This window comes from Cenococcum geophilum (genome assembly GCF_001692895.1).
Source record: "Cenococcum geophilum 1.58 unplaced genomic scaffold K441scaffold_1, whole genome shotgun sequence".
NCBI lineage: Eukaryota > Fungi > Ascomycota > Dothideomycetes > Gloniales > Gloniaceae > Cenococcum > Cenococcum geophilum.
In genome coordinates, this window is record NW_027137559.1 from 1,633,100 (window position 1) to 1,705,188 (window position 72,089).

Here is a 72,089-nt window from a genome sequence, read left to right on the forward strand (position 1 = left end):
GGCGGAACGCTGTAGAGTCTCCTTTAACCGCGAATTTCGTATAATAAGGGTAGGAAATAAGCCGCCAATAACTATTAGGTCTAAGAGTATAATAGAGATGATAATACTAAGGATCTTATCTTATTAGCTGCTAGTAGAGACTATAAACCATCGTTCTTAACTAGCTATAATTTAGCCGCCCATTAATTAGACGCTAATAATGGCGGTATATACGCATTTCCTCGTTAATTATTATTAAGATGCTAGAATCCCACTACTATCCAAACACGTTCAAAATTACGGATTTTTCTTACTGCCATACTTCTTAGTCTTTTAGTGATATTATTTAATTAAGCAAAGCCTTTCTATTATAGAAAAACCTTGGCGCTAAGTTATAAATAAACTTATACGGTCCTAAGGAATTAGACGGAACTAGAGGTCTATAAGCCTTTCTAAACTAGAAGTATATAATAGGATCGGTCTTTATGGTGCTAAGGTAGTTATAGGCGTGATATATTAAACAGAGTCTGTAATATAGTGCGGTATAGTTTAGACCTTTTATCGCTAAACCTATATATCCTCCTATTGCTTAAGTATATATCTAGCAGACCTTATATATCTCTAGATTAAAACTAGCTGCCCTATACTAGCTGCGTAGGAGCTTTATAACCTCTATTAGTTTAATTTTAGTAGTTTAATTTAGGGACACCTTAAAATGCGCTAGCATATTATTCTTATAGTTATATCCTTATTTTATACAGAGTACCGCTATAGTATCTACAGCCTCCTTAATATACTCTACATTATCTCCCGGCTTAATAATATTCTTATTAAATATTAATTTTACTCCTAGCCCTCCTACTTCCGGGTGAGTAATCATTAGCCCCCTTTTTAGATTCCTTCTTAATAAAGATACTAGCAGCTATGGGGGCGAGCTAATAGGCGTTCCAGCTGCGAGAATGCTCTTATTTATAGATAATAAAGGCAAGTTGACTAATATAGGCGATCCTTATTAGGACGGACTTGGTATAATGCTAACGCCTCCTCCTTAAACAGGTGTTGATAGCTAAAAGGCTAAGGGATTTATTACGTTAGAAGTATGCCGTAAATATATTTATAGTATAAGAGCTAAGCTCTCTCCTGCTTGTCTAATTCCTACATTAGTAACCTCTAGTCCCACGGTAGTTAGTCTCCTACTTCTTAGCGGCAGGTCCTTATTTGGAATAAGGAAGCTAGTTAAATATCTTCCTAAACTATACTTATTTACTACCTAGTCTAATATTGCCCTTTCTGATATCTTAAATACGAGCGCAAAATTGGTTAGCTGTAGTTAAGTAGTGTTTTAGATGCCATGTCCTAGATATTTAAGCCTATTAATTAGAGCTTTATTAACTCTTACTATGACTTTAAGAAGTGGGTATATTGCGAGCTTTTAGACGGCGGAGAGGAAGTTATAGGAGACTGCGTATTTTAGCGGTCCGTTAAGAATATCTTATCCCTAGGCCTTTTAGATAGTTTCTCTAGCTTTATTATATTAGTTTTTCTAATCTTTAGCCATTTTGCTAACGTTAGAGATGTTCTTAAAGATTAATATAAATATGTCCTTTCCTAGAGATATTTGCAGTCCGTTATCTTAGTTAATAAAATTAACTACTACACTAGCCGCATCTGCGTAGTTTTCTTATAAGAGCAAAATCTCGTTATAGATTTGGATGAGTACTACTTAACGCTAATTAACCGTAAAGCCTTTGACTTCCGTTAGAACGTTACTAATTTATTACTTAGCTCCTTTATAGAGGACCAGTGGTCTGCTAGATAAAGATATAATAAGTATACTATTATTTTTAATTCTGCTTAGTTTCTACTTTAGTTAATTATAACTGTCTTTAAGGTTTATTAAGGGTAAAAAGGTAAAGTTCTAAATAGGGTTTTCTAATTTAAATAGTCTACTAAATCTAGGTAGCAGTGTAGAGTTCTACTAGCTCTAATTGTTAAATAGACCAATTATAATTTTCTATGCCCAGTATAGAAAATCGCTATTAGCTCGGTGAAGGTGGTGAGTAAAATTGATATCTTTGTAGTAAATAATACTATATAGTTATTCGTAAACATTCTTCTACCCTTACCTTACTATTAATATATATTAGATTCCTAACTAAAAAAGTAAATAAGAATGCGTAATAGAAAGAGCTTTAGGAAATACGGTAAATAAAAGGATTGCACGGCTGTTATCTATACCCCCTCCCCTGCCGTAGAACTTAACTGTCCCCTAGTTAAATGTTTCGTATTTAGTTTTATTAAACGATCTTTCTAGAATACGCACTTCTTAAACTACGTGGTGTTGCGATACTGGTGGATTTTATATATCTTTCTTAGGCTCTGGCTCTGCTATTATTTCTTATAGTATAGTTCCGCCTAATTAGTTAAGCTAGTCTTCCTAGTGGACCTTAGATATCTGTCGTTAATAGAACCTCTTTAATCTATTTCCTAGAGTTTAATCACGAAATGGTATACTATTAAGATCCTTAATTAAGTATTATCCTTTATAAGGGTAACTTTTATATATACGGAATAGGCCTAGCCACTTTAGATCTAACTTGCGACTGCTAGAATAGTCTTGCTTAAATTACGCGTTATAAAGTATAACTATGTCCCTAACCTTAAATATGTCCTAGCGAACACGGCGGATATTATTAAAATATTCTTTATTTGCCTCCCTTAGTTGTCTTATACGCGCAATAGCCTCTTATATATTTATGTCTCTTTAGTTAAACTACTTTATATAAAGTATTAGTAGCTTTATAGTAGTCCGGACTATTTACTAGGGCAGTATTTACTAAGTAGGTATGTAGAGTTTAATAGGAAGGACATGCTTATATCCGCATATAACTCTCGCTAGTGTTATTCCTATAGGTTGCTTAACGGTTGTTCTATCTACCTATAAAACAGTATAGAGATTATTTAGCTATAAGCTATCTATCTTTGCTAAAGCGTTTACTATAGGCTTATATCCTCGCTCTATTAAGCCTTGTCCCTACGGGTGATATACGGAAGCTATAACCCTTTTAATATTATAGAGCTCCGTAAACGCAGCGGTTATATCAGCATTTTCTCTACTACTATTTATAGAAAGCTGTCCGAATACTCCCCATTTATAGATAATATCTTTATAGAGAAACTTCGCTACGCTTTTTATATCCTTTTTCTAAAGGGCTTAAGCTTCTACTTATCTAGATATGTATTCTCGAGTAGTAGCTAGGTATTAGAAACTGAGATAAGTTATTAGTATAAATATAATATCTACGGTCACTTAGTGCTATAAAATGGACTCCTATATAGGGTATATTGCTTCTTCTTTTTATCCTAGCTATTGTTTCTAGCATTATAGGTATAACTTAATATGCTATAATATCTAATCCCATAGTCCTGGCCACTAATATTAATTTAAGACTCTTTAATATATTCCTTCTTGTCTATAATATTTACTCTAATTATAAAGGTTCTTAATAATCTCTTACTGAGTATTTTCGTTATTAATTACCCTTCGCATTAGCATATTTTTTAACTATTGGCGGAAGAGCTATCAATTACGCACTAGGAATTTTAGTGTATGTCGTTTAAACTTTTTAAATTCTTTAGTATTTATTTCTTTTAGACGTCGTAAGGTTACTAGCCATTTTGCAATCTTCTAAGACTCCCCTAAATACGAGTCTTCCAGTAGTAGATCTATCTCTATTTTAACTAGGCTAGCTATATATTCTAAAGCACTTAGTTCGCAGTTAATGAACTCTTTAATATCCTTAGTCGGCTTATTAGGTCGTTTGCTATCTGGTGGTTATTATAATAGTCTATTAGCTAGGCTATTCTTTTTCCCTAGAATATGCCTAACATTAAAGTCCCATAACTAAATCTATGCTAGCCATTATGTTATTAAGGCTCCTAGTAAATCGGTAGCAGTATAATTTAGTTACGCGACTAAGGTATTCGCATTTGCCTTAACTATAAAGCGGACGCTATATAGGTATACTTGACACTTCTTTAATATATATAGTAATACTTAATATTTAAGCTTTCCTAAATTATACTTCTGCTCCGCTCGAGACTAGATGCCGCTTTTATATTAATATAGGTGGCGATGACCTTACACGTCTAGTTATATAAGACCGCATCTCTACCTATTCTTATATCCGTTAATAGCAAGAACAATTAGCCTAGCCCCCTTATTATAATCTAGTTAAACTAACGTAGGTGCTATAGCGATTGCATACTTTAGAGTCTTTATAGCGGCTATTTACTCTATACCCTATACGAACGGAATGTTTACTTATAGCAGTTAGAAGATTAACTCTGCCTTTATTACAAAGTCTTCTACCTATATTTAGTAATATATGATAACTCCTATAAATGCTTAGGCAGATATAATATCTTTATAGTCTCTCTAGTAAATAATCTTTGTAACTTTCGACTCTTTTAGATATCGCCCCTTTCTATTATAGCGGTAACTAACTACTATAATCTCGTCCTTATAGAAATAAGACTTTACGCCTAAGATTATACACCTAGCTTGTTCTAAATCTGTAAGTACTCTATCTAGCTATATAATGTGTTCTAGAATATATCTACGCATGCCTAAAAAGCTCTCTTCTCCATTATATACTATCTATGGCCCTTTTACTATAATATTATCTAGAAACGGCAAGGTATAGTATAGGATATGTCGCTCTAGAATTTTAGTAATTGTCTTTATAAACTAGGCTACCGAATTCGTTCCTTTTATAGGTACTATTATTTATTATAGAAGTCCTAGAGGTGTTATAAAGGCCGTTAGGTTCCTGCTTTCTATATCTAGCTCCAATTGGTTATATTTAGAGAAGAAGTCAACTAGAGATATAACCTTACACCCCGCAAACTTCTTAGAAAACTTATTAGCATATAGCGGCAGATTTACGTCCCTAATAGTTACTCGGTTGATATTTATTACTATATTAATTAGCCTGTACTTCTTATATTCCTTTTTACTTATAAGAAACTATAGATTCCTATATAGGCTTTTGCAATATTCTAGAGTCCCTTAAGCTAGTCGTTCTTATAATATATTTATTACTTCCCCTTATAGGGCCCTTAGTATAGGGAAGTTTGGCACTTACTATGCTTTATACGGTATAGTCTTAATCTTTAATAGTGGAGTTACGTCTCTACTAATATAACCTATCTTAGAGAACTCCTATGCTAGAGCTTCTTCTTAGTTAAATAATATGGCCTTAAAGATTTCTCGTTCTCTTGGCTAGAGGTCCCCTATAATTACGCGCTCTAGTTATTCTAGCTTTAGCCGTATACTATAGGCTAGCTTAGTATACCGCGGCTTAAGGAAATAATTATATGGATTAAAGGGCAACCCTTAAATAGACGCCTTTTGCTAACGCAAGGCCACTTCTTACCACTCCATTATTCCTTCTATAACCGTTCTGTCTAGTGCTAACGAATTAACTAGGCAGACTTTCTCTGCCTTTCGTTTATACGTAGTTGCTACACTTATAGCGTTCTATTAGGCCTTGCTTTTATAGCCTTCTATTTATATTATAAATAAATCCGTTATCTTTAACATTTAATATATAAGGAATCCAGCCTTTGCTTTAAATACTAGCTTCTACCTTCCTCCTAAGTGCTTCTTTAGGACTTCCTTTAACGTTTTGCTGTCGAGCTCTCTCTATTTAGCGTTATGCTCTTCTTCCCGTTAATTGCCCTGTTTAGCGGATATTTAAAATGGTAGACGCCCTTGTTAAAGTTATACCTTATTTCCCTCCTCTTTGTCCTTAGCGTCCTCCTTGTCCTAATACGCCGGGTTATAAGTAACCCCGGATATAATTTTAGCGGTTATACCGGTTATACGTTTCCTAAACTACTACTTATACTAATTCCTTTATCTAGTCTAAGGAATATTACGTCCTTATAGGATATTAAGAACCTTATTTTAACTCCGCCATCTTTTAATTAAATAATGTAAGATACCTAGCCTATTACGGTTTGCTGCGTTATTAGTCTAGCCCTTACTAACTACGGCTTACTAAGTATTACCTTATATGACATTTCTCCTACAGTAATAAAAGTCGTGGATATTAAGACGTTACCTATAACTATAGGGGCTATATACACTAATTTAATGAACTTAGACTAAGTCCTATTTATAGATGTTAAACGTACGCCCTATAACTATAGAGGCAGACTTAATATTAGTAAGCTATGTTATAGAGCCATACTTTCCTTAATAAGGTTAAGCTCCGCTCTAAAGTTAATTAAGTACTTAACCCTTTTATCTCCTATCTATGCTTCTACCTTTAGACATTATTATTAAAACTAGGTAAATCCTACTTCCCGTTTAATCTAGTCTACCTCCGTAGTTATTAGGCCAGCTTAATTAGCATAAAACGTTAGGTACGCCGATAATATAAATGCCTTAACACCCTCTTGCTTTTGTTAGTAGGGCTCTATAAGAGGTAGTAGGAGCGGCTTAAAGAATAACCTTATAAATTTAGGCATATATATAAGGCAGTTACTAATAATAACTTTAATAGTTTTTAACAAGATCTTGTCCGCTATTACGGTTAGGCTTAGGACGTTCCCTTTTAGTATATCTATTATCCTGACTGGCTTTAGTCGCGGTGCTTTAGCGGTCGCGGTCGCTTCCGTTCCTTATTCTACTTCTCTTCTTAGCTATTTAGTATAGTCCATTTTATTAGTCTTCTTATTACTTACTAGTGATTGGGGAGCCTGCCGCTATAGTCGTAGTGCGATTTAGATATGTCCTTCTGGTTATATATTTTAAACTATTGCTAGTTACGAACCAGTTGGTTTTGGAGGTGGTTTCGTTACCCTTACGTCTCCTCTTAGCTTCCTAAGATTGTATAACCGTGTTATAGGCTATAACTAGGTTGCTGCTCCTATTAGATTAATATATACCAACTCTACTTAATACACATCTTCCTAAGACTTGCCGAGCTCTTCTTTGCTTTTAGCGCCGTTACTTTCTATAAGCTCTACTAAGGACGCGTTTGGTTGGATGCCTGTCGCCGTTATATTGGGATTGATATTCGCATTCTGCCTTAGCCAATCTTTAATAAACTAAATTTAATAGTTGCTTGGTAAATATGGGAGTGGATTTCCTAGGCGCTAACGTGTTCTAGTATAGATTTGGTTGTTTTTGTTTATATATAGGAACCCCCGGCTAACTAGTTCTTAAAGCTCTAAGTATTAGTTAATAAAACGATAAGGGCCTCTATATCTATATACGTCTTATTTTATGCCTAGTATATACTAAAGTTTCCTAGTCCTCTATACCTTCCTAGGCCTGGCTTATATCGCTTTTATAGCGCCCCCTTATAGGACAGTAGTAGTCTGTTGTTATTTATTACCGGTTATAGACCTGCTTATTCTTAACGCACTAACGCCTTATTTAGAAGCTGTATATACTATATTAGGTCTTAGCGAATCCTATTAAGGAACGTTATTGAAGATATAACTCTTACTAATTTAACCGTCTTAAGATTAAGCTTCTGGAGTTGACTAGTAAGGTTCTCCAGCTTAGGGTCCGTCTCTTAGGTTATTTAACGGGCACTTACCGACTTATTTAGCTAAGAGACTATAGGCGGCTAAAGAGTAGCATCTCTCTGGTTTAATATGGCCGGCTGCTACTTATGGAATTGTTTAACCAGCTAACGGAGACCTTGCTCCTTAGGGTTTATTATTAATAAGCGGTCTACGCCCTTATGCGAATTAAGCCTGTCTTTTACAGCCCTCCTTAGTAGGTGGAAGTTAAAAGACTCTTGTTTATTCGGGTCAGCTCCTGTCTTAGTTATAGTATATTTTTAATATTTAAATAGGAGTCCTTTTACAAACTAGTATCCTTATTTACGGTTTTCTAAATTACTAGCTTTAGTAACCTTCTAGGAAATTAGTGTGAATTATTTACAGTACTTGCGTATACTACTAGGTAGGTTGTTCCTGTACTATAGTATATACGCTTCTAAAAATTCTATCGTCTTAACTTATTAAAAGTAGTTACTTCCTTAGTAGTCTGTCTAAAGCTTTTCTATAAGTTCTATTTATCTTTTAATAATAAACTTAGGCAGACTTCGGATCTAGGTCCCTATTTAATAGTCGCAATATTCCAGAAGTCCTTAATACTTTTTATTATTTATAACACAGTGCTAAATATATAGTTGCTCGTACTATTTAATAAATTGCGATATGTTTTGTTCCGTAAAGTAAGGAGTCCCTAGAGTCCCTAGAGCTAGTATAGGCTGGGCTATAATATATACCTTATCTTATTCTATTAGTGGTTTATTATAAGGCAACGGACTAGCAGTTTCTTCTAGGATAGGTAAGTTAACCTCCTAGTTCTTATTCTCTCTTTACTAAAGGTTATTAGTTCTGGATGTTATAGGAGTTAGGTCTAGTACCGCATCCTCTAGGTTAGGAAAACTTTATAGGTTAATAGGCTGCCTGCTTCCTTCTCCGCCGTTATTATAGAATGGGCCTAGCATCCCTAGTATTCCCTTTATTAGTCCTATTACTATTACTCTTATAAATTTAAGGGAGGCTTATATAAATGCCAGAAGAATTATATAGACCGTTGCAAATATAGTAAATAAAAAATTAAAGACTTCTTTCTACTGGTTCTGATGCATTATAACCCTCTTTTTTATCCTCCGTCCTGCCGTACCCTATACTCGCATTCCTACTCCTAGTCATCTATTCCGTTCACTATAAGTCTTAGATAATAATCTCCGAAAGTGTTATTAACTTATCCTAATAATGGTAATATCTGCGTGTACGTCGCTAGTAGTTCCGTGCTTAATTTCCGCACCTATTAGTGACTTAACGGCTTCCGGTAATGGTGACTTAATAGTTTTTAGTCCTTCTATGGCTGCAGCATGTTCCTATACGTCTCCTGTGTATATAGCGCTGGACTTCTAATTCAAAGAGCTTGCCGTCATCCCTATATAGAATGCCATATATAGTAATATACGCGGTCCCTCTTAGATAGTAAGTTACAGTGCTATCAGGTCTGTTAGTCGGTCGTGGTTAGTTAGTAGAAATTAGTAGGAAAGCAGTTAGTAAGAAGAGAAGAAAAGAGTGTATTTTGTGTCCCTTGTGCCTATCTGAGTTGTTAAAGACTCTAAAGGCTCTAGACCAATCTATATAACTTATAGAAGGCCTAGGCTCTCCCAAAGCTATGCCTAATCTAGATATTAAATTTAGGGGCTAAATTATACTACTATAGTAGAAGCCTTAGAACGTTAGTTGTTATATATATTATATAGGAAGCTAAAGAGTTATAGATAGGATAATAGATGTCCTAATAGGTATACTTAAGTAACTAGACTAGATATATAATAATAAGAGAGCTAATAATTCTATTCTTTGTGTTATAACTAGTTAGTAAAGTAGCTCTAAAGAGGTAGGGAAATAAGTTTAGGACAATCTAAGATATTAAAAAATGTCTAAGATTGTATAAAAAAGTGAAATATAATATAGCATTTTATTCTATAAGCGTAAGGTAAGGTGAAATATATAGCAGAGAGAGGTGGGGGGATAATTTAAGATATTATAAAAGGTCTAAGATTATATAAAAAAAAGTGAAATATAATATGGTATTTTATTCTATAAGTATAAGATAAGGTAAAGTATATAGTAGAGAGAGGTAGGGATAATCTAAGATATTATAAAAAGTTTAAGATTATATAAAATAAAGTAAAATATAATATAGTATTTTATCCTATAAGCGTAAAATAAGGCTTTAGAATACCCTTTCACCTAAAGTATAACCTATTTTTAAGCTATATCACTAATAAAGCAACTTTTTTTTAGATAAGCTGTTATATTTACTATACAGGCAACCCAAAACTAGTATCCTAGATCCTACTTATAGCTACTACGCTTTATATTAAAGATATTTACTGGACTTATTTATATATAAGTCCCGTAGTCTAAATTATATATTAAGCCATCTATAACACAGCTATTATTACTCTAGCCCTATAATACCGTACTCTCATTTACGCGCCTTTTTCTTCTATTTCCTGCCATTATTTGCTTAATCTTTTAAACTTCTATAGCCGCCTAAACCGATACTATAGCCTCTTTATCTTTAAAAATATAGCTACGTTAAGCTTACCTTAGCCTTAATTTCTCTAAACGCATACTACCTAAAAATGTATCCCGCCTTATATAAATACTATAAGCTCTACCTATAATATGGCGTCTAGTGCCCTAGCGTAAAGCGGGCTCTCTTAAAAGCCGTATTATAATGCCTTCTAGAGACTAGATACCTAAAGCCTCTTTAGCCGCTATAAATAAAGGAGATGCTAATACGTAGATTAACGGTGGTATATTAGGTAGAGATGGCCCTAATCTTTATAAGCTAGGGTAAAATATTAAGGTTAAGCTAGCCAATCTATAGGCTGACCTAAATAACCCGTTCTTTTCTGGTAAATTATTTAAAGAGCTTTAACTGTATTTTAGCTCTCCGTACCCTAGTAGTATATAGGCTTATACTAATATATCTATTTAACAGGAAACCGGAGATATTAAAAGGAATTCTAGAAATAAACTTTCAAAAGCCATTAAAGATAAGTAGTTAGCCTATAAGATACGGGCTTTCTATTTAGTTACTTCGCGGGCTTTAAATTATCTATATTATTACTAATACCCGTTATCCGGCCTAGCCCTTTAACGTTACCCTAATAATGAATATAAGACTTCCAGGCGGCAGCTTAAGTTAGATATTAGTTAGAACTTTATATACCTAAGACCGGATATTATAGTTCTAAGTACTAACTTATTTAGTTATCTTAACTTAACTAGTACTACCCTTAATCTTCCCTTTCTTTCTTACTATAGCTTATATAGAAATAATGGAATTTATAGGTCCGGATAGCTAATATTGTCGGGCTCTGTAACATTAGTGGTAAATAATATCTTCGCCGTAGCTGTAGTCCTGTAGCTATTGCCTAAAAATACTATATATTGTTATTTAGACGGATAAAGGTTTTTTAGGTACTATCGAGTCTTTAGTTTACAGTGTCCAGTTCTACTACTTTAGACTCTTTAAGTCCTTAAACTTAGTATTAAGCTTAGTGTTAAGCTAGTTATACTTACGCTTTAGCGTATAGTTCGGCTGCCTTAGACTCTTTTAAGTCCTTAAACTTAGTATTAAGCTAGTTATACTTACGCTTTAGCGTCTATTCCGGCTGCCTTAGACTCTTTTAAGTCCTTAAACTCAGTGTTAAGCTAGTTATACTTATACTTTAGCATCCAGTTTGGCTGCCTGTTACGGCACCGTAACAAATCTAGTCAGGGGGCTCTCGCTTAAGCCTTGGCATATGTATATAGACGTGTCCTTTTCCACCTTCTGCTCCTCATCTTGATATCCGGGTCAATAGACTACCAATTGTACAGGCTTGCATACGTTCTACGGCGCTCGTGCCTCGATTGACTGAGTCGCTGTGACACTGCCTTAGACTCTTTTAAGTCCTTAAACTTAGTATTAAGCTAGTTATACTTACGCTTTAGCGTCCATTTCGGCTGCCTTAGACTCTTTTAAGTCCTTAAACTTGGTATTAGGCTAGTTATACTTATACTTTAGCGTAACTAGTTCTAGCGAGAAAATAAAAGGTATACTTTTAGCAGCTATAAAGCCAAGCCACTTACATAGATTAAATACCGGTAATTAACCGTTAGTACTATAACACGTACTCTTTACGCCTAGAAATAATACTATATTATTTAATATATAATTAGCAACAATGCAGCGGAGCTATCTATAGTATTCTTATACCCCTAAAAGTTACGGCGGCCTTTACCGACACCTATAGTGCTATAAAAGGCGGCTGCCTAGCCACTAATACGTCTACAAAAAAGCACGTAAAGAGAGATACAATACTTGCATATTTATTACGGCCCAACTACTTACAATTTGCAATTAATTCCACTACTCTTACTAGTTAGATAACGCGTAATTATAACCGGACGGTATAAATACGAATACCGATAAGTATGCTCTAGTGGTGGTAGAATATAAGTAGAATGCCTATCTAGTGCCTCTATGCGGTATACCATATTAGAAAAGCGTTATATCGTTATTATTATTACTTAAAGTAGAGACATTTAAAGTAACTAAGAATATAAAGGCGGGTAAACCAATTTTATACGAGACCGATAATAATATATAGTAAGTTAGCTAGATAATTTTAGATATTACCATATTATAATATAATAATAGCCAAAGTATACTATATAATCCTTTTTATTTAGAGTTTAATTACGCCTTTTTAATATAGCTGTACCGTATTCGCTATATAAAGGGAGACGTTAACGCACTGCTTAAAGATACCCGCCTTAGCCCACTTTATAGCCTACTTAGCTTCTAATCTACAAATTAATAGGAAGAACTAATTACTACTATTTTATTTAGTATATAAGATAAACAATGGCTGTAATTAAAGTGTAAGGTGGAATTAAATGTTAAAGGCTCTAAGTAGAGGGAATACTATATTCTTTACTAGGATGTTATAAATATAATTGCCTTTCTAATTAGCTATTAACCCTTTAAAGATGCACTGGTATATACACTAAAGAGACTCTATAATACCGAAAACTACCGAGTTTATAATAAGCTATACAGCGGTAACTAGTAGTGGGAGATATAAGGTAAGCTTCCTAGCGGTACTATAGTAGTTCCTATACTTATAGCAGTCGATAAAACCCAGCTAATAATGCACTATAGCGACAAATTGACCTAGCCGGTATATCTTACTATCGGTAATCTTAACCAATAAGTTTAGCGCTAATAAACATCCCCCGCAAATATCCTTATCGGCTTTATACCAGTTATTAAAGAAAAAGATAACAATATAAAAAGTAAAGCATATTATAAGGTAATAAGAACTATACTTAAACGTAAGTCCTGCTTTAGTATTCTAACGCTATATTCCATTAACTAAAATATAATAGCAATTAAGTATCTTATAGAAAGCGGCGTAGACCTTTAATATACGGATAATTTTATGCGACGATGTTATCTAATTATATATAGAATAATGGCAGACTATAAAGAATAAGTACTACTTACAGGTATTAAAAGCCGACAGCACTATACTATGTGCTAGGTCCTCCCTCTAAAGCGTAAGAACTTAACCGAGAAATAATACCCGCTATATACCTATAAGGAGATAAGAAGACAGATTAAACGCCAAAAACTAGAGAATATTCTTCCATCCTTAGACAACTGGGTATACCCAGTAGAATATTTTATATAGCACTATCGCCTATTTAACATCTATAAGGGTATAATAGTAGATGTTCTATATTAGCTTCTAAAGGGTATCGTTATATAACTTATTAAATGGGTATAGAAACTAGTAGGCAATGTCATCTAGCTAAAAAAAAAAAAGAGAAAAGGGATAAAGACAACCATAACAAATATATCTGCGGAGGCTTAGCTTAATTAGCGTTTTAGATAAGTCCTGGCTTTTACAGAGCTAAAATAGTTTAATAACCTATTATTTAGTAAAGTTACTTAATGGACAGGTAATAAACAAAAAGCTATAGTTTGTCAACTTATTGCTATACTAGCCCTACTACTGTCGTTTAGGGAACTATATGCTATATTACGGACGCTTTAAGTACGATATTACAACTACTTAGAGAAGAGTTAAAAGAAGCTAGTTAGTTAATTTAGGCACGGTCCAGAATAGAGCCGGTAGAGCTATGTGACGAGAAATAGTAGCTAAGGTCATATAATATACTATATATTAAACAAGAGGAATGGGAGGAACTTACGTACCTTATATATAAGACGTACATCACGTATAAGAAGGATTTCATAGGAGTATAATTGTATATTTAAGGACCCTAGTCCCTACCTAGATAGTTCCTTCCTTATAGTAATTCTTAGAATATAATTAGAGTTAATCTATTAGGTAACTACTCTACTAGTTATTATTACGTTGTTAACTTTTATACTTATATTTCCTATATACCTAGCCCAATAATAAGCCTATTATAGTTCTTACTATAAGGTTCCGTTACACAATTACTACCTAGTTATAGTATTAATATAGAAAGTCAAATAATATGCTACTAAAGACAGCCACTATAACGCCATTAACGGCGGTAACTACTTTAAGGTTAGGTACTACCAGTATAGCAGATACTAACTCACAGCAACCTATAACGGTTAGATAACTATAAAAAATAATTAACTAGTTAATAGCTAATAATATAGCGTTAGAGGAAAGGGTTAATAGGATTAGAGCGGTAAAGGTTAAGTTACTATCTATTAAAAGATTCTTAGGAGAAAGGTTAAAGCTTAAAGGATTTCTTACGTAAATGTACTTTAAAGTTTTATAGGAAGGGGTAAAGCTACTAATACCTATAGATTAAATAGCTTACGCAGGACTATTCTTGTTAGGAAGAGCACTTAAGTAGTTTAAGCCTTACCTTATAGAAATATAGGCAAACGGAATAACAACCACTAATTAGGAGGTGCGATTTATATTCTTAAGCTAGGAAGGGTTTATAGAGCAACTTACACAAATATTTAGAGACCTAGAGGCAGTTACTACAGTAGAAAAAAAACTCCAAGACATTACGCAATAAACCTTAGCAATTAAGTATATAATATAGTTCTAGACGCTAGCAATATAAATAAAGTAGAATAATAGGGCGCTTATAGCATAGTATAAATAGGGACTTAAGGCTAAAGTTTAAGACGTAATTATTTTAATGGAAGATATAGATACCCTAAAAGAGTTAATAGATTAAGCGATTAAGATTAATAATTGGATCTACCAAAGGAAATAGACTAAAAGAGGTTAAGATAGAGTTCTATAGTTATATAAGGCGTAAAGCACGCAATAACTAAAGCTAAATTAGAAAATATAGTATAGCGTAGAGCTAATAGACCTAAGTAGTACCAAAGAAGCCTATAAAAGATAGAGTAAAAAACTATAGAAACCTAGAGGTTAAGGATCTAGTAATTATAGGACTAAGGAGTAAAGGCTAAACCAGGGATCTTAGCAGCAGAAAATATTTAGGCGGACTCTATAGCAAAGTTAATAGTTTAAAGACGGAGCTTATATAAATTACGGGAAATAAGGTTATTTTACAAGGGATTATAAAGATAGTTAGAGTTACTATACAATAAAGGGAACTAGACTAATAGTAGAAGATATATATATATAGAGGGACGATAGTATACTATAAGGAATAAAAGAGTGTTTAATTAAAAGTTTCGCGTTTTATTATAATAACGTATACTAAATTTATAAAGACGCTAAGTATGGCGCAAGCTATTAGCTATAAAAGCCAAAATCTATAGAGTATAGAGGAACCAATAAACCAGTTCGCAAATTGGACATTAAGGATAATAAATTTAATATAGGTAAAATATTCTATAATAATAAGGCAACGAAGGCGGCTTACTAGAAGCATGTAGACCTTAAAGATATTATATAAGAGGCAGAGGATAATTCCACTACAGAATAGGGAATATTAGTAGGGATTAAGACCCCACTAGATACAATATCTATCGCTTTATAAGACGCAAGAGAAGTAGAATAGCAAACTACTTCGGCACTTAATAAAGGCAAGAAGCTAAAGGCTTAAGATTCTTAAGATAAGATAAGGTAGACCTAAGGACCTATAATAAACAGTAATCAATAGAGCAGGGCAGTAGCTTAGTTTAAGGATATACAAATAAGCTTAGGATAGAATTTCCCACAGGCATAAGATTCTTAAGACGAGATAAGTAAGATTTAAGACTCTTAAAACAAGATAAGAATACTAAATAAGCCTAGTTAAACTAAGGCTAAAGCAAAGCTTAAGTTAGAAGTAAGCTCGGGATTAAAGAATCTAAGGGACTAAGAATTCGGAGAATAAATAAGAACACCTATAAGAAAGAAGCAAGGAGCCTTCTTATAGATTAGAGAATCTGCAATATAAACAGTAACTAGACTAAGAGACAAGTATATAGACCTAGAAGACTTACTAGGGGAACACAGTATTTAGCCTAAAGATTAAAAAGTTAATACTAAGATTAAGAAGCAAGATAACTTTAAGGATCCACTTATAAGACGCGAAAAGAAAGAAACTATAAAGGAGTTTAGAGTAAGAATTACCTTATAGTAAGAACAGAAACTAGATAAGAGATCTAGTATATTAGGACGTATAAGGGATAAAGCGCTAGTACGAAGAATTACTAATAGGCCTAGAGTAGGCATACTAAGGGCTAAGTAGCTTACTAAACTGGAACAAGAAGAGGATCTAAGGATTTTAACTAGGTTTAAAGAACGACATATAAAGGGCTATCACGATGCAGTAATAAGAAGATACTTCCTTATAAATAAACCGTATACACTCTAGCAGCTGTACTAAAAGTAGTATAGGTAAAGGCACAATGATAAATTGGAAGATTTCTATATATAGTTAGATGAAAAAGTTATTTAAGACCACCCAATTATAGAAAAGGCTATAAATTATATTAAAGGAGCCTTAATTATAATATTAAAGGATCTAGAGGAATAATTAGAGGACTAGAGAAGCGAGAGATATATCTTAGTACCCGCGAATAAAGTCGTAACGTTTAGATTAATATAATAAAGGTTTAAACTTAAGGACGAAGATAAGCTAAGAGTTAACCTAAGATACTAAGCGTATTATACGTTATTATAGATTATATATATAGACGATATATACAAGATATACAAAAACCCAAAGAAAAAGAATTAGAAATACCCCATAAGAATATATTAGTTAGTAAAAGAATAGAAGTATTAAAACGCTAAGTATATATATAGTTAGTATCTAATAGAAGTTTAGGAGTTAGGGGACTTAATACTTTAGCCAGGAAGATTCCTTACGGAAGAATGCCTAGATGGACGATAGTAGTAGGAATGCCTAAAGAATACGTATCTATGGCATATTAAAGATAAAAAGCGAACTAAGTATTGGCTAAAGTTAGACTAAGTATAAATAGGATTAAATAGCCAATAGTTGGGAAAAGTAGAGGCCTATAGAACCAAAGGGAGCCAGTAGTAGAGCCTTAGACCCTTAAAGGAATTTAAGGATAATACCTAAATTTATAAGTTAAGTGGTAAGATTAATAGTTTAAGGCACTAATAGATAGTGGAGTAATAAGGAACTATATCTTACTAATAGTAGTTAAAAGAATGGGATTACCTTATAGGTAAAAGAAGGGACCTTACCTATTAGTGATAATTTTAGGAAATCCGATAGCCTATAGAGGAGGCATTATTAATCTTAAAACAGGACCTATTTAGTTAACTATTAAAGGGAGATAAATTAAGATGTCTTTTAATATATTACTATTAGGAAATAATAAGATAGTATTAGGAATACCTTAGTTATAGGAATACAATCTAAGGATTAATTAGGTTATAGGTTAGGTCGATATTAAGGATACTTAACGCTATAAGATATAATAATAAGCTAAGTTAATATAGTACTAAGTGGGAGCAACCTATAAAGAAATAGAAAAAGGACTAAGTTATATACTAAAGAGATACTATAAGTATAGTAAGAAACTATAGTTACTAGAAAGCGAAAAGCTGTTAAAGTATATAGCATAGGACTATAAGATAGAATTAGAACTAGGAATAAGTCTAAGGTTCTTTCCAATCTATAAGCTTACTAAAGAGGAAGGTAGAGTATTAAAAGAGTTTATCTAAGAAAACTTATAAAAGGGATATATTAGACTATCGCAGTTATTAGCGGGATATCCAGTACTATTTATACTAAAGAAGAATGGTAAACTAAGGCTATATATCGACTATAGACAGTTAAACAGCATTACTAGGAAGGATAGGTATCCTTTACCCTTAATTAGCGAAATCTAAGACAGAATAGGTAACGTGTAAATCTTTATAAAGATAGATCTAAGATAGGCGTACTATTAGATTAGAATTAAGGAAGGCAACAAATAGAAGGCAGCCTTTAGGTTAAAGGAAGGACTATATAAACTATTAGTTATGCAATTTAGGCTTATAAATACACTAGTAATATTCTAGAAGCGTATTAACAATATATTAGGAGAATACTTAAATAAATTTATTATAGTATACCTTAACAATATTATTATCTACTTAATAACTAAGGGAGAATACAGAGAATATATTAAATAGGTCTTAAAGAGACTATAGAAAGAACAGATGCTAATAGCGATTAAGAAATACAAGTTCTTTACTAGGAAGACCGATTTTATTAAATTTATTATTAAACTAGGCCAACTTAGTATAGATCTAAAGAAGATTAAGGCTATAGTAAATTAGTAGGAACCAGAGAACGTTATATAGTTAAGATTATTTCTAGGGTTTTATAATTACTGCAGGAGGTTTATAGCGCAATAGTTAAAGAACATTAAGCTATTTACGCAACTAATTAAAAAAAACTATAGGCATAGGGAGAGGAATAAAGGGAGCTCTTTAGGAAAGTTAAAGAGTTATTTACCTAGAAGCTAGTTCTTAAGATCTATTAACTAGAACTAAAGATGGTTATAAAAATAAATGTATTAGATTATATACTAGGGGCATACTTTATATAAAGATATTAAGATAAATGGTACCTAGTGGCATATTATAGTCGGAAGATAATACTACTAGAGTTAAACTATAACATCTATAATAAGGAGTTATTAGGTATAGTTATAGCACTAAAGGAATAGAGAGCATTCTTGCAAGGTATAGAGAAACTATTTATAGTTAAAACAGATTATAAGAACCTAATAGAATTCCTAATAATAAAGGAACTTAACTAAAGATAGGTTAGATGGGCAGAGATACTTATAGAATACTATTTTAAGATTTAGTATACTAAGGGTATAGACAATACATAAGCAGACGCTCTAAGTTAAAAAGCTAAACTATAAAATAATAAGAAGCCATTAGGGGCTTTACTGCAAAAAGACACAGACGGATTGATTAGGTATAATCATCTAAAAATTATAGCAACTTAAGAAGAACTAGATAGAGTTTATAAGTCACTAAAGAGCTTTTAGGTATAAAGGATTCTAAAAGCACAACTAGAAGATCTATAGATGGATATATATAAGAATTGTGAAGCGACGTATATCCTAAAAAGCATAGCAGAGCAATTTATAAAAGAGTTCTATAGGGGAATAACTTAAGGACACAATAGAGCTATAGGCTTAGTATTAAGACTCTAGGAGGAGTATATTATTAATGAAATTTAGGGCTTAGTAAGAAAAGTTATAAAAGAATATCTAGATTGCTAAAGAAATAAACTAATAAGGTATAAGCCATATAGAGGGCTACAACCTATTAAGACGCTAGAAAGACTATAGGAGGTTATATTATAGGACTTTATTATTAAGTTACCAAAATTAAGAGATTCTATTACTGGACAAGATTATAACGCGATTTTAGTAATAGTAGATAAGCTTATGAAGTGGGGATACTTTATAGCATATATAGAAGAGATATCAGCAGAAGATATCACTAGAATCTATATTAAAAAAGTATTCGTAAGATATAGAGCACTAAGTAAGATTATATTAGATAGAGATTTAAGATTTATAGTAGCATTCTAGGAGGTATTCTTAGCGGAGTAAGGAGTTAGAGTAGTAACTTCCACCGTATATTATCCGCAGATAGACGGTTAAATAGAAAGATTAAATTAGATACTAGAATAGTATCTAAGACACTATATTAACTACGCATAGAATAATTAGATATTATTATTACTAGTTATATAGTTTATATATAATACAACACCGTAAAAAGGAATGGGTATATTACCATTTAAGGCGAATTACGGATACAAGCTAAGAATATCGTTATTACTATAGCAAGTAAAGAAAATAAGTAGCACAGCTAAAGAAAGAATAAAGATGTTAATAAATCTTTATATAGACCTTATAGAAATAGTAAAGACAGTATAATAGAGAATAAAAAAGTACTATAATACTAAGAGATCTAAGGGACCAGATCTTAAGGAGGGAGATAAAGTATAGTTACTATATAAAAATTTCAAAAGTCGACGACTAAGTAAGAGGTTAGACTATATTAGACTAGGACCTTTTAAAATTAAGTAAAGAATTTTACTAGTTACATTTAAGTTAAACTTACTAGCTAAAATAAAGATCTACCCTATATAGCATATTATAATGCTAGAGTTAGCACACGGGAATATTAAGCCACTAATTTATAAAGTAGATATATATAGAGGACAAGAAGAAGACAAATAGCAAGTTTTAAAGATTGTTAGCTATAAGAACATTAACAATAAAATATAGTATAAAGTAAAGTGGATAGGCTATATAAAGACTACCTAGAAACCACTAGAGAATTTAAAAAATGCTATAGAAAAGGTATAGGAGTATTAAAAGAGAGTAGGTTAGGTAGTATTAATAAAGAAGGATTACTAAAGAATAAGTTACCTAAGAGGGACTTAGAAAGAGTAGTTGCCAAGCTACTTAAATCTATTTCCTTCTCTATTAGAAGAGAATCTATTTTTTTATCACTAAGTTCTAGCAAACCCTATTCTACTAGTTTCCACTCCTTAGAATAAACCTTCTTATATACCTTTTTAAGATAAAGTAAACGGGTAAACGCCATAATACAAGTATCTAGAGCCTTCTATTCCGCATTATAAGAACGTTTCAACTTTATAAGGGCTTAAGACAGTTTACTATCTAGCTGTATAGCAGTAGATTAAATATAAAACCCTAAGACAAATTAATTAGGGAACTAGACGACTATTAAGAGTAATAGGTCGCGTATACTTAGCATTAAAAGTAAAGCAAACATTATAAGATAAACAAATATTTACTTTAGTGCACTCTAAATAAGAGAACGGTTATCGTAAAGATAGGTTTACTAACACAATATAAACCAACCCCTCTTTCGAACAGCGGGAATATAAAAACGGTATAATCTCACTAAGAGATAATATTACAGCAACAGTACGAGCACGACGTTGGGCGTATAAAGAAGAAATTGCTTTTAGTATAATAAGTAATAATATTAACCAAATTAATTAAACGGATATTACACCTCTAATAAACAACTTAGAGATATTTTAAATCTTTAAGGATAAAAATAAAGAGGAGGGAGATAGTATTACGGACGCTTTAAGTACAATATTATAACTACTTAGAGAAGAGTTAAAAGAAGCTAGTTAGTTAATTTAGGCACGGTCCAGAATAGAGCTAGTAGAGCTATATAACGAGGAATAGTAGCTAAGGTTATATAATATACTACGTATTAAATAAGAGGAATGGGAGGAACTTACGTACCTTATATATAAGACGTATATTATATATAAGAAGGATTTTATAGGAGTACGGTTGTGTATTTAAGGACCCTTAGTCCCTACCTAGATAGTTCCTTCCTTATAGTAATTCTTAGAATACAATTAGAGTTAATCTATTAGGTAACCACTCCACCAGTTATTATTACATTATTAACTTTTGTACTTGCATTTCCTACACACCTAGCCTAATAACGAGCCCATTGTAGTTCTTGCTACAAGGTTCCGTTACATGCTATACATTTTATAAGAGCCGTATACAACTTCGTTATTATAGCTTAGTATTGCACCCACAATAAGGAGACACTACGATATATACACCACGCCCTATATTAAATTAATATGCTTAAAGGCGTGTTTTAAAGTTTCTATCTAAAGGTAAAGGATTTTAATACGGGCCATTTTAATATACTAAAATTCCATGCCCTTATATATTTTAAGGAAAATATCCGCCTATACGGATATACAGATAGGTACTACACTAGCGTAAATAGCGAAGCTAGACACCGTTATATTATTAAGCCGTTTTATAACTTAACAAATAAACGGGATTCGCTATCTTAAATATGCTCTTATAATTTAAGACAGGTAGTAGTACTAGCAATAGAAGACGAAATAGCTTTTATAAATAGTAATTCTATACTATAGTCTTCCTAATATCTAGAGGTGCAGGTTACTTAACTAATATAGTATTTAGCAGTTATAAAGCTTTAGTGGCCTTTAGAAGACATAAATAGGGCAACAGATCTTATCTAAAGGCGTCTTAGGTTAAAGACGTAGCTTTATATATCTTATATAGCAAACTGCTGCGAAATCCTAGGGTTTCTAAACGGCATTATAGTATTTATCTAAGAGTATAGGCGAAAACTATAAGGCGAATATACCTAGAACTCCAATATAGACCGGAAAGAGAAGGACCCCTTATAGGTTAAGCGCCTGCTTATTAAAATATATCTATTTATTCGCTATTAGAAACAAGATGGAAAAAATACAACCGACCTTAAGGGCCAAATTAGTAAGGTAGTACGTTATATACCAAATTAGCAATGTTTTAACTAGTAGAGGCGTGATTATATATAGGTCTAGGAGTATATAGATAACGGCAACCGTATTAGAAAGGGCCGCACGCCGTTAAGTAGAAGACTTATAGGCCAGCTTTAGCTAATTGTTACTATTCTAGATATTAAAAGGTTAGATAAGTACGGTATATACATATCCCTTAACCCGTTAATTCGCGTCCAACGGTTATCGATAAGAGCTAGCCAATCAATCGAGCTGAATTTAACGCCCGTACTGAGAAATACGAAGCTATTGATTAGGTGCACGCGTTGTTTTAAAACCGGTATTCGCGCATGGACCACTTCTCGTTAGACGCTAACGGGTTAAGGGATAGTATACTAGAGCTATAGTAGAGCTACTTTAGCTATTAAATTATAGACTGCCGTATCTAACACACGGTATAGTTAAGGTGAAAAGGTAGCCGCGCTTAAGCGTAAATACTAGGTAAGTACTTAGAGGTAGTCGCTTTTATTTAATACTATCTATTCTATAAAGCGCGCATATTATTCTAGCCGCTACTTCTTATCCAGGTTTATACTACGTTAATAATTATATTAATTAGGACCAATATAATACTCTATACTCGGACAACTTTCTTAAAAAAGGAACTCGTATTGCGTTATTATATAGAAGCTAGGATAAATAGTAAAAGCAGCTAAGCTAGTATAAAACCTATAATATATAATATAATAATAAACCTATATAAGATTGTATAAAATTATATAAGATTATATAAGATTATATAAGATTATATAAAATTATATAAGATTATATAAAATTATATAAGATTATATAAGATTATATATAATATATATTATAAGCTAGCATACTATAGGCTAAGAAAATAGTAAAAATTCATTTGCGCAATTAGTATACAACTTTAAAATAATATATTACATTACCTTAATTGCATGTTAAGGAATGTGCAGTTAGCTTTTAAAGTTATTAAGTAGGTCAACTGCGTATTATTTAACTTTTAAATATGTTAAGTTGGTTAATTGCGTATTAAGTTAGTTAAGTTAAATATTAAGTTGGTTAATTGCGTGTTAAGTTAGTTAAGTTAAATGATAAGTTAGTTAATTACGTGTTAAGTTGGTTAAGTTGCATATTAAGTTAGTTAATTGCGTATTAAGTTAGTTAAGTTGTATATTAAGTTGGTCAATTATATATCAATTACGCGAAACGCGCTAAACAAAGTCTACTTAAATCTCATCTTGCGAATATTTTCCCGATAAATGCTAAGAGATCTAAGGGACTAGATCTTAAGGAGGGAGATAAAGTATAGCTACTATATAAAAAATTTAAGGGTTAATAACTAAGTAAGAAGTTAAACTATATTAGACTAGGACCTTTTAAAATTATATAAAGGATTTTACTAGTTATATTTAAGTTAGACCTACTAGCTAGAATAAAGATCTACCCTATATAGTATATTATAATACTAGAACTAGTATATAGAAATGCTAAGCTACTAGTCTATAAAGTAGATATATATAATAATAATAATAATAATTTATTACTTAACGTCCGATTCGGATCCCTATTAGGCCCACGCGGACTACTCCTTATATATATAGGGAGAAAACTCTATTTAAGAAAACCCCGTAATCTATCTCCCCGCCTTTTAGGACTTGCCTATAAGGCGCCTATGAGGCGCCTACGAGTTACCTATAGTGCTTTTACTACCTTACTTTTTAACCTTCTTAGGAACCACTGCTGCCGTAACAAGCCTACGGACGCGCTAGTATTGTAAACTTTACTCTACTACTATAGAGTTATTAGGGGGCGCCCATTGCTTACCCCCCCACCCTTTATTACCATTTCCCTTATAACCCGGAACTGGTTTAGTATATTTTAGCTAATAAGCTACTAGGTAACCGCCTTAAGGCCTTTTTATATTAAGAGCAGTGTATTATAGTTCTCTATGCCAGCTACTAAAAGTATCACTTCTTAGTTGGTGCGTAAGGGGCATAACAGTATTATATATTTTGGTGTCTGTCTTAACCAGCTATATTCGCATCTTAGGCTACCTACTAGGATACCCACCTAGTAGAGCTAGTCTTTTAGTCCTATTATTCCTATTCTTAAAAGTATTGCCATTATATTTTCTGCCTTTATTAGGCCTTTTTAGAGCCCTAAAGTATTTACCCCCTATAGCGTTAACCATACTATAGCTTAGGTTCCTCTTATCTTAGTTAGCCTCTGTACCTTTAACTCCTATACGCCTTTCCAGCGTTAGTCTAACCAGTATTATATTACAGTAGATGGTTTCCTAGCATTCTTTTATACTCTACTTTAGCTCCTTTCTCTTTCTTACTATTATCTTTACTGGCCTCTTACGCGTCTCCCTTCCTCCTCTATATAGGCCTAGGCCCTAAAGAAGCACCATTCTTCTTCTACTTTCTTTACCTGTTTCTCTATTATATCTTCCCTACTTTAGGGTTGTTAGTTTATTCTCCTACAGGGCGCCCTAGGGTCCCTCTATAGTTTGTTTAGGCGTGTCTTAATATACTTTATAATATTAGAGTTACATTTATTTTAGGCCCTTTATATTGCAGCGGCTTTAATATATAGTTATAGGGGGGGAATATTGGCTTCCTTCTTAAGCAGTGCTGTGGCTGTTCGCTTATATCCGCCTATTATACTCTAAAGGTAGGCTATTTAGACCTTTTGGAGTAGTTTAAGGAGCGACTTAGGGGGGCCTTTTTTAGATTCTCTAATGGCCTAAATACTGGACCTATATGTTATAGTTAGCCAGACAACTACTATATATAGTAGGCGTGACCTTTAAAAGCATGGGCCCTATATAGAATTGACGATCCTAAATAATGCGATGTACTATACTTAGCCCTTACGGGCCGCTTACGCCGCATATACGCTCTACTAGAGCTTACTATCTACCCATACTCCTAATACCCTTAGGCCCTACACTGGTTAACCCCTAAAGCCTTAGATGCGGATTATATGCTAGAGATCTATAAATTAGTTACGTTTTCTTATAAAATAGATTAGCTGGTATTTCTCTAGTAAGAATTAAACTCTATATTGTCTTGCCTATTCTATATAGGTATTATAAGCTTTCTCTAGCATTCTGCAATTCTCTGCGGCTAATAGCCCGTATATAATTAGGTTTATATCGTTAACGAAGCCTATCCCCTAGGTTGCCCCTTTCTTAAAGGAGTTAAGCAGGTTGCTTATAAAGAAAAGGAAGAGTATAGGCAAGAGGGGTAATNCTTANNGTATTNCTNTTNNNACTNNAATAGNGGGGCTNTNGTATCCGCTAAAGACTANTAATNTTTCTTTNTNNCCTATAAACCCTTAGATAAATTATATAATCTATTCTAAGAAGCCTTTTACCCTAAGGATGTATAGGAGACGCTTGTAGGGTACGTTATTATAGGCGCCACTAATATCTAGGCTAAGTATTAATACTATAAAGTCCCTTTACATCGCCCATGTAGATTTAATAGTAGCAGCAAGTAGCGTAAGTGCTAATAGTATTAAGCAGTTCTTTCTTGCCCCCATTTAGCTCTGTAGTAGTAGGGCATATTCCTTAGCCGTATCTACTATGCGGTCCGCTATTACCTTTTCTAAAATCTTACTAAGGGTATTTTCTAAGGCAATAGGGCGGTAGCTTCCTAGGATTAAGTAATCTGCTTTACCTTCTTTTTGTAAAATAACCGTCGTCATAGATCTTCCGAGTCGTAGGTAGTATCCTATAGTAAAGTATACTCTAGCTATATCTATAAGCTAGGGTGCTATAAATAGTCTATAGGTCTTTAAGGCCTTATTTAGAATTCTATCTAGACCTAGTACTATATTATTTAAAAGGCGGCTAATAGTTCTGGCTATTTCCTCTATTATTATATCGCTGTCGATCCGCAGGCGAGTTACCAGTGCTTCACCTATAATATTACTAAGGTCTACTAGAGCTGGTTAGGGGGAAAACCTTTCTATAAGGATCTTTGCCTTCTTATTATTATTGTTAGTGGCCTATAATTCCCCTACTCTTCGTAGGGGTAGTAGGTATAAGTTTTCTACTAGTCACCCTACCTTTTTCTTTACTTATTTTGCTATGGCCTACAGGCCCTTATTATAGGGGAGGCTCGGGTTAAAAGTATACTTGTTTATAAATCGTCTCTAGTTATTCCTTACTTCTTTTTTTAGGGTATTCTTTAACTAGTTTCTTATATCTTTATATTATCTCTTATCTTTAGGATTATAGCTGCTTAAGTATTTCCTTCTTACTTGTCGTTAGCTAGCTATAAGAACTGCGTATTATACAGACCAAGCGTATCACGTATAGGGGCCCAGTCTTAAGACCGGGCAGTGCTCTTCTAGCCTATTTTTAATCGCTACCTAGATCCTTTTTAGTCTTTGGTCGATTTCCTTAGGGGTAGCTAATAAGCCTCGCTCGTTTAGTATCGGGTGGATTTCTTCTAGGTCTTAGAGTTGTTGTTTAACTATATTAAGGAAGCTGTCTGCCTTAAGCATCCTTATTACGTATCTTTTGCTATTTAGTTACGCCTTAATGTCCAAATCTAGCTATATCTGGATAGGGATATAGTCTAAGGTAAGTGCCCATTCTTCTTTAGGGTTATACCTTTTAAGTCTCTAGTATAGGCCTTCGTCTATAAATATAAGGTCAATTATACTTTTAGCGGATCCTTATTGCTATATAATTGCTCTAGGGGGAGTAGCCAGCTTAAGGCCCTAGGTGTCTATAGCTTTTAGTAGGCACTCTACCTATTGTTTAGCAGTAATATAGATACCCCCCTACCGCGGGTAGTGGAGGTTTATATCTCCTAGTAGGATAAACTCTATGCCTTCGGTTTTAAGTAAGCTTATTACTAATATAATATTCTCTATTTATAGGACCCCTTTAACCCTAGGGTTATATACATTAATAATTTATACCAGTCCTCTATATGTCTAGATTGTTATAACTACAATATCTAGATTAACTACCTGCTATAACCATAAGGATAGGCTAATAGTTTTGCTAACCATAAAGCATACGCATGTGGCTGCTTTTGGTTTATATAGAAGCTAAAATCCTTAGGGGCAGTATATTAATTATATATAGGTATTATAGTACGGCTCTTATATAGTAAGGATATAGTATTTCTCTAGGTTTAGACTATCTAGTAAGGGCCTTATAAAATAGTGGTTTGTGTTGCCATAGTTATACTATATAATAGATAGGTGGTGGACCCCTAGCAAGGGTCCTTCGCCTCTCTATTATTCCTTACTTCTTCTATTTCCACTTTCTCTAGGATATTTAGAACTTTTATCTCTTATATCTATACCCTAGTTACTACTTATTTTATATAAAGCTTTCCATTCCCATATTTTATATTCCTACTAGCGCTTCTATATCTAAATCTATTATTATCTCTAGTTCTTCCCCTATTCTTACTAGTTAGCTATATACCCTTTAAGAGTCGGCTGCAAATATTATATTTACCGCGTTAAGTCTAATTCTTAATTGTCCCAGTCTTAAGCTTACTATAGCTATCTATAAGGGTCTTCCTATAGGGCGTCCTCTCCCTTATATCCCCTATAACCCTTATATCCCTATACGGTCTAGTAATATTACACAGCGTTACTTCTAGCCCGTTAAGACTTGGGATGGCTAGCCTATCCCCCTAGTATTAAAGGTAGGAAACGCTAGAAAGGCACCTACGCTCCCCTAGCTTATCGCCTATTATTTCCATTTATATAACCTAGCGTGCAGTTATTCCTACAGCTGTTAAGCCCTAACCTTTTATCTCCTATATTTAATACAGTCTTCTCTCTCCTATACCTTATATATACTTCAATAACAGTTTACGCATTTTATTTAGTCTTAATTTAAGCAGTGTCTTATATTATAGGGGCCTACACAGTAGCTATAGCATACCTATGCTGCGTATGTGGATTAGGTGTGCCCCCATTATATACAGCAATAGCATCGTTTTAGGCGGAGTCTATAGTTATAGAGCCTTACGTTATATATAAGGCCATTTATAATAACGTCAGGAAAACGGGGAGTGGCGCAGGAAATTTGGTTTCGCTAAAAGTACTTTTGGGGCCCAGGGCTAGCTTTCCGCCATATTAGCCAAACCCTGGGGCTATACGCTAGCTTTTCGCCATATTAGCCAAACCCTAGGGCTATACGCTGGCTTTTTGCCATATTAGCCAAACCCTAGGGCTATACGCTGGCTTTTTGCCATATTAGCCAAACCCTAGGGCTATACGCTAGCTTTTCGCCAGCTTCTGGCTATAAAATAAATATTATTACTATTATTGCATTTATTGCTATTAGGGTATTAAAATTCTAAAGGCCTCCTATAGGCTCCTAGNAGGCTTTTTAGCAGGCTCTTAGCAGGACTTTAATTTTCCTAATTATTTAAATCGTCCTACATAACAGTACCATCGGGTCCCCATTCTATTCCCGACAGCCTCTACATATGCCTTTGCATACCCCTTATACACCTAAATGCCACCTTATTTTTTAACCTTTCTTCACCCTCCCTACCTAGGGAGGCACCAGAACGGCAGCCAGCAGAGGACTGTGACCAGAACTAGACGACGGTCGTCAGAACCAGACGACGGTCGTCAGAACTAGACGACGGTCGTCAGAACTAGACGACGGTCGTCAGAACCAGACGACGGTCGTCAGAACCAGACGACGGTCGTCAGAACCAGACGACGGTAGAACCAGACGACGACCATTCGAACGACCAGCCAGCGAACACCACGATCAATTCAATCGATCGATCGAATCGAACTAGAGCCTCGATATCAACCCGTCACCAAATCGAATCGAATCAAGGCCTCCTAAGGAGGCACCCTAGATAACCACCGTTCGAATGTACAGCCGGCGAACGCCTGTAGAGAACGATTCGAATTAATTAGAGCCTTCAATCGGGCCGATCCCTTCCCTAAATTAAATCAGGTACTGACATGGCAGGCAGGCAGGCAGGCAGGCAGGCAGGCAGGTAGGTAGGTAGGTAGGTAGGTAGGTAGGTAGGTAAGCAGACAGGTAGGTAGGCAGGTAGGACCGTCGCCAGAACCATGACCGTCGCCGGAGCCAGACGATAATCGTTTNAACGACCAGCCAGTGAACACCACGATTAATTCAATCGGTCGATCGAATTGAACCAGAGCCTCGATATCACCCTATTACNAAATCGAATNGAATCGAATNGAGGCCTCTTAGGGAGGCACCCCAGACGACCACCGTTCAAACGTACAGCNAGCGAACGCCNATAGAGAACGATTNGAATTAATANAATTAATCGCAATCGAATNAAGCAGAGCCTTNGATCGGGCCGACCTCTATCCCGAATTACAGATACAGACAGGTAGGTATAGACAAGTAGGCACGACAGGCAGGCACAGACAGGTAGGCACGAACAAGTAGGACAGTCAGACAGGCAGGACAGGCAGGGCAGGCAGGGCAGGCAGGGCAGGCACGCAGGCACGCAGGCACTAGGCCTAGTTAGGAAATCAGTACATAGCCGGCGGATCATCGGGAACGCCGCCAATTGACGATTTNGAGTCTGCGAGAGATATCCCTTATAGCTACCATTAATTTTAAATTTTAAATTTTATTATTTATTTTATAATTATAAATATTACAGCTATAGGAAATATTATATAAAATGTATAAAATGTATAAAATGTATAAAATATACAAAATGTATAAAATGTACGAAACGCATAAAACGTACAAAACATGCTAATGTTGCTAATGTTGCTAATATGGCCCCGGGCTAGCCCTGGGCTAGCGTAAATAAGTGTACATGAGCAGATCAGCGGATCNAGCTGAAATGACCCCGGGCCAGCCCCGGGCTAGCCCCTGGCTAGCCCCTGGCTAGCCCCTACTACCCTTCCGTTTTCCTGACGTAATACCTTTTTAAATAAGGAGTTTTTGCATTCCTAATGTATGTGTACTAATAATAAGGGAGCCATATATTTGACTGGTGTTTCCCTAGCAAGTCTCTAGCGACCCTTATATTCTTTTATTGTTCTTATTATATACTTAGTTTATATTTTCCTATTAAAGCCATTAAATTTAGGTAATCTTAAGTCCTAGTATAAGGCGTTCCGTTTATTTTACTATCTTATATATAGTTGCTATATTATCCGCCTAGCGTCCCTTTTCTACCCTAAGGCTTAGGGGAACCACTAGGACTTTAACTAGGTAATCTTTACGAAGCACTTTTATACTAATACGTTCTCCTAGCCTATCCCCTACCCTAACGGCTCGTTCCTTTGCCTATTAGTCCCCTAGGGTAACTTTAATATCTCCGCTCCTAAGGTATTGGACTATAACAGCGTTATAGACCTCTTTATAAATCTCTATAAGGACTTCTGTTTCTAATTATCCCCTAAGCCCCTCTGCTTTTTCTATATTTAGTTATATTATAATTATATACCCGGATATTGTCTTTAGGGGGGTAGGTTCCCTATACTATAGACGCGCAGCTACAGTAGCCCAGGTGCGGTTCGCCGGTAAAAAGGGGTTTTATTTATTTTTAATTTTACTTAGCCATTGGAGGATTTAATTAAGGGTTTACTAAAGGGGCGCCTGAGGTTCGCTAGACTGGCGGAGCCATTCTACTAGCTATATTAGTTCATTATAGCTAATGGTTACTCCCCCGTAACTATAGATACTAGACGCGTCCAATAGGCTTTATATTTTGTTAGATGCCTTCTTAATAAAGGTCTTTCCGCTTTATAGTGTGGTATTCGCCCGTTCTTATTATAGAGGGCCATTGCTGGGCGTGGTTCTAATGGACGCGCGCGAGTACAAACCACCGTCGTTTGACGTGTGCCTCCCCTGCGATGCATGCATCTTAGGGGGATTCTCTAGGTGTTTTTCAGGGTTCTTTTGGTTGGTTTTAGTCTTTTTAGGCCGGGTGCAGCAAGAGCTCCTACTCCCTTTATATAAAGGATTTCTAATTAATTGATATTTGGTCGAGGTTAGATTTTGGCCAAGTAGATATATATAGAGGATAAGAGGAAGATAAATAGTAAATTTTAAAAATTATTAGTTATAAAGACATTAACAATAAAATATAGTATAAGGTTAAGTAAATAGGCTATAATAAGACTACCTAGGAGCTATTAGAGAATCTAAAGAACGCTATAAGAAAGGTATAGGAGTATTAGAAGAAATTAGGTTAGGTAATATTAATAAAGAAGGATCGCTAAAAAATAAGTCACCTAAGGGGAACTTAGGAGGAGTAGCTACCAAGCTACTTAGATCTATTTCCTTTTTAATTAGAAGAGAATCTGTTCTTTTATTACTAAGTTTCTATAAACCTTATTCTATAAGTTTCTATTCCTTAAAATACCCCTTTTTATAACCCTTTTTAAAACGGAGTAACTAAGCGGACGCCGTAATATAAGCCTTTAAGGCCTTCTACTCCATATTATAAGAATATTCTAACTTAGTAAGGGCTTAAAATAGTTTACTATCTAGCTATATAGTAGTAGATTAAATATAAGACCCTAAAATAAATTAGTTAAGGAACTAGACGACTATTAAAAGTAATAGAATATATATATTTAGCATTAGAGATAGAGCGAACGTTATAGGATAAACAAATATTCGCTTTGGTACACTTTAAGTAAAAGGACGGCTATTGCGAAGATAGACTCGCTAGCGTAATATAAACTAACCCCTTTTTCGCATAACAAGAATACGGAGACGGTATAATCTCACTAAGAGATAATATCGTAGCAATAGTACGAGCGCAACGTTGCGCCTATAAAGAAGAAGGAACTTTAGGTATAATAAGCAATAATATTAAATTAATTAATTAGACGGATATTATACCTCTAGTAAACAACTTAGAGATATTTAGAATCTTTAAAGATAAAGATAAAGAGAAGGGAGATAGTGTTATAAACGCTTTAAGTATAATATTGTAACTACTTAAAGAAGAGTTAGAAGAAGCTAGTTAGTTAATTTAGGTACGGTTTAGGATAAAGCCAATAGAGCTATATAACGAGGAATAGTAACTAAGGTTATATAATGTTATACGTAGTATACGTAGTATATAAAGGGAATGTACGTATAATATATATAATATATATCTTATATATAAAGGGGATTTCTTAAAAGTATAGTTATATATTTAAAGGACTACAGTCCCTACCTAAATAGTTCTCTCCTTTGTAGTAAATCTTAGAATATAATTAGAGTTAATCTATTAGGTAACTACTCTACCAGTTATATTTACGTTGTTAACTATTCTATACTTATATACCCAGCCTATTAGCAAGTCCACTGTAGTTCCTACTACAAGGCTTCGTTATAGTGTAAGAGGTAATAGCTTATAAACCAAAAGAAAATTAAAATAAAGATATTATTATTAGAACCTATTTTAGGTAAATAGGGATAGTAGCTAGTAGACGTATTATATAGGATAACCTTTAGATTAACTTATAACAAACTCTTATAATAAGAAAGGTAAATCCTATCTAATTATTATTATTATTATTATTATTATAGTCCTATTATAAAGGCATTATAAAGAGCTATAGTAGAAAAAGAGTGGAGGAATTAAAGATAAAGTAAGGTTCTACGCTAGTAAAGAACTGGCTATAAGCCGTATTATAGAGTACCTTTCTACTAAGAATTTTCCCTAGTGGTTTTAGCTGGAACTCTATAAAAGCTTAGTAGAGGCGACGTCTTAGAGGACTAAGACCCTTAAAGGGGAGGTAATTATAATAGAATCCCCTAGAAGGTTTTATCTATATTCTATCTACGTCCTAAAAGACATAGTTAGATAGATAAGGGGTAAAGAGTTTTACTAGCGTTTTAGGAGGATTATATAAGGAGCTAGTTCTCCTCTAAAGAAGAACTAGCAATTAGTCTCTAAATAAAAGAGGTTAGAAAGTATTTGTCCTTTATTATATAAAGCTCGTTTTACCTTAACTTATCTTCTACTTATCTATAACTAGATAATTATACGTTCTGGTTAAACTAGCCTCCTATAATTAGCTATTTAGTATAAAGTAGACCCTTTTTAAAACGGTCCTATAGGTATAAAAAGACTTTAGCTATATAGAATTTGCTACTTAACTTAAAAACTAAGTTCTTGTAACGTGTCCCGCCCGCACGTCGCCATACGGCCAAAAAGACAGAGAGTGCTTGCGAACTTGTCGTAAGCGTGGCGGGATCCAATATATGTACTCTTACAATTGCCCTCCCCTCTGCGCGTTCGTCCTCGAACGCCAAGCCGCAGGGGGTCCACACACTAAGAGTCGCACCATATATTGGGAGTCCCCAGTAACGAAGGCCGCTTGAAACTCAAGCCGTATCGGACACAGCCGACGCCTCTTCGCACGGATGCGCGTTAGACTGTACCAGAGCGAAGCATACGACCGTCGGGAGTCGAAGCTACGACCCACCCAGCGACGGACCATACCTGGCTCCAGTAAGTTCGCAAGCACAATTGTAACGTGGCCCGCCTCCACGTCGCCATACGGCCAAAAAGACAGAGAGTGCTTGCGAACTTGTCGTAAGCGTGGCGGGATCCAATATATGTACTCTTACAGTTCTTTACTTACAATTAATAGTAATGATTATATTATTAGCTATTTAAGATTAAAGTATAATATTAATATAGGTTCTAAAAGCTATAAGAGCAATATATAATTACTAATTCCGTTAAGCCCGTTTAAAGTAGCCGCTTAAGTTTTATCTTTAGAAAAAAGAGGGTCGATACCTATTAGCTCTAAACGCGTATCGCAATAGTTAATTTTAGGACAACGGTAGCGGAGCACCCCCTAATTGATATGCGGACACCCCCTACCGATTGAGTTTAGTTCCTTCCTGATCAAGTTAGAATACCACGTGAATTTATGTTGTTTGCATCTACATCAGTCCGCGACGCGCCCATATCTAAAGGTGACCACTATTCATACACCCCAATTGATATGCTACCTTATTTGGTTTGGACGCTTCCCTATTTAAGTTTGAACATCACGTGCGTTTGACTTGTTTGCGCCTGCATCGCGAAAATCAAAGTGTGCGCCCATCCAAATTACCACTTCAACTTCGTATCCAAGAGCCTGCAATTATAGAGCGTCGCCGCGGTTGGTCAATTGGCTCTATAACTAGCTCTATAATTGCCAATCGCGTCGACAAATTTACTTGTAGAGAGCCCTCAGTATTTAAGCGAAATACTGGCCAGACTCCTACCGGGCGCAGGCGCGGGCGCGGGCTTAGGCGCGGGTGTGGGCGCGGAGGCACCTAAATTAGTTCACGCGACGTCTTATAAAGCACTACGTAATCTAATTAATCGCTCCTTTGGCGTTCCAAATCCAATTTAGACTCTACTACTTGTACTATAACTAAAATTCAGACTTAATCGTGGTGTCGCGGTTGTGGAACTTACATGGCGCGCACTTTGATTTTCGCGATGCAGGTGCAAACAAGCCAAACGCACGTGGTGTTCTAACTGAATGAGGAAGCATCCAAACCAAATGAGGCAGGGGGTGTACGTGTGGCATTTAGGGGTGTATGAATAGTAGTCACCTTATTTTAAAGCCTATATATAGCCCTAGGCCTTACATAAATAGCTTTAATAATTTAGATTTAGACTTTTGTATATACTCTATAGCTTCTATTAAAGTTTTATAGTAAAGAGTTTAGTAGTTTTTAAGATATTAAAATTTAGGGGCTAAAACAAAGCTAAATTACTATATCTTAAAAACTACTAAACTATTTAATATAAAACTTTCAATAGAAGCTATAGAGTGTATATAAAAGTTTAAATCGAAATTATTAAAATTTATTATAAAGTAGTTTTTAAGATATTAAGGTATAAATTTTCTAATTTATGGTGAGTTTTGAGGTGGGCCATATGCCCGCAATGGCCACTTGCCCGCAGACTACGTTATGGTCTGAGCTTGCTGAGGTAATGAGCAAGCATGCGGGGACAAATTGTGAGTCATTTCTGTGCCGCATCAAAATCTCAAGCTCCAAGTAGCCGTCCAAATTCCTACCACGGATTTTCCCTGCCTTCAATCCGTCATTGCAATTATGGCAGGCTCTACTAGTACTCCAAATGATGCATCGGCATCTACCCTCCCGATAACGCAACCTAGCAAGCTGTACATGGACACGGAGACTGGAGAACAGGTGTCCAAATCAGAACGTGAGATGAGCTGGAAACGCTGCGTTTACTGACGAACTGATAATAACCCACTGGCAGTTAAGCGACGCATGAAACAACGCGAAGCTGCAAAGAAGAAGAGCGAAAGAGTCCCCACCGGTGCCGTTCAGGCAGGTGTCCAACAAACTCCCAAAGACGACGAAGAGGAGCTGAACCCCAATGTAAGATCCCCCCACACGAGCAGTTTTCATTAATTACTTATCGTAAGTAGCAATACTTCGAGATCCGCTCCCGCACCATCAACGAACTCCGTGTTTCGAAGTCGCCGGACCCATATCCTCACAAGTTTGCTGTCAATTGTCGCCTCTCCGAGTTCATCTCGCAGTATTCGTACCTGCAAGCTGGCGAGACACTTCCAGATGTCGAGATTCGTATTGGCATCCGTGTTATGACAATTCGCTCTGCCGGATCTTCGCTGCGTTTTTATGACTGCAAGTCAGAAGGAGTCTCTGTTCAGATCTTCTGCGATTTACGGAACGCGGCTGGGAATCCTGACGGACAGAGATTTGCCGAGCATCACAATTTGTTCAGAAGGGGAGATATTATCGGCGTAATTGGTTATCCAGGCCGAACGAAGCCAAAGCACCGCCCAGATGGAGAGCTGAGTGTGTTTGCGAGAGAAGTGGTACTTTTGACTCCATGCCTGCGTCAGGTCAGTGCCCTCTTGATTTGCAGTATTAACCTTCCATACTAACGCAGTATAAGCTGCCTGGTGTGCATTATGGATTCACCAATCTTGAACAACGATTCCGACACCGATATCTTGATCTCATCATGAACGGTAAGCAATAGAAATGCCGTCTCGTCTTACTAGCATGTCCTAATTTGGCCAGATTCGACTCGCGAAGTGTTTTTGATGAGATCCAGAATTGTGAGCCAGCCAAGTCAGTTCCCAAATGAAATGCTGCTCACTCAGCCCAGATTCGTTACATTCGTCGTTTCCTTGATGACCGCGACTTTTTGGAGGTTGAGACTCGTATGATACCTTCACTATCTGCCTAGTATCTTTCTAAACTCTTCCAGCAATTATGAACAAGTCTCATGGGGGAGCAAGCGCCAAGCCGTTCAAAACATGGCACAATGATCTCAAGATGGAACTTTTCTTAAGGTAAGACCTTGCTCTAGCTGGATTCTGGAAACGATAAAATCCAAAGGCTTCTTCTAATCGCTTGTAGAGTCGCACCGGAGCTCTATTTGAAGATGCTTGTTGTCGGAGGCCTTGACCGAGTCTATGAAATCGGCCGGCAGTTTCGTAATGAGGTTATACTAAATTCCGGTTCGTTTTCCTTTAGACTAATGCTAACATTAATAGGACATCGACACCACACATTCTCCTGATTTTACAAGCTGCGAGTTCTATTGGGCTTATGCTGATATGCACGACCTCCTGGACGTTACCGAAGAGCTTTTGAGTGGCTTGGTCAAGGAGATTACTGGATCCTACAAGACAGTTCTCCATAGGGATGGTAAAACCTACAACACCAACTGGGAAAGGCCATGGAAGCGTATTCCGATGATCCCGACCCTCGAGCAAGCAACTGGTGAGAAATTCCCTCCTCCAACCCAACTTCATACCGAGGAGTCCATCACCTTTCTACACCGAGTTCTTAAGAAAATGAACATTCAATGCCATACTCCAACCGCATCAAAGATGATTGATGCATTGGTGGGAGAACTCATTGAGCCTCACATCGATACTGCTCCAGCATTTATTATTGGGCATCCACAAGTGTAAGAACTCTATCTCACCCGTTTCTGTAATCTGCTAAATCGTGCCAAGTATGTCTCCGCTAGCTAAGCCAGATCGAAACACTCCTGGTCTCTGCGAAAGGTTTGAGCTGTAAGTTTCATGAGTGTGATGAAAATTTAATTAAATGGACTAACTTGGACCAGATTTGTTGCTGGAAAAGAACTTTGCAATGCTTACACTGAGCTGAATGACCCCGTGATCCAGCGGGAGATGTTCATGGCGCAAGCTCTGGATCAGGCAAAGGGAGATGGAGAGGCACAAGTCAAAGATGAGACGTTTTGCCAATCCCTCGGTAGGCTATCTCATGTTCAATGCTGATTCTTATTATACTAACTCCTTCAGAATTTGGCCTCCCACCTACAGCGGGATGGGGATTGGGGGTGGATCGCTTGGTTATGCTACTGGCTAATAAGTACAATATCAGAGAAGTCTTGACATTCCCTCTGATGAAAGATATCGAAGAAGAGCCTAAGGGAGAGCCTAAGAGAGAGGTTAACATAGATAATCCAGCTTCATAAGAATAGAATCATTGCGCCGAGCCGGCAATGGCCTCCGCGCAGGGCTCCCAATACGTCAAGCCAGGCTGAGGTTTAGTCAAACTTGACTTGATTCGGTTAGTCAAACCAAACCAAGCCAAACACCAAGCCGGCCCGGTCTGGCTTGGTCTGGCTTGGTCCGCAGTGGTTTGCCCGAATTTTGTCTGAATTCTAACAATTCTGCATACAACGGCTACAATTCTGCATCTCTATCCATGCCATAACCCTCAAGAGCTTGAGATGTCACCTCTAGCTCCTTCTATTCGATCTCCTTCTGCTCCTATCATCATCCTGCAGCTTCTACAAATACCATGCCCGTAGCGTCTCTAGCGCTTCGAAAAGATTTGACTTCATACATGCCCGAAGCGGATTTAATGTAAACTTGGCACTACTGAATGACCGCTCGCAATTAGATATCGAAATTGGGAGTATGGTCCACCGCAAATTGAACAACAAGATATGGCTGTTTTCTTTCCATTGCCTTCCAATCCGACAGCTTAAAGTCTTCAATAGCATCCTCGGCGCAGTATTGCGTAAATGCATTAGCTTGAGAGTGAGGCTTTACTGATGCGTACGAGATACGCTTATGGCCATCTTCGTCTAAAGTATCGTTGTGCTGACGCCGCGGAGGTACCTGCTGGGGTATAGGCAGTTTTTCTAGCGTCTTTTGCCACCGCTTCCAGTAGTTACTGACCATAGATTTGACTTTAGGAATCCAGTTGCACTTCGGAGGCTCATCCCATTTCTGTTCGAACCACTCGTACTTTAAGCTAGGGTCCATAACCATTGCCGCGTAGTAAACAGGGAACTTATCAGCTAGCTAATAGTAGTTAGTAAGTTTCTCCTACGCCTTCTCGCAGCAAATATAGAGCCACTCGTATACCGGACCTTTATTAGCCCTCGACTTAGACCGCTGACTAGCCTCATAGAAGTGTGTTATTAGTGCGTCGGCAATTAGCACCCAATCCTAGAGACCAGTATCCCGCCGCTCAGCCAGTTTTGTATAATGCAAGAGAGGCTTTAACACCTTAATAACCTTACTCACGCCTTCCCATTCCTCCGGCGATAAGATATCCTCCCGTAGATCGTAGCTATTATCGTTATCCTAGTTTTCTGTCCCCTCCTCCGGGCGCCGGTTACTACAGCAGGCTTATAGGCGTGTTTAACACTATTTACCGCGTTCAAGCATCATAAGGGTCGAGTTCCAGCGGGTCTTATTACTCGCAATAAGCTAGAGAAACCGTTAGCGGGTAATATAAAGACGCGCTAACCTCTTACCTCAAGCTATCGTTCGTCCTCAATATCCTCTGCACCTAGTCATTTAATATTACCGCATCCGTCAACCTTAATTCTCTCAAATACCATACGTTGTTTTGGACTTCGTCAGATAGAGCCAATAATATTTATAAGTTTGCCGATAAAGCTGCGGGTTCGCCAAATTTTCTATAGCTCCTCTAAGTCGTTACGAAGTTCTGCTCCGTAAACATTTACCTTAAATAACTTCGGATTTTCGCCAATTATAAACGCTTAGGCGACGAGGTTTAGCGTATAGGGAAAACAGTATATCTAGCGCTTAGGTCGGTCGGCCTTTTTGTAGGTCGGCTTAATTTCGCCTAGGATATAGTCGATTAATGTGCCGTTCGGCAGTTCGTTATCCGTTATACAGCCTGTTGCACGACCAGCTTCACCCCCCCCGTTTGGCGAGCGCTGTGATATTTCAAATTCGCTACGCGCATCCAATTTCGCCTGGTTGCCACCAGCTGTACGTAGTAATTGTAGCGAAGCCATATGCTTGGCTGCAAGAACTTTATTTCTGGAGGCCTTCCTCCACAGTGCCGTGATTTTTGTCATATGTCGTAAGGTTTTTACCCGTACGACACTGCCAAATTTCATCGACCTCTCTGCAGAAACAGCGTTGTATTCGCGTTTTGGCGGCCACAACGGGAGGCGTAGTTAAGGGGGAGAAGAGGAAGCGTACGTCTTTAATTTGATTTTCCTGGCCAACCAAGGCGATTCTCCATGGCAACCAAAAAGGTCCTTGCGTGTAGCCACAGCCGTTCGCTACAATTACTTGCGAGATTGGATGCGCGTACCGAATTTGAAATTTTGGAGCACTCGCTAAAAGGGGGGGTGAAGCTGGTCGTGCAACAGGCTGTAAAGTAGCCAGTCCAATTTTCGATTCCCTAGTCGCGTAGGATTGGTACGATATAAGAGGTGAGGCTCGCTCCACTATAGCCGCCGTATAGGCGGCTCATACTAAGCTAAAGGTGTCGCCTATACAGTGATGTGCACGACCAGCTTCACCCCCCCCCTCTTAGCGAGTTGCAGATTCGGTACGCGCATCCAATTTCGCCTGGTTGCCACCAGCTGTACATAGTAATTGTAGCGAACGGCTGTGGCTGCACGCAAGGTCCTTTTTGGTTGCCCTGGAGAATCGCCCTGGTTGGCCAGGAGAATCAAATTAAAGACGACGCTTCCTTTTCTCCCCTTAACTATGCCTCCATTATGCCCGCCAAAACGCGAATACAACGCTGTCTCTGCAGAGAGGTTAACGAAATTTGGCAATATTATACGGGTGGAAGCCTCACGATATTTGACAAAGATCACGACACTACGGAGGAAGGCCGCCAGAAGTAATGTTCTTGTAGCCAACCATACGGCTTCGTTACAATTACTATGTACAGCTGGTGGCAATCAGGCGAAATTGGATGCGCGTACCGAATTTGCAACTCGCTAAGAGGGGGGGGTGAAGCTGGTCGTGCACATCACTGTAACGGACTAAATGAACCAAACCCAAACCTTGCCTAATCGAAATATCGTGATCAAGCTCCATCTGAGCCACGATTTAAAGCTTTGATTTAAAGGTCTAATTTAAAGCCCGGATTTAATTTAGAGGGAGTATCTTTAGAAGCTTTCAATTTAGAAGCTGTTGGCTTAGAGGCTTTTAGCTTAGAGGCTTTTTAATATAGCTTTTATAGTTAGTAATTAAGATTATTTTAGCAATAGAAGTACTACGTCTTAGTAGTATTATCCTTCTCCTATATATCCTCCCCCTACTTCTAAATTGGCGATAATCGCGGCTTAGTATTCTTTAGTCCCTTTATTAAGTCCTTACAGCGAATATACTGCTTGTCCAATGGCTTAAACTCTTTAAACTCCACCTGGCCTTCTGCCTTCTCGTTAAGTCACTCCGGTGTAAAGATAACGTCGTTAGATATAATAGAGGTACGGAGTTGAGGATAAAACCGCTCTATAGCGGTAGCAAGTAGGTAAGAGAAAATAAGGTCGGACGGTAGAAGTAGTAGCAACGACGCGACAATAATAAGTTGTCCCCAATTCCATACTAATAATACACGCTTTTTTTAGGCAGACGCTTACCGCTAGAGTTAACGATTAGCTCTACTAGTCCTTAATATCCGCATTAATACATTTTGGTCCTTCCTTCCTTAACCTCCTTCCGATTCGGGTATAGAATTAGAGCTCCAACATTACCCCAGTCCAATACAATCGCTGCGCGGGCGTCCCCACTGCGCCCTCCGGCGGCGTCGGCGAGCCCGGCTACAGCTCCTACCACGGCCCACACGGCTTCCGCACCTAGCTCGACGCGCTTCTCGCATTCCGCTACCCGCCCTTCGACGCAAAACACGTACCGAAAGTCGCGGTCAAAAACATGCTGGGGCTCAAGCGTGGAGAACGGCTGCAGGACCAAAAGATCAAGGGGAGGAGGGTCGGGAAGGCAGGTCTGCTTCTGCGCGTGTTGATTGTGGGTGCGGCGCCGGCGGTGCTGGATAAGCAGGCGGGAGGGAGGCCGGGAGTGTTGGATGTGGTGGGGAAGTGTGTGGCGCCGGTGTTGGCGAAGTTGGCGTGAGTGTTCAGTATAAAGAGTTTGTAGGGGAGGGTGTGCTTAGTGGTAGGGCGCCATGTCACGAGTTGAAGAAGATTTGTCTCTTTCAGTGCGTCATATATTTGATATCCAGTTTCAATCTAGTCAGTCTTCACTCACTCTCGTCTCTACTTCTCCACTTCTCCACTCCAACAACCTCTTCATTCTAGTACTTCACCGGCACCTTGAAAACCGGCACATTCCTAAACCCCTCCTCATCCCACCTGACCCTGTTCTTCTCATCCAACCACGCCCCCTCATCTGTCGCCGGAATCCCCACTGCCTCATTCTCCCGAACCTCCTGCTTACTAACCCCTATCTCATCCCTCGCAAGCCACACCTTTGGCGTCTTGGACGTGAACACCGGGTTAAGATACGCTGTTCTAAGCTCCTCATCCGAGTACTGCGGTGGATCCTCCTCGTCATCGTGCGAGGAAGCAAGCCAAGCCTTCATCGCCTTGTGCGAAGCGAAAATGTGGGGTTCAAAGAAGCTTGCGAGAGGTTCGATGACCTGTTTCGGGACCCTAATTTCCTGGCCAATACGTTGGACGCGCGATTCAGTTGCTGCGCCCTCTTCAGCGGCTGCTAGTAGCGGTGTATCTTCATCGTCATCCTCGTTCTGCAGATCGGCTGGGAGAAATGTTTCCAACGGGCCGAGGTGACGGTTCATCGTATAGTTATAGACGACGGTACCTAGGAATAGGATGGCGATGAGAATAGACGGGCCGGTGGCTTTGCGGGCGCCGAAGAGACCGATTAGACATAGTTCGGCAATGTAGACGCCTGTGAGGAGTTGTTGCAGCGCGCGTGTGTAGAACTGGCCTTTGCTATCGATTTTGGTTTGGATAACAAAGAGGAGGTTGTATCGGTAGCTGAGGTAGTATAAGAAGAGGCCAATGGCAGCGAAGCCGAGGACGAGCGGCGCAATGCAGGAGTAAGCGATAGCTGGATGGCAGTTAGTGAGGTGTCTCCTATTTGAAGACCTCATAATGAATATATGCGCTTCATACCTATGATAGCCATGTTCGTGAACTTTGGATATACTTTGCCCCATCCGATTCCCTTCATGCTCGTGTATCGGCTATATTTCTCACGCGGCGTCTTGTCCAAGAACAAGTCGTAGAAGAGGTATTCGAAGAGGTCGGAGTAGTTCAGGACATTTTGGGCTGCGGAAGCCGTACCTTGCAGGATGAAGTATGTAAGGTAGAAATTTGAAGCCTTAGGTAAGTTTTCGGCGAGTAATGTAGGAACCATAGTTGGCTCTTGTATAATCTTAGTAACAACTGCTGCAGCGCCGGACGTAAATGTAGTAACTAGGAAGACCTGTATTACTTGGAAGGCGAAGAACCACGTCTGAGTTTGTAGCTCGGCCTGGGTGTTGGTTGGTTGTCCAGATGATTTGGCAATGTCTGACAATATTCTTAGTATATATGTTAGAATATGCCAGTGCAAACTCACATCGGAAGAAATACGGCACGTAAGACACAAATAAACTCAATAATAATGGAGGTAACAAGCCAGTGAGGAGCCCTAGTATAGGATCAGGCAAATTGTGGATGAAGTCGAGAAATTTGACTTTGTCAGTGAGGTAATTGATATTAGAGAGGGCTCCAACAATAGCAATCGGGATAGACCAGAATATAATAATAGCCGCAACAAAGGCATTCGCAATGTAACTCTGAGAGATTCGGCCGGCAGGAGTAATAGTTAGGTTCTTCCAGATAACTTCCTTTGGCTCTACTCCAATGAACCTCGGATTCATTGTAAGTATTCGAGAAGATGGTAGTTGCTGATATGCTTTCTGGGCGGCAGCTTGCGTTTCAAACTCAACAAAGGCTGCAGCACCGAGATGGCTGTGCGGAGCAGTATATGATTCGCGAGCCTTTTCTACTTTGGCCGCTTTTTCGGTTACTTGTTCTCTTGCCCATTCTATCGTATCGACCTTCTTAGCAACAGGAACTGTCAACCGATGTGTTGGCCTCAAAGATTTATTCACTGTTTCTAGAAGGTTATCGTAATCTAGCTGGCTCCCATTATCAGAGCCTTTCCGAAGACTTTGAAGCCTTTTCTTATTGGCTTTCCGTGACAAGGTGACTTCAGCGGATTCAAGCAGTGAGACCTTCTGGTTATGATCGGCTACAAGTGACTCCAAATCATCAGCCTTAGTGACTGCCCAGAGTCTTTTAGCATCATTTCCGAAGAAGCGATGTAGATTATCTGGATTCAGTGCTTCTTTAGGAGCCGAGAGAAATAGAACCGTTCGTGAAGATAAACGAGCAGCATTAGATTTTGAGAGATGCCAGGCCTGACGTAAGCCGATGAGCCATATTCGTTCACGGGCCACAAGGAACATAATAAATCCTGAATAATATGTAAGACACTAAGAAATTCCCGTCAGATAACCCCATGACTTACCGAAGAAGAGCCAGGCTACCACAGCATGCGCATATAGGTGGTTCTTTTTGGCAACATTGCTAAATCCAATTTTGTCCAATTGCGAAGAGTTCCCTCCTCCAGTTGAGTTCACCGGAAACAAGATTGGCCAAGTAATACAGCAACCAGCTATGCAGATTAAAATAATGGTACGAAGAAATCGGAGATAGAGATATCCATCAAGCGACTGGTGATGGAGGACAAATTTGTCGTCCACTACTCTTAGAGTATGGACCCAGTCAAATTTTGAGCGGCTTGCGGATGGCGTACGGTGTCTAAGAGTTGTCAGTGATGGTTAGTATAGAAAGAGGGAGCATACAGACTTTTCAGGCACTACACCAATGTAGGTACGCGGCGAATAGATTACGGGATATCTGCTTCTAATGACTATGAAGATTGCAAGGAAGAAGACTGCGGTGAGAAAGGTTGGAATAAACGTTGCAAGGATAGCGGAGAATGAAGTTGAGTCAGGGAACTATCACCAATACATGTGAGATTCGTCTTTATTCGTAGGAGGTATGGTGGGGGGTCCTCTGAGAGGAGATTGGAAGGGATATGATAACTCGACGCTACACATCTTGAAATTTCATGCCTATTCTTGGTAGCACTAAAGATTTCTGAAAGTTTTATAGACATGTTGGACAGTAGAAAGGAACATAATCGTGATATCTGCGGAGGGAAGAGTACGGAAGATCATCTTAGATGCCACAGGCTGAATTGGAAATCTTCACATAGAACCTTAAAGTGCAGCAGTAGAATGAGCAAAGACAGGAGAAAGACAGGGTTATATGTAGATCACATCCGCTTACCTTCTTCTCCTTCAATGCTGAAAATTGGTCACCCGCATTGACTGCCATGGCAGGCATGTGTAGAACGGCTTGAATGTCCATGATATTTCGGAAACACTAATCAGAGAAGGCGGCGAGGCGATGGCAGCCTTGGGAGGATGATTAGAGTATTGATAGCTGAAACGAAGAGAACGTCATGACATAGAACTCTCTTGTATTCCTGAACCTGCTGGATATAGTGTTCGGTCGAGAGAGGCTCATAAATAAGTGTTGACCGCAGGCGTTCAAATTCCTTCGTCAAGAACGGATGCTGCAAAGCTTGTTACAGCAAAGAGCTGTGGGAGAATGACGTAGACGCGCCACGCGCCACGATGCACCGTGCACCTTCAGCCACAAGCCTACACTCTCATTTTCAGGGATAGAGGTTTATAAGATTCACAATCCAACATCATCAACACCTTAGAAAGGATAATGCTACTGCTACATGCTTAAAAGTTGAGCTTCGCACATCAATTGCCAAGTCATGCGGCTTACCAAGCCATAATATATATTAAGTTAAACCTCGTTCGCCCGCCCGTTCACCTCAGGAGATTTTTCATCATCCCCGCACCATCTATCGCGCAAGCCCACGCTACGAGTAAGTCTTGTATAAGATTTGAGCCTCTATTTGTTTAAACTTTATCTGTAATTTGATATAGGTGTGAGATATCCTTGATTTTGACCGATAGTGGCGCGCTTTATCCGTAACGTGTTGGCAGCAGACACCCTGAACACAGCTCGTCCATAGCCCGTCGCGGCGTCATGTACCAGTATACTCCTCTTATCGACCCTGCTAGTGATATTCGGCTCGTTCGTCTTCTCCCCAAGAAAGGGCAATATGTTACGTGCAAGATCATCCATGTGCCTCTAGCAAACGCTCCAGCTTATGAAGCCGTTTCTTATACGTGGGGCACAAAAATTCAAGATCGTGAACTCCAGTGCTTGGACGAATACAACGAAGGCGAAATACGCAGTTTAGCCATTACAGCTAACCTGATGGCCGCTCTACAACGATTCCAACTCGACGAGGAACCAAGGAATCTCTGGATCGATCAGATCTCTATCAATCAGTCAGATGATCGCGAGAAAGTTCACCAGATATGCATGATGGGGCATATTTATGAGCGATGTTCGCGGGTAGTTATCTGGCTAGGAGAGGAAACAGATCAACTCAAAAGAGCTGTTCAGTTACATTACGAGGCTTTCAATGAACCTTTTTCAGAGACACCAGTTAACAATCAAGATGGCAATGCCACTCAAGATATCCGCCAGACAACCCTCTCCATAGAGGATAGTTTCAGATCGGATTGGTGGAACGACCTCTCAGATCAGGATATTCACGCGTTCAATAGTTACTACTCTCTACCATGGTTCAATCGGCTGTGGGTCGTGCAAGAGGCAGCTCTCTCACTTGAGGCAATCTTTGTTTGCGGCTCTTACGTCCTTCCATGGCGGAGAGTTGAGCGATTCTCGGATGGCGCCCTACGAAGCAAGTTACTATCCAACAGCAACGTCATCACGATGAGACTGCAAAGGGAGCGGTCAAATGAAGGGCACCGCGTGGGCTTTCGGCCTCTCTTTGTGCTTGAGACAACGAGGCAGTTTCAGTGTTCTGATGATCGAGACAGGTTCCTCGCTCTATTAGGATTGTTCGAGACGGAGGTGATGAGGATGGTTGACATATACCTTCATTTTTGGTCCGGGTTTCAGGATTATCGTGATTTCTTCATCCGTGGTGCGCTGGCTTTCCTGGGAGGCGATGCACTACGACCTCCAGATAATCCTTTGGGCATCCTTTCCAGTGCAGGGACGAGGAACAAGAGGCCGCCGAATGCGGATGACCTCGAAGCTAGCTGGCCGTCTTGGGTACCGGATTGGAATCATGAAGTCACTATTAGCCGACCTCAAATCCCTTACGGCTTCTCGGAGACAGACTTTGCTGCCACAACGGGCTCAAACTTTCAAACGGTTTGGCAACCTGAGAATCCGGATGAGATCAGATTAGATGGCAAACGCATTTCACGTGTTCAACTCATCTTCGCTCCCTATGTTGCACAAAATGTAGATGGAAGAAGACCCCGTATCAATCGTCATCACGAAGGACAAAAGGTCCTGTTGGAGTGGCACTGCGCTTTACAGGTCCTTGCATCTCGGTCTGAGGATATTGGAATGGAGGAATTTGAAGAAGCTTTTGCTAAGATGCTGATTGTCGATTGCGGCATGATCACTTCTTTTGAAACCCAGACATTCAAGGACCAACGGAATGTTCCCTTAGGATTGTTTATTGCAAGCCTTAAAATACTTTGGGAAGTTGCTTCCAGCAGCATGTCGGAGCCGGCGATGTTGCAGGCGCTTCTAGATAAGCCCTTATTCATCAGTTATTATCAACTTCTGAATAAGGCATGCCACGGTCAACGATTCTTCATTCTCGACGATGGCTCCTTTGGGCTTTGTCCGCCTGAAACACAACAAGGGGATTTCGTCTTTCTCCTTTTTGGCGGCAAAGTCCCGTTTGTCCTTCGCAAAAACCCAAGGTCCAAGAATCCCGCTGAGCGTGATGGGATTTGCGAGTACAATCTCATTGGTGACTGCTATGTCGATGGAATTATGCACGGAGAGGCTATGAAAAGGTTGGATTTACAGGACGAGCTAGTTGACATTTGGTAGTCTTCAATAGGCTGCTGCATCCCACTGCGGAACCCAACAACAGTCTTTTCGATCATTAGTGCCAGCGATTTACTTGGATTCAGCATTTGAAACCACTTCAGAAATTTGCATCATTACCTCCTAGAGATTTGGCCAAGGTACCAGTTTCATATCAGGACGAGCTAGCAACTCCTTTTAGGAAAGGTAGTATGATTACTGAGACGCATCAAGAGAGCGTGCTTTTGGGCATCCCGGAGGGTCATATAGAGTTATCGGATTTTACACAACAAATACTCTGTAAATAATATGAAAAATTTGGATGAATTCAATTTGCTAAGATAAAAATGTTCCAGACGGCAAGTTGACCTGAATTGCTGGTTGTGAGACAGCTTCTCCGAGGCAGTTCGTCCACTTGGATGTGTAAGACTCCGCGGGGGTTCAAGATTCCACTTGGGTCCTGTCAGCCGTATGGATAATTATTATAGAAAGCCGAGATATCAGTCGCCAATCTGAATACACAAAGAACCGCACTCTCTGCAATTTTGCCCTTTAAACCTCACTCTTCCGCACACTCAACCATTACTCTTCTTCTTCCTCCTCTTCCTTGAGCCATGCGCCACCTAGCACACCCCCAAGTAATCCACCAACTCCTCTCCCAACTCCATTAAGGGTGCTTCCCAGGCCTCCCACCACATCTCCCTTCCCCAATTTCCCAACTCCCTCTCCCAAACCTCCTGTAATCCCGCCAACACCATCCTGCACTCCTTTTCCTACACCTCCCACAATACCCCCAACCGGCCCTCCAACTGTATCTCCTAACCCAGTAACGACACCACCAAGCGTATTACCAACCCCCTTTCCAGCCCCGGACACCGTATTCCCAAGACCAGACGACAAGCCACCAACAGTACCCTTAGCATCACCTCTCCCAATCGCATTCGTCGTCTTGCTAAGCGTGCCCTGCAGCCCCTTCGTCGTATTCCCAATCGTATAATCCAAATTATCCGTCACCCCCGTCACCGTCTTCCCCAACCCATCCGTCACCTGCTTGGCCGGCTTGCCCACGCCGGCGGGGAGCTGGTCGAGACCCTTGCCCGCCGTGTCCGTGAGGCCCGTGACGGCGAGGTTGGCGCCCGAGGTGACGGTGCCGGTGGTGGTGGTGAGGCCGCTGGTCACTTTGCTGACGGTCTTGTTCGTGGCGCCGGTGATGGCGTCGCGTGTGGCGGCGCCGGCGGACGCGGGGCTGCTTTGTGGTTTTATGGTGGGAGTGGGCGGCTTTGCGGGCTGAGGGGTGGGTCTGGTGCCATCGGGATTGACGCGCGCGATCTTAGCTGGAGCTTTCTTGACGGGAGTGGCTTTTTGGGTGGGATCTGTGGTTGTGGTTGTGGATGAGGTGGTTGGCTTCGGGGTGGAGGAGAGTTTGGTGGGTGCCTTGGTGGCGGTTGTTGTCTTTGAGACTGCTGTGGATGTAGATTTATTTGTGGAAGATACTGGAATTGTTTTTTTGGTCCCAGTAGGGGTTCGTACTGGCTTGGTTGTATCTGCTGCCGTTGTGACTGGTTTATTTACTGGCGTCACGGTGGATTCCTTTCCTGTGGCTTGAGATAGAACCTTCTTAGAAGCGGGAGGTATAGGCTTCTTGGTCCCAATTGGTGTACGGGTACGTGTGGCAGCCGGTGTAGTTGAAGATGCTGTGGTCTTAGTTAAAGTGGAAGCTGTCGAGGTTGTGATTGGTTTAATCGGAGTAGGTTTCACTGGTGTTGTAGTTGTCTTCGTTGAGGCCGATGGCGGCGGCTTTTTGGTCCCTAACGGGGTCCTTGGTTTCACGAGCGTTGAAACAGAAGGGGTTTTCTTTGCTCCCTCTGCAACCTTGGCAACACTTGCTATTCACGCTTACAGTCAATCAGAGTCTAATAGCGTTGATCATATAAAAAGTGCTGGCTTACATTGAAGCGCTGCATTTTGTTGTTTGATATCTTCCAGAGCAGACATAATAGCTGGCTGAGTTTTATGGGTATATTATAACAAAAAGGACAAGAAATGACTAGAATACTACAATATAAAGTTGTAAAAGATATCTTCGCAGCGAATATCAGGTTTCGAGAGTACTACGTCACCAAGCATAATGAACCGCGTGGCGCAGGATGAACCGTGTGGCGCATCACACCCGCGCAGAATCAGAACCTCAGCCAGGGAGTTAGAAAAACACAAAAAGAAATGTCTATGAGCAGACGGCGCCCACTTTCGTCAGCAGCTTGTCTTGCCGTCTGAGGGCCTTTGGTGCGAGCTTTATGATGGTAGAGCACGAACATATCATACTACTACCACCCATAGGCCGTTAGCCGAACTGGGCGTAAGCTTTTGATTAGTGGACTTTCGGTTAAATACGACGCGCGCTGAAACTGGGTCAGGAACTGGGTCAGGGGCTCTACCAAAGCTCTGCTCTCACCTAAAGAAGGGCCGCTGCACCTGCCTCGAGCTTATGGGCCCTCGAGAAGGGGACTTAACGTGTCCGCGGAGGAGACGTCAATTAGGCACAATAACCACCTGGGTGGGTTTGTGAGTTAAGGCACCAAGGCAGAAGTTATTAATTAAGCCTGCACCATTAAAACACTACCCAAATTAACTAAAAAAAGTCGTGAATATAATAGCAGGGACCTTACTTTAGCGCTATTAAATGATAATAAAAAAGCTCTTTGTTGTGGATATGTTGGTGGCAATTCAAATTTGGTGGGTGTGGCAAGACCGCACTCACAAACTGCACCCGGTGTAAACTAACGTGCGACTATATCTGTGTGCTTCCGTGCCTCTCTAGAGAACACATCGCCCTGGTGCATCCGGTTGAAAGCGCGTGTTGATCGGACTTATGCCCAAAAATACGTTAAAATACGTCAAAATGGTCGTGCTTATTACTTCAAAGGTATAAAACTGTGCTGTTTGATCGCCAAGATCAACACGCGCTTTCAACCAGATGCGCCGAGGTGGTGTACTTTACGCCCCACTTAATTAGTCTCAGAACTAACGGGCCAGTGCAGTGTCCCCCGGTTGAATCCGTACACTAACTATTTCTAGTTCAGATTCAGGCATTGGGTTACTCAACTTATGCCGTCCGGCTCGCCCCATCTCAAACACATCCCACAACAGCGTCGTGTTTTGACCCTCTGGGGTGTTCTTCAAAGCTACACGCTAGGATAAATTTTTCCTTTGGATCTAGGGCAAGCTGTACAGAGCTGACATGTCTTTTAGCTTCTCGTCTTGCTCATGACGAATGCTGTAGGGAAGATCCCAAGCTTGATTAGGCACGTAGATTTTGCTTTAGCGTCGTCTGGTGGATGGCTTTACCATCTGCCTGGTTGACTAGCTGCGATGCGGGAAAATTTGTGGGGGCCCGGTGCAAGCTGATCGGCCATCTATAAATCCAAGGAATATATGCTGCGCTCCCTCCAGTCAAGTTACCATCCTATCATCATGTTTGGCGTCATAAAGATCGTAGGCATATTTTTCGCACTCCAGGCTCGGACCGCACCACTCTTCGGTGGTCAGACCGTTCTCTTTTCCAATCACTTCGGCCTAGGTGGTGAAAATGCTACCTACGACTACGTAATTATTGGCGGCGGTACGGCAGGCCTGACACTTGCGACTCGCCTTGCTGAAGATGAGTCAATAAGCGTTGCCATCGTGGAAGCTGGCGACTTCTACGAGAAAGATCATGGAAATCGGTAAGAGCTTACGGCACGTCGGATTGCTTCTCTAACCTGTATTCCTAGCTCCGTCGTGCCCGGATACTGGGTCGGTTCTGATGTAGGAACCGATGCTTCACTCGTTCACACGGCGCCACTTGTTGACTGGGCCTACTTGACTACGCCACAAACAGCTCTGGGGAACACCGTATATCATTACCCGCGTGGGAGGTGCCTTGGCGGAACGTATGTCGGCCTACCCCTATTTTCAGTATAGTAACATAATAGTTCTTATACAGGTCAGCACGCAATGCTATGGTCTATCAACGCGGAACGGCAGGATCATATGACCAATGGGCTTCTGCCGTCGGTGACGATAGCTATAAGTTCCAATCATTTCTCCCATATTTTCGGAAGAGTGCTCATTACACTGCTCCAAACGTACAAATCCGAGCTGCGAATGCCTCCGTCCCATCACCGAATTCGACAGCTTATATAGCTACCGGTGGACCTTTAGAGGTCTCACATGCAAATTGGGCTATGCCTTTCAGCTCTTGGGCTTTGCCCGCTCTTGCCGAAGTAGGCATTTCAGCACTCTCTGACCTCAATAGTGGAAACCTGCTAGGTGTTCAATATTCAGCCACCTCTATAAAACCAGATGACCAGACTCGGAGTTCGAGCGAATCGAGCTTTCTTCAGGCGGCTTTTGGAAGCAACAGAACGAATCTGAAAGTATATACCCAGACTATGGTCAAGCAGATTCTCTTTAATGGAAACAAGACCGCCACCGGTATTCGCGCCAGTTCTTATGGATCAGAGTATATAATATCTGCAAACAATGAAGTAATCCTCTCAGGAGGCGCAGTAAGTACATGATACCCAGCATTCTTGACGACTACTAAGGTTACAGTTCGGTTCTCCGCAAATTCTCATGGTATCAGGCGTAGGCCCAAAGGAAGAGCTAAGCAAATACGATATTCCTGTTCTTGCTGATAGGCCTGGGGTTGGTAAGGGCATGTGGGTATGCGATCTCCTTTTTCTCCGGCATCGTAACCAAAAGAAGATGAGACTAAGCTTTCTCCTAGGATCACGTGCTCTTCTCGATCACTTACCAGGTTGATGTAGTTACTCAAAGCCAGTTAACTGACCTTGTGTACAAGGCTCAAGCTGACGAGGAGTATATAAAAAATGCGACTGGTATACTTACCAGCATGGCTGCAGATATGCTGGGTACACTTTATTTCACTTGGCCCTGCATTCATCTACTGACAAAAATTCACAGCGTTCGAAAAACTCCCCGAGACGTACCGCGCCAATCTCAGCTCCGCAAGCAAAAAGGATCTTGGTGACTTTGCTTCAGACTGGCCGGAAGTGGAATACGTCGTAAGCAGTACAGCTTATTCAGATGCTCTCCCAGGCAAAAACTATGCATCTACTTCCGCCGGTATAGTTGCCCCACTCTCGCGTGGCACCGTCACCATACAATCAAACGATACAGCAGTCCAGCCCCTCATTGACCCAGGCTGGTTCACCAATTCTACTGACATCGAAGTTGCCGTACAAGCTTTCAAGCGGATGAGAGAAATCTGGGCAGCGAAGGCCATACAGGGTGTGTTGCTCTCCGGCGAACTTGACCCAGGGCCAAGCGTACAAACAGACGAGGAGATTAAAGAATACATTTTGAATACAACAAGGACCATTTATCACCCTGCATGTACCTGTAAGTTATCTCTTTTAGCAGTATCGGTTGTGGATTCCGTTTATCTGATCTATGCTAATTTATTTCTTCAGGTAAAATGGGCAGGCGCAACGACACAATGGCTGTAGTGGACTCCAAGGCGAAAGTCATTGGCGTACAGGGTTTACGCGTAGTGGACGCAGCAGCATTCCCTCTGCTGCCTCCCGGCCATCCGCAGGCGACAATTTGTAAGTAAAAATTTGTAGCTACCTTTATTTTTAATATTGGTTTAGCTAACTGTAATGCAGATGGATTAGCGGAGAAAATTGCGGATGATATATTAAAAGGGCATCAGAAGCGGTAGTAGCCTAGGGCGCCGATTAAGAGTTGCATGTTACGCTCTGTTCTCCCAGACGGTGATCTATTTGGACCAGCGTGGCGTAGATCTGAGGTCAAATCCACTCCAATGCTCCAGTCCAAATCCAATGCACCGTGCCTAGATAGGAATAATAGTTACCTATATAGGCTAGCCCGCCATTTTGGATTCAATTGGCGCGAGTGTTTGCGCCAGTCCAGGGTTGCAAATCATTCAATTCAATTCAATTTAATTCAATTGACACCTCGAGTTGGTTGAATTGAAAACTTTGTAAGCGGAGGGCTTAATTAATTAAATTAATTGAACCAATATTGCAGCGGTTGCAACTAAATTCAACTGGTGTAGTACTTAGTAACTATTACGAGTCTTGGCATAGTATTGATGCAGGAGGATCTACCTAGATCGTTTTCTACCAGCGTTCCTTTCGCCCCTACTCTTAATATAGGCCTATCGCGAGTCTTAGTATAGTATCTTATAGTGGTAGTAGTGGTAGTAGTAGCAACGGTTATAGTAGAGGTCGTTTATAATAGCATTTACAGTATATTTACAACGCCCTTACTATACGCTATCTATGGTAAACTAGCTGTCTATAATAGACTAGTTATAGTAAAATAGTTAGTTATAGTAGCTAGCGTTATAATAATATATCTTTAGGGGCTATATAGCTAGTAACACCTAGGCAATAATAGAATAACGGTAAAGGAGTAAAGGGAGGCAACGGTAGAGACAAAAGGGAGGCGACTAAAGACTAGCTATTTACTAGGGTGGGTATAAATTACTAAACCCTCCCACTACCCCCCCTAAGACCTTTTAAGATACTTTAAAAGTAAATAGGCTAGGTAAAGGCGGAGTATATAAAACTAGCTAGAAGGATATACTTAGGCTTTCCCCTTTTTAGGGTTTTTTTTTCTAATATAAAAGGTAGCTATCTATATAGACCTAGAAAAGGGACAGAATCGGGTAATAAATAGAATTAATAATAATATAATAGGTAGTAACGTAGAGTCCTACTATCTTTAATTATTATATAGGCTAATTAGTATTTTCTCTTTTAGGGATAGGGAATTACTATAGTTTAGTTAAAGGTAGTAAGTGGAACTAATATTATTATAGATTACTACTTCGCACACAGTTCTATTTTATATATACTTTTTCTAAAAAAAAAATTAACTCTTTAATCCCTTAGCTATATAGCTTAAATTTTATATATAAATGGCTTTAATCTTAACTAATATTATTTAAGTTAATTAGTTTCTATTTAAAAAATTTAATTATTAATTATTAATAATAAGTTATATAATGCTTTAATATAGGGCACTGCTAATTATATACTCCCTAACTATAATATATACTTATAAGGGGACTTTATAAACAGGGAGCTATAAGGCACGATTATAGGAATAGAATAGATTAGTAAGAGAGACGAATCCCTAAGGAGGTAAGGCCTCTGGGATTGTAGAGACTATATACTATAGGTACATACCTCTAGTATATAACCGGCGACTATCTAAGGGGCGTTTAGGGGTTATTTTAAGGGCAACTTAAGGTGTCCGTAATAATATCCCTTATATTACCCCCTCCCTTCTTACGGTTAGCCCCCAATCGCTATTACCTTGCGGTAGGGAGATTATAAGGGCTTATCCTAGAAGTGGTTCGGAAAGATATTAAAGAGACGTTAGTATACCACTATATATTATCTATCTATCTAACCCCTACTTTAAACTCCTAAAAAACCTTAATAAGGAAAAAATATAACTAGAGAAAAAACGTAAGAATTACTAGAAGACCTATTAGAAGCCTACTAAAAGTATACTAGTAACTACTTAAGCTAATATAGGGATTTTTATATAACTCTACTTCTAAGCCTTTATACCGGTCTATAATTAATTATAAGTATTATAGGCAATTTAGTGTTCTAGTATAGTTCCGTAGAACTTTTTAGTATAGAATTTAATATATAGAGCCTTAGCTTGCTATTGTCTTTAACTATAGACATATCTATGTGGCTAAGCGAGCACTGCAGCAGCACCCCTGCATCTTAGCAACACCAACATTATCAACATTCACAAAATTGAGCCTTGCTTGCTTGCTTTTCATATTAGTCTCATTTAAGAGCTAATGCCTTATTTACTCAATTTCTAATAATTAATTGTTGCTATTAATAACTTAACGACCTATACGCTCGTCTAAACCTTCGCGAATTGTTTATAAAAACCTTAAAAACTTAACTAACGACGACACACTCGACGAGCTAAACTCCTTAAAGGTTACCTACTAGTCTCCCTCACCTTCCCCTATACCTTTAGGCGATACGCCGGCATTACAGTCTTTATCCTCTATAATGGCGCCTCTCTCCGCGGCTTAATATAAGACTTTAGCTGCTAAAAAAGCTAAAGAATAGCTTTAGTAACTATATAAGGAGGACCTAAGGATTAGAAGAGCTTAGGTAAAGGAGGTTAAGGACTAGGCAACCGACTGGAAAATAAGACTCCTTTAGGAATAGGAGGACCGTACCAAAATGCTACGCGTTTAAAAAGAATAGGAAGATTAGGTGACTAAACTCTATATATTAAGCCTTGCTACGGTAATAGCGAGATTAGTTACGGCAGTGTTATCCTTAACCCTAATTAATAAACCGGGTAAGTTACTCCTATTTATAGTTAATATCCTAAATACCCTTCTCCCTGGCGTTCTAAATAAAGAGATACTTAAGGTATTTTAGGGTACTTTCTTGCCTAATAACCTCTCTCGCCTTTAGATACACTAGCTCTAGTCTAAGCCTTAGAATAATATTCTTATTGTTAATAGCGTCCTTTCTATAAGACTAAAAGAAGGGATAATAAAGGACTACCCGTCCGTTAAAGTGTGGGTAGAGGGCTTCCTTAACTATATAATAATTTTAATCGTTATATATAAGAATCTTTTGGTAGATCTTATTCCCTAAATACTTGCCTTCTATAATTAAGTTATCTAGCTATCTACCACCTACTAAATTACTCCCTTAATAACTATGGCCTTGGAGTACCACTTTATAGTTATTTAAAAGAACTAGTTAGAGCTAGCTAACTAAAAGATCTCTAATAACTTCCTAGATATCTATTATAATCCCAGTACTTATAAATCCGTATCTATCTTAAAACGCGTATAAGTAAGTACTAATATCTTAAGGACCTGTTATAGCTTTAATAGAGGGAAGTATAACCTAGGTAAGAATTATAAGTTCCTATATACCTATAGCAAGTGCGGTGGCCTATATGCTACGAGGAATTATAAGTAGTAATTACTAGAGGAAAGTATTAATAAGGAAAAGAAAGAGGAGAAAGAGAATTTTATTAAGCTATACCTATACTCCGCTAAAACCATGCTTTACCCTTATAGTATAGGTAGGCCGAATACTATACTATTATTTCCAGTTTTCCTGCCCTCCTCTTCTCTATAGGACTCTCCCTCCCCCTTAATTATTTAAGCGTGGGGGCGTTATCTATCCCTGTACCCCAGCAACCTCTAACGTAACATTATTGGTATCTTAAAGTTTAGATACCAGATTAGGGTAGACCTAAAAATTAAGCTCCTCTCCTAAAAGAACTAAGCCTTAATAGCCGCAAATACAGTCCTAATCTTAGAGAAGATTAGCGCCGATTTAGATATAGGTAGGATTATAATAGCAACATCTCCCGTTATATCCTTGCCGCTAGGTTTAGTACCTAAAGCGGATAGGGGATGGCGCCGTATTTATAACTTAACCTTACTATCTAGCCGATCTGTTAACGACTTAATCCCTATAGCATTTGCTATACTATAATATTTAACAGTTAATTAGGTTCTCTAACACGTTATATATATAGGCCGTAGTTGCATAATTATTAAGAGGGACATTAAGGACGCCTTTTAGAATATCCCACTTTCTATTAAAGCTTAACGCCTTATAGGGTTCTCCTAAAAGGGTATAGTATATTTTAAACGTTGCCTCTTATTTGGCCTTTAAACTGCACCCTTTTTATTTAATCTTTTTATAAAGGGATTCTACTGGATACTTATCTAACATATCCCAAACGCCGCCTTAAAGCACTATCTAGATAACTTTATCTTTATACTCTTTAACGCTTCTATTTTCCCTTAATTGCTTAGTGTATATAACTAATTAAGCGATAAATTAGGTATCCCATGAAACGAATTAAAGAATATTAAAGGCACTACGGCTAAAGTCCTAGGTTATATTATAGATACTCTAAAGTCTAAGCTGCGTCTTTCTCCTTTAAAATAGGCTACTATAATTAAGGAGATTAATAAAGCGTTAAGTGGTAGATCCCTAACGCTAGTTTAGAGTTAAAAACTAGCTAGTAGACTTGCTTAGAGCGCCTAGGTAATTAGGCTTAGGCGTTTATACAACCGCTCTATCTAGGAGTTTATCTCCACTTTTATAAAGGTAAGTAGTTATTCTTACTAATAGCTAACAACTAAACTTCGCTAAGACTTATTATGGTAAAGGGATGCTCTTACCCTTTTAAATAGTATCCTCTTCTTTAACGATACAGATTAAAAATAATTCTATCTCTTCTTAGACGTATCCGGGATTCTTAGTTATAGGGCCTTCTTCTTTTTTAAGAATTCTTAAGGGATAATATGGCCGCCCTATTCGGTATCTTTACCCTAAGATAATTCTTTAAGCTGCTACCCTAATGTAGAACACCGCCTTGCCCTAATTAATAAGTGGGAGGTCTAAGCGATTACGACCTTGTTTTAGCTCTGGGCAACGCAGTAGGAGTATAGCTTAGTCTATATCTATACAGATAACATAGTAGCACTTTTAGGATTCTAGAATATAGTGGTAAAAGGATTAGGTAATTACCCGCTCCGTAAAATCCTCTAACTAGCTGCAGCCTATAATATTACGCTTTATGCGGAGTAGGTTTCCTCTGCAGAAAATAGGCTAGCTAATACTCTATCTTATTTTAATCGCGATAGGGTGTTATTACTATACCTATATTAGGATACTTCTAATTTACTATTACTATACGCTTCTTTATTATATTTAATCTAACGCCAAAATAGAAGACCTGGTCCCTCTTAAAGACCCCCTACCTAATTTTTAGATTAAGGTAAAAGCCCCCTTAGAATGCTTCGGCCAACTATTATAGCATAGCCTCTCTAATAGAACGAGAGATTTATACCATCCCGCAATTAAGAATTAAGAGGGCTACTGCGACCTTTATAGAGCGGTAAAGTACCTAACGCCCCTCTACTACCTAGGAGAATAGATTACCTAATAGATCTTTAATAATACTAGTCTAGGAATAAGCCGTATTAAGCCTACTATAGTTAGAGCCTATGTCTCCGCAATTTAATCCCACTATATTAACGCTAATTATAACACCTCTATCTTTAATAATCCTATTATTAAGAGGATCCTAGATGGTGTAATATTTATAAATCCCTTTACTATAGCTGAAAGATTGCCAATTACTAAAGACATCCTCGCCTAATTGGTTACCCTAAATACCTAATTTATTAAGAATCTTAACTTTAATGCCGCCGTTACTACGGCCTTTATGGGATTTCTTTATCTAGGCGAGATTACCTACACTAAGGCTTAGAAAAATAGCTACGCCTTCTCTACTATAAAATATACTAGAAACGATATAACGCTGGCAGAGGACTATATAATATTATATCTAAAGCGTAGTAAAACGGACGTTAATTACCAAAGAGTTTTAATTAAAATTGCTACTTTAGGGCAACTTAAATGCGCAGTTTGAGCTATAAAATACCTATTTAAAAATAACCCCCAACCTAGAAACGCCCCTCTCTTTTACTTTAAGAGATCGGCCTTTATAAGCTACGCGGTTAGAAATAAGCTAAAGTATAAAGTTGCCGCTCTTGGCCTTTACTCTAAGCTCTATAACGGACACTTATTTTAGAAAGGTGCTGCTTAATACGCTTAAGATAACGGTTTNATNGACGGCTAAATATAGTAACTNGGCNNGTNGTCCTNANAAGCGTTCTAGCTTTACTGTTTATTATCCCTAAAAGACCTATTTTGGCTAAGTGTAAACTTCTAACGTAAAACGCTAATACCGTTCTTATTATTACTCGCCCTAGATATAATAGGCGAAGGTATTTAGGTATAACGGCATGTAGGAGTGCCTATTTTAGCACTTTAATACATTAACTTAAATCTCTCCTTTCCCCCCCTTTTTTATTTTTTATTTTTTCTTTCCCCTACTCTACCTTATGTGGTATAGGCGCTACGCTTCTAGGTCTATAGGCATTACGTTTAGTTAAGGCAGGGCAATCCCCTATAAATGGCCTTGCGAATATACCCATTCTTAATTAATGCCTTTAAGCCCGTACCCACTAATTAGATTAATTAATCCTCTTCTCTGCAAGCGTATAAATAATAGATAGATATGTCTATATAGCTAAGCGAGTACTATAGCAGCACCCCTGTATCTTAGTAATACTAACATTATTAACATTTACAAAATTAAGCCTTGCTTGCTTACTTTCCCTCCTACCCACACCTTTTTCTTTGGTTGCATATTTTGGGCTTTATAAATAGATACTGTAGCGATATGCTTGCGCACGGGTTTATAGGCATCACGTTTAGTTAAGGCAGGGCAATCCCCTGTAAATGGCCTTGCGAATATACCCATTCTTAATTAATGCCTTTAAGCCCGTACCTACTAATTAGATTAATTAATCCTCTTCTCCGCAAGCGTGTGAATAATAGACTAAGATATAGTCTATAATCCTTTTTTTATAATCCCCTGCGTTACTAACATATTACTCTTATATTTACCCTTAGGCTATTAGATATAGTTAAGGTATTAATTAGTTAGTTAAAGAGACTTATCTCTTAAGATTTAGTGTATATACTTTTAAATCTAGTGGTCCTATACCGTATATTTGGCGTAGCTCTACTACCTAGCAAATAGGGACACTTTGTAATAGCAACTATAGCTATTATATAATTGTTAAGAACGTTTATAACGTTAATCTTTAATACTATAGTATTATTTTAGGTATAATTTAATTTATATACGTCTTTAATTGACGTCTTAATTGCCTTCCCCCGGCTGTATAGTTAGTTTTTATAAGGCAGTAATAGTTAAATAACTTATACGCGTGTTTCCTTTCTTTTAAATAGCGCTATTATAATAGAGTTATATTGGTAAGTGTTACGGCACTAACCTGTCGCATACTGTTCCATACTATCTCGCACTATTTCCTACCGTTGGCTAGCCCACCACTAGCGCCTTGGTGGCTGGCCCTACTATTTATATATAATACTCCTTTCCACCTTCTTCCCCTCTTTATACTACAACGTAGTTATTTAGTCTACTTTATTGCAGCACTATAACAGTTTATAGTATCCCTAATTACGCCCCATTACAATCTTAATTTTTTCCTAGTCTATTATCCCCGTTTTCCTAACGTAATTACGACCTAGCGCGACTAATAACACCACCCTACAGTCCTAGACAACTCCAGCACAGTCATAAACAATCTTAGTATAGTCTTAAATAATCCTAGTATTATAGCCAGCCTTATAGATTTTAATTGCCTTACCTAGATCCCTTGAAATGGGCGACTATAATATAGATAATACCCTATTAGTAAACACACGCAAAGCGCTTGCCTGCCTCTTTAATACCTCCTATACCTATATTGCCTGGGCAATTAGAAATAGTCCTAAGTACCCTAAAAACCTTAATATAGTAGGAACCTTCTAGCACCTCTTTATATATATAACCTTTTTAACTAGCGTTAAGAGCGGTCTCTAAGCTGTCTATAATAAAGGCCAAACTATAAAGTCCTAACTTAAAGAAGCTTAGTATAGAATTAACTCCCTTAAGACGCTTAAACTATGTATATAATAATATAAATAGTAAGCTTTTATATATGCTGAGACCATATAAAGTCTAAGCTCTTAGATTACTATACTTACCTAAACTATTGCCAATAAGAACACCGCTATTAGCTCCCCTCTTCTAACTAAGTCTTATATAAAAAATTTGTAAAGTAAAAAATCTAACCCTATTTAATAGCAAGGGATTACTAACTAAAAAGTAAGAAAAATTTAAAATATGGGAAATAAAGATCTAAGGCGTTTTCTAAAGGGATATAAAGTACTTTAAGACCCTAATAGATAAAGTCTTCTATATATTAGATATGCTAATAAATAAGGCTTATAACTATATTAAGTATAGCCTTAATATACTACGCATATACCTAAACAACTTAAGTAAATAGACCTTCTTTAACTAAAAGTCTATGTTTATATACATAAGGAAGCACTATAAGACTATAGATATAACCTAAGCAGCTAAAAATAAGCTAGATACCTTAAGCTAGGGCAAGTGTAACTACTAGGCCTAGAAAGTAGAGCTTAATAAGTTAATAATTAAAGCGAATAAGACTAAGGAATAAAAAGTAGATTTACTTAAGAAGAATATTTCCTCTAAGATAAAGGACCTAGCCCTTACCCTTAGCTATAAGATTAATAATGCTAACTATAAAGGCTGGAGTAAGTAGATAGATATATTTACTTATAACCTATAGAACTATACCTACTATACTAAGCTAAATACCGCTAAGCTAAGTACCGCTAGCGGCTATTAACCTATATTATTATAGAATAACCTAATAAACCTTAACGCCGTTAAGTTTGGTAATGGTAGTAATAGTCTCCCTAATAACGTCTAAAGACATTATATAAATAACAGACTCTATATAGCATATAGTTAACCTAGCTACTAAAAAAAATGCTTATAACCCTTAAAAGAACCTAAATCCCCTTTTAATACTACCGCGCTAACCCCCTCCTAGTTACGGCGGATTCTTTAATAAAGGGGATAGTAATTAAGATAGTAACTATAGATAAGGATATAGGTTTAGATATAGAGACCTACCCTTATAATTCTTTCCCCTAATATAGCCCTAGCTAATAGTCCCATACGCAAACTATAAATAAGTACTTTATACTACTACTAATTATAAGGCCGGCTATATTATTAATAAAGTACCCTTTAGCATATATATACCGTTAGAGACTAATATATTAGGATATACTAGTTAAGACCACAGCTACTAGCTAAGCCCTATAATTTAGCTATTAAAAGGCTAACCCTTAGACTAAGTTACCTTTAAGGGTTAGAACTATATAGGAAGGAGGATAAAAGGATTAGATCTATACTACTAGATTAGTTAACCCTTATTTTAAGCTAGCTATTACTTAACCTTAAAATAGCAAATAGCGATAAAAATGCCATCCTTATTTAGACCTACCTCTCCTTACTATATAACCTACTCCTATAAGTTTTTATTAAAATAGTAAGCCTTATTAACACCGGTAGTATATCAGTAGCGTTTATAAATAAAGACTCGCTTATAAAAAAGCATAATTATAATAAAAAGACTCCTAGTCCTAAAACTACTCCGCCTTACCAATAGACTCCTATCTAGGTTTATTACCCACTATTTTATAATAATAATAATAATTAGCCACTATATAGAATCTATACTCTTCTATATGATAAAGTTATTACCCTTTATACTAGTAATTCTTAAAATACTCTAGCTTAGAAAGTATAACCTAAGGGCGGACTTCCCCGCTCTAGAGCTTAAGTTTAACTCTAATTACTACGCCTATAACTATCTTTTATAACATATTCCTAACTATAACTAAGTAGTACTACGCGGACGTATTACACGGCTAACGCTTAAATACCGTTAGCTAATAATAAAAGAAGTGCCTAATACTAGTAAGCTAATATACGTAGTAAATAAAGCAGAGATTTTAAAAGACTAGACTACTGCCCTACCCCTAAAAAAATAAATACTACTAAAACTATAAGTCCCCTATATACACCCGCTTAACCTAAGTTAGCTAATAAAACACCTAACTTTAAGTTACTTGCTATACGTATATATAACCATATATATAATAGCTAAGGGCGTTATAACTAAACTAAAACCAGAGCAATTAAGACCTCCCCCCTATAACGCCTAACCTTATACCTATCTCCCGCACGTACTATATAGGGCCGCCGCCTTATTTCCGCCCCCCTAAGCTAACTAAGCCGTAGTGGCCTAGTTATAGTACTAGAGAACTAGATACGCCCTAACCTAGATAATATTAGATACACTTATGCTATTAATTTTACCTAGTTCTATAAATAAAAAGGCGTAAAGGTAATAAGGATCTATATAGCGGAGCTAGTAGAGCTAGTTAAATAAGAAGAGCACTACAGTCAAACCCCCTTATAACGATACGACTTATTTAGCCGACCGTATCGTAATACTAAGGGTATCGTTATATTTAGTATTTGTATATAAAATGCACCAAAAATCAAAATTAGGTAATGATATTATATATCTACACCTGTGAAGTCGCAATTAAGCGATTGGCTACACTAAAATACGTCGTAATTGATTGCTGTTTGGTGTTCTGACTTTGTCAATTTTAGAGTCGTCGCTCATGCCTTAATAGAGTCGTAATTATGTCTCTATTACAATCTTCCTGCTATTCCTTATAAAGATAAAGCTTTTATAAGGCATTAAGCGCCTTATTAAGCTTAATTTGGGGTTACTTAACGACTTCCTCATCTGTCTCTGCATTGCGATTAGGCCCTGCGTAGAGCTCTACTATATGCTCAATAAGATCCTCCGTTAAATCCTCCACTTCCTCACCTAGTAGCTTAATAAAATCCTAAATATTCATCACGGCACGGATTCTTCCTGCTGCTTATAGCTCTTCTGCCATTACCTACAGCTTATTAACAATAGGAGGATCTATATAACCCTAGAGGCGAGGCCATGGGCCTATACAAGAGCTAAATAGTATAGATTTAATAAAGCAGTTCTTAATTATCTGCGGTATAACCTCCTGCTAAGCTGCAATTACCTATTAAATTGCCCATAGGATATGCATCTGCTTAATTAGATCTTGGTTTTTAAGTAACTGCTCTACCATAAACCACATCCAATATCTTCGGTAGAAGAGCTTAAAGTTTATAATTATTCCTTAGTTAAGAGACTGGTATACGGAGGTGCAATTTAGGGGAAGGAACTCGACGCGCGTATTCTTAAGAGAGCCGTTCTCGGAGGTCGTTCAAACAGCTGCTTTGTAAGCGCTAAAGCCGTCAATTAGGAGGAGCACCTTCCTGCCAGATATCCTTTTATTAAACTAGGTAAGCCAATTAAGCATAATAACCGTTGTTATCCAGGCCTTCTTATTATACCTCTAGATAATATCTAATAAGGCTATATTAACTTTATTAGCCGCAAAGCAACGTGGCCATTGTGCTAAGCCAATTACGAGAAGAGGAAGCTTTTTAGAGCCATCTGCATTGCAGTAATTGCCTAAAGAGATTCGTGCCTTCTGCTTCTTTATTCCTAATTAAGCCTTAGTAGCCAATATAGTATCTGGTATAGCCTTCCAAAATAGCCCTGTTTCATCCATATTAAAAACATCCTTTAGTAGATAAGGTGCGATAATTGCTCGAAGCTCTATTATGTGATCCTCTGCTCCCTCCATATTAACTAAGGCAGCCTTATCATGCTACTTTCTCTTATAAATATTATTGCGAGATTTAAAGCCTTCTAACCAGCCAGTAAACCACTTTAGCTTCGCTGTCTTAGCTAATACATGTATCCGTTGCTATAACTAAGCAGCAGCAATACGTATAAGCTCGCCAGAAATAGAAATGCGAGAGTTCTATAGGCGTTGGTGCCACTTAAAGAGAGCTTCTTCCAAAAGAGGTTGTTTAGCGTCCCTCTTACGCTCTCGCCTGCCTTACCCGCGTGGCAATTTAGCTATATTAAGGTGCTTAAACTTATTACTAAGTATTTCCAATATTAAGGATTAATTAATTCTGCGATAGAAGAAGTTAGTAGCCCATTAAGCGAGCTAGCTTTATAACAGGTGGGGGTAACTTTAGTAGTAGGTGCGTATTTTTTGGCGTTTAAAGTCGGAAAACCCATAACGGCGTTGCCTTTCAGAATTTTAATATCTTGCTATAGTAAATAAGGTAGAATTAGGTACAGAGAGTAAGATCTAAGGGTTATTTTAATAGATTTAAATCGTTATGTGGTGGTTATTAATGGCTAAATATGCGGTAAGTAAGCGTTAAATCCAACGAATCAAAATCTGCTTATACCGATATTGGTAAGACAACTTAACGATATCACTAAAAGCCAGAATATCGTAATATTACACCAAAAAAGGATTGATTAAGGATATATATCGTTATAAGGGGGTTTGACTGTAATAGCTGCTTAAAGAGCTGCCTATAGGCCTAATAGAAGTACTAAACCTATTAGAAAGGTCCTTTTACTAGTTAGTAAAAGGTAACTATATAATAGAGAAATCCTGTAAAATAAACTAAAAAACTAAGTCTAAGTTTCTACGGCGAAAGATAGTTAATATTAATATTAAAAAGTTTCTAAAAGGTAAACTAGGATTAACCTATAAAGATATTTTATAACGCTTACTAAAAGAGTTTCGCGAGTATATTAAACACTTCCTCCCTAAAAATATAGATAAGCTGCCCCCTTACTAACCATAGAACTATAAAATTAAGATTATACCTAAAAAGTAGGCCCTATGTCACAAAAACAAACCACTTTTACCCGCTAAACTTAGTTATATAAAGAAATGGATTAACAAGATACTAGATAAGGGTTTTATCCGCAAGTTAACCTTACTAGTTACTGTACTACTCCTCCTTACTATAAAACTTGGCGGTAGTATATAAATCTACTATAACTACTAAGGCCTAAATATAGTTACTATTAAGAATTAGTACCTATTGCTACTAGTTTATAAGATACTTAACGCACTTTATAGCACTAAGTACTTTACTAAGCTTAATGTAATTACTACAGTTAACCAAATCCGGATCGCGGAAGGCTATAAGTAGCTTATAGCATTTATTACCCGGTTTGGACTCTATAAGATATTAATTATACTATTTAGTCTCTATAACGCGCCCACTATATTCTAAAATTATATTAACTATATTTTATATAACGCCCTTTATCGGGAATAAGGCAAGCGGTCGTTACGTGTCGCCGCGGCACTAGCGTGGCGAGGAGCCCTAAGCTCCTCACCCTTCTTTATTCTTAAGAAGAATACAATACAAAATAATAATTATTATACTATCTACAAACCGTAGCCACGTAATATTACCTTATATAACCAATACTAATTAATAGTTAACTTCACTATTATACTATAAAGCAGCTAGGTATTCCACTAAGAAGAGACGAGCCACTATACTAGTGCTACTTGTGCTAGAGGAAGCTGTTTTTTAAAGTTAGAACTAGTCCTAAACCTTAAATAGAACTCTTCTATAAATTTAAGGATCTAAAAGCTAAAACTGGTCCTAAGCCTTTATAAGATTACAGATTCTTACGTCTATTACACAGAATAACACGCTTTATAAGTCTTTGCGATTTAAGGCTAGAACTAGTCCTAAGCCCTATAACCGCAAATATACGTCACGAACGCATACTAAACGACAAACGCGTACTAAATAATAAATACACATTATAAACGCGTACTAAACGACAATCCCTATACTAATAACACTTCCCTCCCTCTAAAAACATGGCTACGCCTACTTTAAATAACTAAAAAGACTCCTTACTACTAGGGGTAGCTAAGCACGCGAAACTTATCAATAAAGATTAGGACAAATTCGCCTTTAATATAATAACTTATACCGTAAAACAAGTTAACAGCTTTCTTTTATACTATATTATATTCTACTAAAATAGATGCTACGCTGATTTACAACTATGGGAGTATTTTAGGGAGGATTTTATAGGATAGACTGCTGATACCTAGGCACTTAGCAACGTTAATATTATTTAGGATTTTTAAGACTTCCTCTATAGAATTAGGGTATATATTACTAAGAACGGTAACCTAATTACTAGTAATATTTAGGCCGTTATTACTAGTATAAAAGAACTAATATAGACAGAAGCTAAGATTATACGTTAACTACGGAAACCTAAAAATAACCTATATTCTTTAGAAGGCAACTTTAATTTATATTAAAACCCCTAGAACGCTAACCTCCTACCTAGAGCTACTCTCCTACCTAGAGGTACTCTCCTACTTAGAGTTGCTCCGCCTTTACCTCCTCTACTCTAGCTAACTGGTAAGCCTCTACTATAAGAAGTTACGAATTTAATAAAGGTATATTTAGATAAAGAGAAGAAGTTTAGAGGAGAACTGTATAATATACTCGGAGCAAAACTATAGGTCTTCTATAACTGTTATAATAAGCTTAAAATTTAACGCTACCAGTACCACTACGCTTTCTCCATTATATTAAAGGGACGGGCCGTCGAAAACGGACTCTGCACCTGTACGTGGTGACGGCTACGAACCTAAGTCTTCGAAGTTCAGACTCAGAGCCAACGTAGAGATGTTGCACAGCGTGCGATACGACCTAGTGGTGGTGAAAAGTTTTTATATGGGATGGTGAGATCTCGAAAACTACCACTGAGTGCCCCTTACGAACAACAGCAACACTATTCTCCTATTAAGGCACCTATACAATCCAACATAGATACGCGGCATTTGATAATATCCCCCAACCCCTAGTAGAGAGCATTAACGACCTCTTATGTTGACGAATAAGCAATTGCGAACGAACGAGCAACGAGCAAATATACGGCCCCTCCTAACCCCTAGGGCGATCGCCCGCGGAGCATGCGGTCACTTACTATTAACTATTAAATACTACCTAGTAGCCTGGACAATACCGTACGGTTTTCCTGTCTCCTTTTAAGGAGTAGTGACCCTTGGCGAGGGCCTAGTAACTAGGGCCTAGGTATAAAAGATACTCAGGTATACACGTCCCGCTCGCCTTTTAGTATAGTGGTAGTTTATAGATAAATCCCCCTTACGCCTTTAATAGGCCTTAGGGGGGGGAAGGCATGGCGTATATAGCAATAGTTAATAAGAGATAGCATATAGGGGGTAGTTAAAATATAGAACACAACTATAAGTATATAGCAATCGAATGGTAAGGCCTAGCTAGGACGTAGTGAACCCTAGCTAGGATAAGCTAGAGAAGGAAGTAGTGGTTCCCAAGGAGTTCGAACATCTAAGGAGGACAGGACATAGCCGTAGGCCCGCAGGGCCGCCGCTACAGACGGATATAGCAAACCGGGGTTTTTTATCCTACTAAGGTGGCTTATAGGGTTTTTCCTCCCCTAAACTGCAGGGTTTTCTTCCTGTAAATTACAAGTTTTCCCCCTATGACGGAGTAGTCTGCATAGGCCTAGATAGGATCCGTATTAGACATTAATTAAGAATTACTACTACTATTAAAGGGACGGGTAGTAACATTCTATTATAACTATATTATGGGTAAAAACTATAGCTTTAATATAATGCTTTAGCTTACTAGAGCCTACTTTAAGACTAATAAGAATTGCTAGCTTTATATATCTAAATAGCAGAAGACTATATTTTAAAGAGTTATCGCTTCTAACCCAATAAAGACTTATTTAGAGTGCCTTTAACTACTCTTTAATAAACTCTAGAAAATCTAACGTAGCCTTACTAAAACTTACTAAAACGAGAATAGCCTAAGGGACTAGGTTATCTTAGTATGCTATAACGTTCCTAAGTATAACTTAGCGCTATATAAACCTATAGACATATTTAAAGGAGTATATGCTAAGCTACGCTCTGTTATAGGTACTATAATGCGAATATAAGAATCTTAATAGTTCTATACTAAAAATCCTACCTAACTAAGTATTCCTAACTAATATAATTATAACTAGACTAACCAAATATATAGTGGCCGTGGTAGGGAATACGGTAAAGGGTATAATTAATGTTAACTATAAGGTAATTATAGAGGTCCTTATAGAGGTTTATTTTAAAGTAATTATTAAAAAAAGTGCTACGTTTATAAGAAGCCAAATTGCTAGTTAACTAGATACTCCCTTAATAAGCGAAAAGAGGCATATAATAAGTTCCGTTAAAGTATAAGAAATGTTAGAAATCGCAAGGTTACTATAGCCTACTTTTAAAGCTTCCTAGTTTAATATAAAGGCGTAGAAGACCTTAAGGGTGAGGTTAATAAGGTTAAATAGCTCCTTATAGATATGGAAATTAAGGACTATTCCCCTAACTAATACTTCACTAAGTATAGTGAGGTAGATGGTATATAAACCATTACTATTCTTAATAATTAATCTACGCTCCATTCTATTACGAAATTAGATATCTTTAATAAGCTAAAGAAGAGTTCCGCGTTTTCCTTTAACGATAGATACTTAACGTACGTCTTCTATAGTATTATACCGGATATAGAAGCCGCAGGAGTATCTATAGTAGGAAACCCTTAAGTTTGAGCTCTTTAGCAGCTTAATAGCTCTATTTAGATTAACTAATTAACGGTAGGCTAATACACAATTCGCTTTAGTAAAGGTACTATAATCTCTCTTAGCACAATTAGGGTCTAAACCCCCTTAGGATATATTACTTTCTATATTATTCCTATAAACACTCCGTTTCTATTTTGCATTAAAGATATAAATAAATTAGGCGTTAGGCTTAATAACCTTAAGAATATACTTATTTAGGGAGATAATCGGGTGCCTATTGTGCGCAAGTAGGGTTACCCCTAGTTGCTCCTTTATTAACTAAAAATAAGTGTTGCTTAGAGCCATTTAACTAAGTTAGAATTACGCCAACTACACCGTTGTTTTAGCCACCTATCTATTTATTAATTGCTTAGGGTTCTTTAGCGAGTAGGCTATAAAGTTTAGGTTAAGGCAATTAAGCATCTTATAAAGTACTGCTATTACTGCTAAATAAACTAGAAGTCCCCTAGCCGATTTAAGTTCACCCTTAAGGATAACTACAACTTTAACTTCTATATTATTATTAACGTTATATATCTTAGCGGAAAGCCAGTACTTTAAGTTATTAACTTCTTAACCTCCTTCTAAGCCGCGCGTTTCTTAAAAGATATATTAGCTAAAAACGTATAGGATACCCTTCGGTTATACTAGATTAATGTCTATTTAGGACCCCTTAATTAAATTGTCTATAATATAGGAAAGAACTTCTTATCTATAGAGTTCCGATAATAGATAAAGGCAATAGTAATTAAGGTTAAGGAAGTCCCCGTTAAGGCATATAATAGTATTAGAAAAGTAGAATAATATTACGCACTATTACGCCGCGTATATAAGATTATTTCTTTAGAACTAAAGGACGCTAGTAAAGAACTTACCTTATAAATAGCTATTAAAGCTATTAACAATTCCGCTAGCCTAGATGGACTCGTACCTATATTACTAGTCTTTAGCGCCTACCTATAAATAACTAATAATCCTTTACTATCTCCCTCTATTATATAATGAGCTAAGGCAATTCGTAAGGCAATAAAGAAGGTGCGATGCCTCTATGCTATACGCTAGGTTAATAACGCACTAGGAATAAGAAATAGCCTAAATACCTTAACTATAATTGATCTGCCACTCTAGTTTAAGGTACGCATATAGTATAAAAAGGGAGGATAGTTAGGCCCACATTAACTTATTATAATTAATGGTTAAACTTATACTATTTAGATGCCTTATAGACCCACTTAATTCTATTTAACTGTTATTAAGCCTTACTATAAAAATAATAATTCCGAGCCTTTATAGGATGCCCTAAAAGATACCCTAGAAGAGAACTATAATTAATATACTCTAGAAGGCGACTACAATCCTAATATAATTATAGTAGATGCGCCACAACTATAACGCGGTAGAGGTCGCCCGAAGGGATCACAAAATCGCTAATATCTTATTAATTTTAAAGAATAATTTATTAATGCTATTAAGAATAGAGTTAAGTTATTAATAGCCTTTATAACAGCTAAAGAGAAGGCTAACTTTAAGCTCGCAAAACAGCTCTAAAAGGAAGGTTATATTATAACCCTAGAAGCTCCTTTCTAAGCATCTAACAAGTAGGAGATCGACGGTCTTATTATAAGAGGAGTCTTTAAATTTAAGAAGTATAACCCTACTAAGTTTAATAAAGTTCGCATCTTTAAGTTAAGAATGGTTAACGAGATTAAGGGCAAAGCTACTAACGCCCTATTTAAGAAATTAAGGCTTATTATCTAAGGCTACAACAACAATAATAAGGAGATAATTCTTATGTAATCTCCTACAATTTAACGAGCTAGTTAGCGAGTTATTGTTATACTAGCTCCCTTCTTAATAAAGAATAGAATAGCGGTCTATTTGCGAGATATTACTTAGGCCTACACCTAATTAGAGACGTACTTTTAGCGCTTAATATTAGCATACCTTCTAGAGCAAATTCGCTACTAATATTCTAAAGATACAATTATGGTTGTGCTTAAGCTATTATATAGAATTACAAAGGTAGGAACTTATTAGTAGGCTACCTATAGTAAGTACTATAAAGAGAAGCTTCTAATAACTACTTCTATATTTAATTCCTGCTTCCTTATTATAACTATAGGAACTCTATTTAGAATTATTGGTATATAAACTAATAATATAATTATCTTAGGAGACGACCAATTCTTAGCTCTTAAAGAGGATAAGCTAGTAAAGGTAAATCTTATAGTAAAGCCAAAGGAAAAGCTTAGTTTAATAACACTATTACTTTTTAATAGATGCATTCTCTCCCTAAATAAGGATTCTATTGCTCT

At 37.8% G+C, this 72,089-nt stretch overlaps 6 protein-coding genes across 6 annotated transcripts; 3 read left to right on the forward strand and 3 right to left on the reverse strand.

Moving 5' to 3' along the window:
* Positions 1–35,431: 35,431 nt before the first annotated feature.
* On the forward strand, positions 35,432–37,832 carry K441DRAFT_533251 (lysyl-tRNA synthetase; the record flags this gene model as incomplete). The annotated part of the gene is made up of 12 exons (XM_067642270.1): positions 35,432–35,546; positions 35,604–35,725; positions 35,776–36,216; positions 36,270–36,345; positions 36,398–36,435; positions 36,486–36,540; positions 36,588–36,672; positions 36,740–36,824; positions 36,877–37,295; positions 37,345–37,404; positions 37,458–37,606; positions 37,657–37,832. 12 exons carry the CDS (start codon positions 35,432–35,434, stop codon positions 37,830–37,832), a joined length of 1,821 nt encoding a protein of 606 aa, XP_067510246.1.
* A 204-nt stretch (positions 37,833–38,036) lies between these two features.
* On the reverse strand, positions 38,037–38,990 carry K441DRAFT_2339 (uncharacterized protein). Its single transcript, XM_067640667.1, has 2 exons — positions 38,739–38,990; positions 38,037–38,670 (listed from the first exon to the last, which is right to left on the reverse strand). The coding sequence occupies exons 1-2, from the start codon at positions 38,775–38,777 to the stop codon at positions 38,260–38,262; spliced, it is 450 nt and encodes a 149-aa protein (XP_067510247.1). The 5' UTR covers positions 38,778–38,990; the 3' UTR covers positions 38,037–38,259.
* Positions 38,991–41,600: 2,610 nt separating this feature from the next.
* Positions 41,601–45,261, reverse strand: K441DRAFT_599650 (DUF221-domain-containing protein). The gene is made up of 6 exons (XM_067645156.1): positions 44,976–45,261; positions 44,490–44,641; positions 44,149–44,441; positions 43,192–44,094; positions 42,744–43,142; positions 41,601–42,678 (listed from the first exon to the last, which is right to left on the reverse strand). Exons 1-6 carry the CDS (start codon positions 45,054–45,056, stop codon positions 41,900–41,902), a joined length of 2,607 nt encoding a protein of 868 aa, XP_067510248.1. The 5' UTR covers positions 45,057–45,261; the 3' UTR covers positions 41,601–41,899.
* A 254-nt stretch (positions 45,262–45,515) lies between these two features.
* On the forward strand, positions 45,516–46,652 carry K441DRAFT_624693 (HET-domain-containing protein; the record flags this gene model as incomplete). The annotated part of the gene is made up of 2 exons (XM_067646082.1): positions 45,516–46,223; positions 46,326–46,652. Coding segments are annotated over exons 1-2 (795 nt in total), but the record flags the coding sequence as incomplete, so codon positions are not given.
* A 1,304-nt stretch (positions 46,653–47,956) lies between these two features.
* Positions 47,957–49,912, reverse strand: K441DRAFT_701911 (uncharacterized protein). Its single transcript, XM_067653375.1, has 2 exons — positions 49,586–49,912; positions 47,957–49,522 (listed from the first exon to the last, which is right to left on the reverse strand). The coding sequence occupies exons 1-2, from the start codon at positions 49,629–49,631 to the stop codon at positions 48,219–48,221; spliced, it is 1,350 nt and encodes a 449-aa protein (XP_067510250.1). The 5' UTR covers positions 49,632–49,912; the 3' UTR covers positions 47,957–48,218.
* A 976-nt stretch (positions 49,913–50,888) lies between these two features.
* On the forward strand, positions 50,889–53,560 carry K441DRAFT_599654 (GMC oxidoreductase). The gene is made up of 8 exons (XM_067645157.1): positions 50,889–51,358; positions 51,407–51,565; positions 51,619–52,183; positions 52,230–52,340; positions 52,405–52,549; positions 52,602–53,039; positions 53,111–53,245; positions 53,306–53,560. Exons 1-8 carry the CDS (start codon positions 51,069–51,071, stop codon positions 53,359–53,361), a joined length of 1,899 nt encoding a protein of 632 aa, XP_067510251.1. The 5' UTR covers positions 50,889–51,068; the 3' UTR covers positions 53,362–53,560.
* The last annotated feature ends 18,529 nt before the right edge of the window (positions 53,561–72,089 follow it).

Coding starts and splice junctions, on each gene's coding strand:
- K441DRAFT_2339 (XM_067640667.1), bottom strand. CDS start 38,777: ATGAGGCTAGTCAGCGGTCTAAGTCGAGGGCTAATAAAG. Junction 38,671..38,738: donor TAAGTCGAGGGCTAATAAAG/GTCCGGTATACG, acceptor AACTACTATTAG/CTAGCTGATAAGTTCCCTGT.
- K441DRAFT_701911 (XM_067653375.1), bottom strand. CDS start 49,631: ATGTCTGCTCTGGAAGATATCAAACAACAAAATGCAGCGCTTCAAT. Junction 49,523..49,585: donor ACAAAATGCAGCGCTTCAAT/GTAAGCCAGCAC, acceptor AAGCGTGAATAG/CAAGTGTTGCCAAGGTTGCA.
- K441DRAFT_599654 (XM_067645157.1), top strand. CDS start 51,069: ATGCTGCGCTCCCTCCAGTCAAGTTACCATCCTATCATCATGTTTGGC. Junction 51,566..51,618: donor GGGAGGTGCCTTGGCGGAAC/GTATGTCGGCCT, acceptor GTTCTTATACAG/GTCAGCACGCAATGCTATGG. Junction 52,550..52,601: donor CATGGCTGCAGATATGCTGG/GTACACTTTATT, acceptor AAAAATTCACAG/CGTTCGAAAAACTCCCCGAG.
- K441DRAFT_599650 (XM_067645156.1), bottom strand. CDS start 45,056: ATGGACATTCAAGCCGTTCTACACATGCCTGCCATGGCAGTCAATGCG. Junction 43,143..43,191: donor CGTGCCGTATTTCTTCCGAT/GTGAGTTTGCAC, acceptor GAATATTGTCAG/ACATTGCCAAATCATCTGGA. Junction 42,679..42,743: donor CACGAACATGGCTATCATAG/GTATGAAGCGCA, acceptor ACTGCCATCCAG/CTATCGCTTACTCCTGCATT.